Source organism: Phaenicophaeus curvirostris, chromosome Z, assembly GCF_032191515.1.
Source record: "Phaenicophaeus curvirostris isolate KB17595 chromosome Z, BPBGC_Pcur_1.0, whole genome shotgun sequence".
Lineage (NCBI taxonomy): Eukaryota > Metazoa > Chordata > Aves > Cuculiformes > Cuculidae > Phaenicophaeus > Phaenicophaeus curvirostris.
The window spans coordinates 37,686,932-37,759,020 of NC_091431.1; the positions used below are offsets into that span (position 1 = coordinate 37,686,932).

Genomic DNA, 72,089 nt, shown 5'->3' on the forward strand with positions numbered 1-72,089 from the left:
TGGGGCATTCAGGATTCTTCCTGAGGACCAGACGAGCTCATCTGGTGTGACTGAAGTAACTGGAAATAAGCTGGTTTAAAAATCAGATTAGCACATTGTAGAGAGCACAGCACTTTTAAAATTACATAAACATATATTTTACCTAGTAGTGAACTTCTAGGTACTAGGAACTTTGGCTTAAAACTGGGGGGATGGTTTTAAGCTACATGTGCAACAATTTGTGCTTCTCTCAACAGAGAAGCCATCAAATGATATCTTCATGTCTCTCTCTTCAAAAACCAATAACAACAGCAATCAAAACAATTCTTGGGAGGCAAAAAGGACATCAGCAACATCAACAACAATCTGTTGAGTAAGGTTAACAGAACTGTTGGTTTTTCTTGAAAGGCTGAACAATGATTTTGGAGGGCAGTTTCCTTGAAATTTCATTGGAAATCCTTTCTTGGAAAATGTCCTGAATCAGTGTGTGCTCCAACAAATGAGGTCCCCTGTGGCTTGTGCAAAGGCATTCACTTCTGTAGAAGTGAATGCAATAGTCATGCCTAGGCTCACGCTTTCTCCCCTAGTCAGGACTCAAAAGCGTGTAGTCTTTTTAACTCTGGCTTTAGTTTGTAGTTTCTCATGCACTTGGTTTTATTTGAAAATATCAGTGCTGAATGAATAGAGTTTGAAGAAGAACAAGGCTAAAAGGCATTCTTAACACCTGCCTACTTAATACTACAACTCAAATGATTTGTCCCATCAGATAGATACTATGTTGTTTGTACAGCTCTTAGGCTCAATGATTTAAAGGCTTAATGATTTAAGCTGGTAATGATTAAACCCAACCAAAACCAGGACATAACCTGTGAGCTGATAAAAACATAAAATTGTTTTACCTTAGTCTGCACTTACATCTTCAGAGACTTTGCTTAGCCAAGTGTTCCTAGGCACATTTAGGTAAAAAAACCCCTCTACTTCTTGGAGATAAGCCTTCAGTAGAAGGTATGAGTGATAGTGACAACTGAAGGCTTCGATCTCTGTGTTCTATCTGGCCCTGTGGCTTTGGAGCTTGGTTGTGTGTTCCTTTGACAGATTTTGCTCAGTTGCACATATTTCTTAGTTGAGGAAGATTGCAGCCCTTGCTTCAAAACAAGTCTTCTTTTCCCAAAGGGGATCTTACACCTCATTGCAGTAAGCTTTTCTGATTCTGGTTCTTGATTTTGTCAGCTCGTTGCCTGTTGTGCATAGGCTTTGGTTCTTTTGTGAAAATGGCTAACTGGAGTTAATGTTGTGAATTTATCCTTCCTGTTATACTCATGCAGTTTTAAGGAAGAGCAATGTTTAGGAAAAAGGTATTGTAATTTCCACTTTTCTGCTTGGTTTTCGTCATGCTAAATGGGAACCCGTGTACTGTTCAAACAAAATAAAGAGGCCTTGTGTTTGCACTAACCTTCATCTCCTTCTGTGTTTGACTTTGGGCCTGGGAGAGAAAGGTAGCAAGCTGAATAATGAAGATTTACAGTGAAGACCGTAATACACAGCAAAGTGGTGGAAATGCACAGATTTTTCCTGTTCTCTGGGGAACGTGGGCACACACATCATAGGGGTTTGCAAAGTTTGCTTTTGCTTAGCATGCTATTTTAGGGGAACCTTTTCCCAGATTCAAAACTCTTAACAGCTTTTAATGCATCGTTATTACTAGATTTTCTAGCTTAATAAGTCAAAAGCAGTGCTTCAGTAATCTTTTCATTATTTTGTGCCTAAGTAGACTATTCTGATATGCTTTCTTCTTATACTTGGCAGCAAGCACGGTCACATATCCTTTTATGTGTTTTTCTTCACTTTCTTACTTTTTAAATCTTAGGCACATAAATGTCCTCACTCCAAGCAGCTTCACCAGAAATGGGTTTCCTTAAAAGAAACTAAACAGCCCCCCATAGGAGAGCCACTATTACATACTGAGGAATTGTATGCTGAAGTTATGAGAATTATGTACAAGTTTTTATCAACTTATGCAAAATTATGTGTGCAAGAAATACAGCTGTTCCATATTTTCATCAGTCAACTTATCAGCAAAGGTCATGCAAACTACTGAGAAAAAACAAATGAAAAGAACTTCTTTGTAGACTGCTGTTCTTAATAGAAGGGACCATTTAGGCTTTCACCATAAGAATTCTGATACTTAACATTTTATTTTGGAAAGTAGCATTGAGAAATACTTCTGTGAGCTTTTGCTAGAGTACTATGCTGAGACTTAGTTATTTAAAGCATTATAAACCCCAGCTGTGAGCAGAGTTGTTATGATATAGAGGTTTTACAAGCCAGTTTGAGAATTTGAGAGCCTTTGAGTCTATTGCCAATAAATGTCAGGCTTCAACTACCTGTTCCACTACATTGAGTTGATACAGACACAGTGTGCACAAGTGAACACAGAAGAAGTCTTAGAAAAAAGCTATTGCATAATCATGAGCGCATTACCAGTGTAATTTTTGTTAGTCTCCTCCTGTGGTTATTAAAAAGAATAAAAAGACTCTTGATTTAGGATCAGGTGCTGAACTGTTTATAACAGCTTAATAGGTTTACAGTTCATGAGTTGAGCGCGTAGTTAAAATGAAGGTTGCTTGCCCTATGTTTGTACTCTGCAATTAGCTGTCTTCCTTCCAAAGTAATGAGTTTGTGATGGCATTCCAATTAAAATAGTCCTTTAGGAATTAATCCCAAAATATCATCAGATATGCCATGAAATCCAGATGAAATATGAGTGGTGCCTCTTCATTTCACATTTTGTCCTAGAGATACCATTTCAAAAGGTAAAAGGTATTTTTCCTCTTGGAACGTGGAAATATTACAATGGTAGCTAAACTTTATTCTTGGCCTTTGCCTAAACAAATCTCAACCTCCCGCACACTGCCAAAGGTTCGTAGCTGTAAGAAACCAAGTTGTCTGATAATTTATACAGAATATAAATTCTAGCTAGCTGTGGGCAGTGCTAATGCTCTTTGTATTAACTTCAGTGCTGCCAAAAATTGTTCCCTGAGCTTTTATTTTTAAGGAATCATGCTTGTTGTGGTTTTATGGCTTGTGAAACACCAAACAGATGTGCCAAATGAGACCAGTGCAATCTTGCAGCACATACCAGCCAGCACTGAGTGATACTTCCTACCTCAGTGGAGGGGCTGCAAATGTTGGGGTCATTTCCAGCATTGTCATAAGAAGATTCACAAATACCAATTGATAATTGAGGGAAAAGAGAAGAGTTTGAACTGTCTGCAGAAGTTACTGTTACAGAAAGAGCAGCTGAAATTTTTTTTAAGCCTAAACCTATAAAGAAATTAGCTGTTACTCTCTTCTTCTCTGGCCTCTCCAGGCGCTGAGATAAGGGTTGCTAAGGCATCCCATGAAGCTGTGCATTCATCATGAACCCAGCTGTGAGGCTGGAAGTCTCAGTGAAAGCCAGGACACACAGAGAATATGTTGGAGTGACGGGGGCTAGAGTTGTTCTAGGCACAGTAGATGAGCAGCATGACATCACACACATGCTAAGCAGTCACCATCTTGGTGTATTATTATTCTCTTAGCTGTGGTGCTGTGCTGACCTCTGTGCTAACAGTTCTGGAGGTTGCTTGGACACCTCAGCGCTCAACCAGCCTCCATGAGCAGCCTAAACTCTTACTGGAGGCATGTCAGACAACAAGGGAGCTGAGCACAATTTCCTGTACTTCCAGGCTGGTGGCCTCATCACTAGGGCTTCTGCGTTTCAATGCCATTTCAGGCATCCTCACCTCAACACCATCTCAAACTGTCAAGGATAAGATTAAATTGAAATCACTATGTTTGCACTTCTTCTAATACAAAAGCCATCTCAAAGCAGTTCATGTGCACAGACAGCTCTTGGCGGCATCTCTGCCTGGTTTGGATGCTGTTGCTTCCTTATAGTAGCTGTCACATCTGGCTGTAGGTGCTGATGTGGGACTGAGGCAAGGTGAGGCAGTTTGAGGTGGGACATAGCATGAGCAACCTTCGTAAACTCCTGTGCTTCAGTTTTTAACTCTCTATAAAAAAATGGTTGGTACTCCTGCTTTGTAAAGCCCTTTGAGGAGTTGCAGGGGAAAAGGGAAGGGAAGAAAATAAGAGAGGAAAGCAAGAGCAAAACAAATACTGAAATAAGAGTGAGAGAGGAAAAAAATGGAAGAAAAAAAGCCTTTTCCTCTTGCTTTTCCCCACTGTATTTCCAAGGCTATATCTTACAGAGACGTTTTGGATCAGCAGCCTGGGGTGGGAGTGGCATGGAATAAGTAGTCTGTGATACCTGCCTAATGCTGATCTCCTCCAATCCCTTGCACTGCCCCTCTGCCCCTTACCCTGCAGAAACCTCAAAGCTGGGCTGCCAGGGCATGTGCAGCCTTCCTAACACCCTGGTTAATGCACCCTCACAGTATTGTGCCATCAAAGGCATCTCCACGCCTTTGAAGTATAGTGTGTCACCCAGAGCAGCGTATAGATCTTCTGTTGAAAATCTGACCCATACAGATAGATGGAGTAATAGCTGAAAGCCGGGGTAGATAAAGGTATGACAGTCTTAGGTACTACACTATCGTGACAGTTGTAGGTCGTATTTGAACAGTTCTCCAGCCTTCCTGCAGTGGTGAGATCTGAGCTGGAGAAGAGGGGACAGCCTGCTCAAAGGAACACTCAGTTCCTTGGTGTTTAGGCCATGAAAATTGAACTTAGATTAAAACCACTATTACAACAACACCAAAGCCCAGTAATATGGACCAGCTAGGACCTCTGGAGTTACCTGATGGCTATTGTCCAAAGAGCAGATGCTACACAGGCTGCAATATTGAAAGCTACAGCCTGTGAAAACATGAAACGTATACTGAACCCGTAAGTGTGTGGGTCGCGACCACCATCATACATGTGTGGCTGCAGCACCTGTGCCAGGCTTTGTGGCAGAGCACCCCTACAGTACGTGTAGCAGTAGCGTCCCATGTGCTTGTGCTTGGAGCTGACCCTCTCCATGATTTTCTAAGTCTTTCCTGCAAAAATGTGATTTACTTTAAGTGCCTGGAATTGGTTTGGTAACCTTTTCCCACAAAGAGATATGCTGCTGGGTGAGAAGAAAAAAGTTTTAAGCTGTTGAAGACACGCACAGTAAGAGCTGCAGGAATATTAGGCTGTTGTGGAACCAACTAGGCATCAAGGTAGCTTGAACAACTCTTGCTCCTACACAATATGTCTTCCATGAATCCACAGAGGACTTCAGCCACTCTACAGATAACCCATCTTCGTACTAAAAAAAATCACACCCCTTTCTCATTTATTGAAAATAATGAAATTGGAGAAAAACTGTAGCAAAATGGAATGGGGTCAGGAACCCCTGAGCTACTGACAGTGTTATGTTCTTCATGTGGAGAGAGGGTATGTCCTCAATGGCACATTAGCCACTGCTTGGCATTTCCATCCTTCTGCAGGGATAAGAGTACTCTTCCTTATGCATGGTTGTAAAAGGGACGGAGTTAGGTCAGACCAAAGGTTTATCTGGTACAGCTGTCCTATTTCTTGTAGGACTGATAGACTTGGACCTGCAGCAGGATAGCAAGACACAGCAGGAACCTTCCCCTTTAGACTCTGCCCTGTTTTCAACCAACAAATCAAAGACATTTAAAAACAACTTTGCAGTGAGGATGTTTGGTTTAGCTCCTTGGTTTGTCTAATCCCTCTCTGAAACTTCCATATTTTTGCTTGATGTAACATCCAGTGACTGTGGGTTGTACCTGTTTTTTATGTGTTGGATAGCACAATCATTTCTGTTTGTTTCAGACTGACTACCTTGACACATCCCTGCTTCCTGGACTGCAAGTTGCAGTAAATCATATAGTGTCACCTTTTCCATTAGCGTCACTGTCCTTAATGCCAGTTTCAAGGAAAAGCTGGAATGTTTTGTGCTTCTTATTATTTTGACTTGGATTTGTAAAAAGGTTTTTTTTCCGTGCATTTATTTTGCTATTTGTTTCAACAGAGAAAGCTTAGGAATGGACAAGCAAATTACACATGAAGTAGACTGGGTTGGTTTCACAGAAAACATAGAGTAACAGTTACTCCTACACATTCCCCAAACAAAACAGACCATTTCATAGACCTGGAAGCAGTAGAACATTTTGTACATGTTGTGAAAGGGCAAAACAGCTTGAGATTTACCTGTCACCATGGAAATGCGTGGGATCTCTGTGCCAAGGCTGATGGACATGTTGAGTTGGGCATTGCTGAAGGACAACATCAGATTCAGGGTTGACCAGACTTTAGACAAAATATTGCACTGCTAACGTCATTATCTTCATCCAAGTCTGATTAACAGTATCAAGTGTCCATGTTTTCTTCCTCCCTGTACAAAGCGTGGGATGATAAGCGCTCTGAAGGACACAGCTGCAGCTGTATGCCAGAGCGTAGAAAGAGAGGAGAGAAAGAAGAGGAGACTTCCTTTCTCTTCACTGGTCCTTACTTACATAAAATCTAGTCTTAAAAGAAATCCTCCAAGCACAAGAAATTGTCCTCCAAGGACAAAGAAGAAAGCATTCAGATATTGTGGTGACAAATGTGGAACAGATGGATGAAATACATTCTATTAGTATGCAGCAAGGATAAGTTTGTAACTTGTTCTCTAAATAAGATTATCACGCAACCCAAACATTCTCAAAGACCATCAAAATTTCAGCTGGCTTTCTCTTGTGGAAGAAGATTACAAAACTGAAGTCCTAGATATTACTAAGAACTACTATGTAAAAATCACTTCAGTGCTCTAAAAAGACTTATCCACCCTTTTATACCAGAGAGCAAGAAAATCAGCATGGCACTGTTGCATTTTCTGTCTTTGGCAGAACCCATGAAAGACTAGCTGGACTGCTCAAAATATTTGCTTGGCCCTGAAACCTTGTTCAGGGACTAACTGATGTGCCTGATGTTTTCTTTAACTAAACAAATAGCTTTGTCCTTAGCTTGTACCCTTGCAAAAGGCAAATCTTAAGATGCCAGTTAAGTTTCTTTTATTTGACTTTCGTTCTAAGTGCAATTTCCTTATACTGAAATTCCTTGTCAATACACAGGGGGGAGGAAAAAAAAGGCTGTTATTCAGATGCTGATTCACTGTGTCTGTGGCTGCAGGAGGCATTGCCAGGATGGGACAGGACAGGCCAGAGTTCTCACTTCAGCAGATGTGGCTACAACTGCCACAGCCCTACCAGCCAGCCCCACGCTGAGGAAGGAGGCACAGGCAGCCTCAACTGGGCTTTCAAGAGAGGTGGCAGCTGGGATGGCAATTCAACCTGCAGCTGGTAGAGCCTACTGGACTTTCTTTCCAGCTGTTTTTGTGAAGAGCTGTGACATACCCAGCAATCACTTTTGGACATGTAATTGGGGACCCAAGAACAGGGAAGCCCATGGTTAGCCACAGGTTATTTTAGCTGAATCAGACTTCTGAGTTAGTTGTGTTACTACTTTTGTGGGGTGAGAATAGCTCTTTCTTTGAACTAGGAAACAAAAAAGCTATACACAGCTGTGGCTGTATGCTTAGCTTCTCTACAGACCGCACTTGGGCAACTCAGGTGGGAGACCAAGAGAGAGAGATTTCCAGATCCATTTCTCATCTAGAACAGAGCTGTGCACCAATGAGGTGTGTTTGTAGAAATACAACAACCAAGTCTGGGAAAACATAATTTCATGCAATCCTTTTGCCCATATTCCACCAAACTAAATTGTATTTGGTTAAAGAAATAAACAGAAGTCAGTAACTTAAATGATGCTAGAAAAGCATGCTCTAAGAAAGGCATAGTTAGCAGAAAAAAAAGTGGAAGTTATCCTGCCTATTTAGAACTTGCAGTCAATAGTGACATTCTTGTGTCAGCATTTTTTAAAGTAGCCCTGTATTTGTAGTGCAAACCAGCATACTACTTCTACTCAGAAGCTGGCTGTGCATATATTAATTTCCTTTCTCCAGTAATAGTAAGATCTGCAAAGTTATGTTCTTGACACAACCTTTTACCATGATTAGTTAAAAAAGAATTCCCAACCCCCAAGCTTTTCAAATTATGTGAACAGCTTCAAGAAAATCACAGATAGGTTTTATTCACACTGTTTAAGAGGTACAAGGAGGAGAAGGGGCAGGAAAGCAAAGAGGAAGGCAGAGGGGGAAGCAAAGAGGAAAACAAAGGCAACCTGAAGCTGCTGCGAGAGTTAGTTAAGCAGTTAAGAAGTTTCCAAGGCCTGGTAGCAGAAGTGTAAGGATATTCCTCCCTTTTGCTGCTTTTATTTTTTGGCTGTGTGTGTGACCCACCTGTTTCCTGAAATGAAATGCCAGGAATTGAAGATTTCCAATAGCCTGATGGAAGACCAAGTGTGGTGGTGTGTAGATTTTAGCCTCTGTAGAAGTATACTGGAGTACATAGATATTTTGAGGCAGTGTTTGCTGTAAGGTAAAAGCAGAAATGGTTACCTATAGGCTTCATCTGGTTTTGCGTGTTTTGAACAATGTGACGGAGGTGTGGCTTGTGTAGTGCCTGCTCAGGTCCTAGCCAAAAGGCTGTTGCACCTTCCCAGTCTTCTCTCATTGAAAGATGGATTTGGTATCCCCAGATGCTATGCCTCTGCTCCTGGCAGCATAACTTACCTACCCTTGCTGTGATCTCTGGTATTGTTCATTAAAATGTGGCTTTTTAGCTTGGACTACTGATAAAAACAAATCAGGGAGTAATTGCTTATGTTAAGGTTGTGACCTCTGGTATTGTTCATTAAAATGTGGCTTTTTAGCTTGGACTACTGATAAAAACAAATCAGGGAGTAATTGCTTATGTTAAGGTTGGGGGGGTGAAAAACTACGGCTGTAGGAGAGTCAAGTAGCTGGTGGCAATAGCCTGGTACTATGGCTCAGCTGGAGCCTAGGCCCCAGTTCTATGTCCTTTGTGACCCCTTTTCCACGTGTCATCCTCACCTCTGTTCATTGGGGACAGCACCCTTACCCACCATCTGAAAGGCTCAGTAAAACAAAGAGGAAAAGGGCTGTAAAAGTCCTGATGGTATTATTCACTGGTATTAACATTTGGTCTCTAGTAGCTATTTGCAGATAAGTGTTAAATGCCTCTATTTACTGAAGGCTGGGCAACACTGATGAGTTACTCTGTGCTGACCTGAGATTCACCCTCACTAGATGACAAACTACTAAACAGAACAACCTCTGCTTATGTGAAATCCTGAGTAAATTAACCTGTAACTTGAGGCTATTTCCTAGCATGATATGATTTCCAAACTCTGGCCTATAAAATATTACTGAGGAGCCAGTGATCTGTTCCCAATCTAGATCCTTTAATTATTGTCAGGTGCTTACATGCAACAGATTAAATTACTAATGTCAGCAAAAACACCACCTTAAGTCACATGTAAATGCATTTCTGAAGCCTATAGCTTAAGGGCTCAGACTCAGGTATCAAACCTTGAAGCCATGATGGCAAATGCCAATCTCAATATCACTACTATAGGCTTGAAGCTATTTGCCAATTTGTCTTGGCACCAAGGTCAAAACTTAAATCCATTAGCAGCCCATGCAAATCCTGTGTGGCATTCTCAACTATCCTGCCTGCCCCTGCATCCTCCTTGTACTAAATCCAGTACTTGGTGAACTTCCCATGAGCTGCTGTGGTGATTGAACTGGCAGCATAACATCTAAGTCTTGGGTCCTACAATGTCAGCCAGAAAGTGAGCTTCCGCAGAAATACACAAATCTGTAGGGATATCATTCATCAGGTGAGGCCGGTATATCAATCAAAGGAACTATCTCATACTCACTCCGAAGACTGTAATGAAACTGAAAGGAATCTAGATTTTTCCAGGATGATAAACCTACTTTCCCCTCATAAACCCCATGCAACTAAGGAAAATCTACTTTAGAATAATCCTGTTTAAACCTAGTCTGGCCTGATCTTCCAGAAGCATTATCAAAGTCTAATGGTCATATGCCCAAGGTGTTTCACAGTCTCCCTTGGGAATTCAGGGCATATTAATCACGTGCGCACCTTCTCACTGACCTGTTAAAGTAAACTTTAAATCTATGGTACAAATGCTGTCTGCTCACAGCAAACCCTCGTCAGCAAATAAGGCAGATAGTGTGGGTTTTAAGCAATATCAATATAAAAGGCACACAGTAGATAAACAGGAATGAGAAACAATTAATTTTGATTTCTTCAGGTCTGTGCTATACTCTCAGTGATATTAGAAGTGAAGATGCACAGTGGGACTTAACACTGTCTTGATGTATTGTAGAATCACCAAACAAGCAAAAATATTAGAGGGGCACTGTAAGTCTCTGCAGATGAAAGGTCTGAGCTGTAGGGAGCATTTATCTATGCATATGTTTGCCATGTAGTAGCTTGTGCTTCTAACATCTCTCTCACAAAAAAAATACACCAAAAGATGAATAAACATCTCCACCAAAATGCTTTCAGAAAACAAAATACATTAACTGTGTATTAAGACCACTGTCAATGAAATCTGAAAATAAAATCAACCAATAAAAAGAAGTCCAAATAAAGATCTTCAAATACTCCTGGCTAACTTAATGACATCTTTCAGATACTGCACAAAAGGACTGAGATATAAGTTATGCTGTGAGCAGAGCCCCATACTGAATCATCACTTCAATTTATCCGTTATGTCATGTTACCTCCATTTACATTGATTTCATTATTGTACCATCGGAAGAAGCATAGGAAGAACTTGGAAACACATGAACCAAGGAGAACATGTTAGAAGTGATTTAGCACTAACAGTGCTCACAGCCCTATCAAAACAACATCAAAAAACTAACAAAACCCATTAACAAAGCATTTTAAAACTGTGGATTTTTCCTTAACAGCAGAAAAAATCATGATGAGGCTGGATGGCTATGGATATAGAGGAGAGCAAACCCAATTCAGTTACAGCTGAATTAAAGTAGTTTTAGCTTAGAAAGTGCAGTGGCAGGCAGCTAAGATGTCTTAAGTCCAATTAGGTAAGTACATTTAACTACTATGTAGTCAGCGACTCGAACACTTTCCTTGGACTTAAATACTTCTCAGGAGCAACACAGCCTTGGTGGTACATTAAGCAAACATTAAGCCCTGGTCTGTCGCCAAGGAAGGTCATGTTATGCTGACATTTGAGCTCATCTTACACCGAGAGGGTCATTTTATAACCACAACATACGACATTGCAAACATCAGGCTTATGTTCTGTTGAATTCTTTGAGGATGAATGTTAACTAGAAGAATACTGAAAAAGGCGACTGAACTTTATATACAAAATCCCTCAATATGCACACAACTCCCTGTATATATCTAAAAAAACTCAAAACATGCAAAACAACTAAAAAAAAACCAAACACCACGATAAAACCCCAAAGTAAGAACTTGTTCCACAGTCATACTAATGTAATTGAGAAATGTTGTCACCTCTGTATATATTAAAAACAGCATTGTGCCGCAATGGTTGTAATTTAGCTATATGAGCATTGTCATGTGAACCTGGAAGAGCGGGGCTCTGGAAATGTCATCACTTGGCACAGACTGTGGCTAACTTCACTGTGAAACACCTGCAGAGGTAGGTACTTTACCCTACAAACCTCTCAGGTGCCCAGATAGGCAAGGTCAAGTGCAAGACTTAACCTGTCTTGACCAATTACACAATATAGTCTACCCTGCATGCTTGAATTCAGATTGCAAGTAGATACAATTTTTCTATTTCTTTATAACAAGGCTTATTGCTACTTGGAGGTGAATCCTGTGAACTGATTGTAGATACAGAAAATAAAAACCAGGACTACAAGGATGTTTAGAAATTAGGTATCTCATTTAAAAGCAGTCTGAGCCAGAGTAACGATTATATAAGAAACCCAGCTTCCAACATTGCTACTGTACTGGCCATGACCTTACAGGAGAGAAACACAGTTGGTGAAGGGTCTGGAGCATAAGTGTTAGGAGGAGCACCTGAGGGAGCTGTGATTGTTTAGTCTGGAGAAAAGGAGGCCTTATTGCCTTCTATAATTACATGAAAGAGTGTTGTAGTGAAGCACATGTACGTCTCCCAAATAATAACTGTCAAGATGAGAGGAAAAGGCCCCAGGTCTTGCCAGGTAAAGTTTAGACTGGATAGTAGGAAATATTACATTACTGAAAGGGTTGTCATTGGAACAGGCTGCCTGTGGAAGTGGTTGAGTTCACATCCCTGGAGGCATTTAAATGATGTGTAGATGTGGCACTTAGGGACATTGTTTAGTGGTGGACATGGCAGTGTTAGATTTACAGTTGGAATCAATGATTATCTTAAAGGTCTTCTCCAACCTAGACTATTCTGTGATTCTCTGATTCTGTAAAATGAAACTGTCATAAAAAAAAGTCATCCACACCTTACCATCATCTAGTAGTACAAAAGGTGAGAATGAGGCACAGCTTATTCAAGAAGCCATGACTCTAGTCATTTCAATAATCAACTTTTTAAAAATTATTTCTTCTTTGGCCATCACTAAGTTAATCCTGCAGTGGGCAGTTCAAGGACTGAAGCACATTCTGTTGGAGTGTTTATAGTAGATTAAGGAGTAATTCAGGGCTGTGAAATAACATTTAAAACCCTCTTCTGTTAGATACTTACATCACTGTGGTGATAACTAATCCTCACTGCACTTAGATAGAACTTTGCTCCTGTTCTCACATTTTAACGAGTTTTAATGTATCTGCAGGTAGCCACTGATTATTTTTATATCTCAGGTTTTTGAACTGTTTACCTCAGTTAGCTATTTGGGTTTCTCATTTATTAAGTCCATACTTCCAGATGTACTGCCAGAGCCCTTTATCTCCTGAATCAAAGCACAGTCCATCAAATTTCCCGAGCGTTTAACTGCATTAATAGGTAATTGGTGAGAAAATGCATTGTTCGGCTGGCTGAGAAACTTAATAAAACAAACTTAAAAATCACACACCTACACAGAGAGTACAGTTCCTTTTTCTTACTGAATCCTTGCTACTTAACGTGGCTGGGTGCCAGATAGAAGTTATGGCTTCTCCACCCCATGGCATCCTTATGCACCACAACCATCCAAGTCACCTGGCAGCTCATCAGCCTTACAGCAACAGATTGGAAACACCACAGGAAGATCATAATTCTCCAAATTTCAGTTTTAACAGTAACAGCTGTCACTTAGTTTGCACAGAATCTTGTGCATCGTTGTATGGCACAGCTATGACACTAGCTGGGCAAATATTTATCAGATTTAAGACTACCAAACAGTTTTTAGTCACCTAGCTGCTCCCATTTACTTATTTGTTTGTATGTTCATTTTATTCCTTAACTAAAAGAGAAGTCCCCATCATCTGGTAAACTTGTTCAGGACAAGTGAAGACTATTCCTATAATGGTGTGTTCATGTATGAGTTAAGAACTTCTCAGTTTAATAGCCACATGCTAAATGAGGATACATGTCAAGTGAAACAACTATGTTTCTTTCTTGGAACACAGATACACTACTCCTAACTATTTGTCACTTTAAAAGAGCAAACAACAGCATCTTTAAGAATGCCTTGTGTTTAGACACAATAAAAGAAGGACTCTTTCTCAAATACCTTTAATGCCACTGTATTAAAACTGTCTGTGACAGGAATTGCTCTGGGATTCAACCATGTATTTTAGGAATACATACCAGTCTTCAAGCCGGTCAGTGGAGTATGGAAGACTCTGCACCTACATTCTCACTTTTGGCCAAGGAAGATGTAGCACAGTGTTTGCACATAAGTTTAAGTGCTCTTCCTTCCACCCTTTCTCAATACCTGCTCTTTTTAAACAACCTTCCCCTCTTTTGAGTGTTCAGTGAGCCTCAAGAGAATTAAGGTTTCTGAATTATTATAGACACTATATAAATGATGGTGAGAGCAAAGCTCAGGGGAATTTGCAGACTTACTTTTGAGTATAGACTCAAAAAGGCAGGTAGTTTATGATTTTACAGAACAGTGAGGGATTTTTCATTCCATGCTCTCCTCCACAGATCTGCTGGTATCAATTATTTCAACAAGCCTTCCCAAGTACAGCCTTTGCTCAGCTGAAAAAGTAGCCAGTGAATACAGAGGCACTCAAACTACCAGAATCAATACTATTACCCATCCTGAAACACTCTGGCCAAGACAGTATCAAACCTAGACACTTTTTCCTCAAATATTAAATTACAGGGCATTCTTAAATTCAAAAGCAAGAAGGAGAAAAAATATTTATGCTGCAGTGGAGTACGTGATTAATACGAAAAGGTAGAAAAATGGTAATCTTGATGCTTTAAAGGAGTTTCATGATTAAATCATAAAACTAATCCTGGAAAATGAAGTCCCAGATCATGAGTGTGTCCCCTAACTGGAGGTATATACAGTGGCTGCAATAGTAACCTACTGCACGAGTACCAGCTGACTGGTGGGATGCGTATTACCCATTTCCGATTTAAACAACTTTTACACAATGAAGATGTCTTCCTCCAAGACAATGTGCTGTGTACTCTGTCCTTCTCCTTCTCAATGGGAGATACCAAACCTGACAATAATTCTACCCAGGTCTGCTGGTAAAGATGTGGATAGAATGGTGTAGTCAGTGTACTGGCTATATCAGGCTCTATTGTAACAGATGCCCTGGAAAGATGTTTTGGAGACAAATGAAAGAAGCCTTTAAAATTCATTGCTAATGCTTTCCTTTGCTTGCTTTAGCATGCTGTTGTTTGCTGGCATTTTAGTTAGTCCATCAGGTAGTTATGTGTATCCCAGCTGCTTAAACAAGTTATCTTAAAAGAAGTTGGTATATCTAAACAAGAAATAAGGACACAAGCAGGCTTAAGCATAAACACGACATTGGTAAGAACTTAGTACTAACTTTGCACCTCAACCTCTACAAGGTCACCTTCTGATTACAGCAATAACTAAAACCAACGAACAATCAGAGGAAGTCTTTCTTTCTGTACACAATTTTTATTATTTACATAATAACAATATAACATAGATGCTGGGTAGCATGACTATGCAAAATACATAAATATGAACTACCTATACATATCTGAATATCTAATAACTCAGAACAACAAAGTGAGAAGCAAAAATCTGAACATTTTTAATAATGAAGTAAAAATTGAGACTGAACAATGCAATGAAAATTAGAAATTCAGGAGCAGTGCCTGTAGGTAGCTAAGGCCTGGCGGTCGGAAGATCTCACGCTGTACGGAAAGACAGGACCCCCTCCGGCTAGCCAACAGCATTTAGCTCATGATGTAAGCGGACGGAAGTGACATTTTACACCCAAGCTATATAAGGCTATATTACCTATCAACAAACGCCATTTGCCATCCACCACATTGGTGTCTGTGAGCTGATGGACCGAGCGACCTGGGGTTGGTCGCCACGCCTCCAAAGGCAACAAGTGGTGCCGAAACCCGGGGGTCAGGAAGGAACTCCGGGAATCGGGAAGTCCCCTGGAATCGGGTGAACGGCGGCCGGAGCGGCAGGACCAGCCCGGCGGGGAGGATCATCAAGGAGGATGGAAGCCCTTGTGAAGGTCGTATCGCAATTACACAGGCAGTGGGGTACAGATTGTAAGCCTAAAGATTTTATTCTCGCAGGCTTTTACAGATTGGGGTCAGCCGGTGGATATTCTCCACCCCGAGGTGTGGGATAAATGCACCAGAGCGTTGGCCGAGGAGGCGATGTCCTCGGGTTGTGGGAAAAACCTTAAGTCGTGGGGGAAAGTCGTACAGGCCCTGCAGGGGGCCATGCAGGAGCAGGAGACCTGGAGGGCAGCAAGGGACTGTTTGCTGGCCACCCCGAAATTAGGGGTCGGGGCAGCCACGCAGACTCTGCACCCCCCAGGTGGTGATGATTATGCTGAGTCTAAATATTTGCGAGAGGGTGATACGTCCCCCCAATCCCCAAACCCCGACCCGCTTACGGAGGGACAGAAACGAGCGGAATCCTTCTGGGGTGGGTTGGCCGAGGAGGCCAGGGGCGCCGCTGGGAAACCGGAGCCCGAGGAAGTCTCGGCGAAACCGCCACCTTATGCGCCCCAAGATGGCGCCGAGCGGGAAGGGGAAGGGCGGGGGGAGAATGTTCCCGGCGGGACAGGGAGGAAGTGCTAGAATTGAATAACGCGCGCGAGTGTGAAGGGGAGGAGAACGAGAAAGAGAAGGGTGGTGCGAGCGAGGGGCGGAGAGCCAATCAGAGCGTCCGCCTGCTTCCGAGCAGAAGGCGGGGCGAGCCCAGGGGGAGGGAGCGGCCCCGCCCGCAAGGGAAGAGGGCGGGGCCGGAGCCCAACAAAAAGAGATCGGGGCCCGGAAGTAACCGGTCGGTCGAGTTCGGACGCCGGCTGAGACGCTAGTCGGGGCGGGTGGTTCACAACCGACTCAAATTCAGAGGAGGAGGAAGTGGGGGTGGATAGAGTTAAAAGCCGAAATATCCCCCTTCGAATTAAAGAAAAGCCGAGAGGAGGACAAATCCCTCTCACGGATTGGCGGAAAATAAAGATAGCATGTGCCGATTGGGCCCCATCGGCCGCGCTAGCGTTCCCGGTCCGGGTGACGGACGGGGGACAGAGGGTCCACTCGCCAGTAAACCCTAAGGATATACAAGCGATTGTTAAAGCAATTGCGGATAAAGGGCTTAATTCTGCCATGGTTTCCACCCTTATAGACAGTGTTTTCGGGGGAGACGACATGCTCCCGTTTGATATAAAACAAACTTGTAAATTAATTTTTGACGGGGCAGGGATGATTGTTTTTAAACAAGAATGTGAAGCATGTGAAACAACTGTGTGAAGCAACTGGCCCAAGCAGTTGGGGCAGATCACCCACTGCACGGCTCCAGCCTGCAGCGGCTCATGGGAACAGACCCAACAATGATTAGCCCTCAGGCGCAAGCCCAGGGCCTGCGGGCCCATGAAGTTATGGCAACTACCCGTGCGGCCAGAGAAGCTATTTGCACAGCCTCTAGAGTTATTGCCAAACCGTCGCCATGGTCCACAATAAACCAAAATGAAAGTGAGAGTTTTACACAATTCGTGGACTGTCTCCAGGCAGCGGTTGACTCTTCGACCTTACCCGCGAAAGCAGAAGGCCCAGTCGTAGCAGAATGCGTCAAGAGTGTAATTCAGCAACCAAAGAAATTCTGCGGTCACTGCCGGTGGGGTCAAGTATCACAGACATGATTAAGCATGTCACGAAGGAAGAGCATCTAGCCCCGATCCAGATGGCTGTTCGCACCACAATAGCCAACGTGATGGCATGTTTTACATGCGGCCAGGCGGGCCACGTTGTAGCAAACTGCCCTCGGTTGAGGGACTCTTCGATGGTTTTTGTTCAGAGTTTTTGTCCACAGGACTGGATTATCAGATGCCCTTGTAACCCGAACGCCCCAGTGGCAGGAGAGGACGACAAGTCAACAAGCATCCTTTCTGCACCTGGGAGTTCCACACCAGCGGAATCCAAACAATGGCGATGCAGCCTCTATGGGGAGGGGCTGCTCTGCCTTTGTGTAATTTGATTTTAGGGCTTGTTACTATAAGACAGATTGGATCAGAGTGCCATCTCTATCAGCTGTTTAGGTGGATCATACGAGAATCCTTTACAGCACTGACAGTAGCTATTCTAGTGATTATAGGAGGTGCGGGAGTAGGTACAGGGGTGGCATCCTTGGTGCAACAGAATAAAGAATTTAGTGCCTTGAGGGTAGCAGTAGACGAGGACCTGGCCAGAATTGAGCAATCAATCACTGCATTAGAACAATCAATTCGATCACTATCTGAAGTAGTGCTGCAAAATTGAAGAGGGTTAGACTTGATGTTCTTACAGCAAGGGGGAGTGTGCACTGCACTAAGGGAAGAGTGTTGTGCATATGCGGACCACACCGGAGCAGTGAGGGATGCTATGGCCAAATTGCAAGAGGGATTGGAAAAACAAAAACAGGGAACGAGAGGCACAACAAAATTGGTTTGAATCATGGTTTAACCATTCACCATGGCTGACCACCCTGATATCTGCTTTGATAGGGCTGATCATAATAATCATATTGGCATTGATTTTTGGACCCTGTATATTGAGTAAGCTTGTGTCGTTTGTTAAGAGCTGGCTAGAAAAGGTTAACATTATGTTTGTAGAACGCCAGCAACTGCTTTAAGAATGTAATTGGTTAGCGTTACATCCAGTTACCTCCAAGTTACCATTTACCCAAGTGTGTCTTATGTTTGTTACTATGAAACTATTGTTTACACTTTTTAGACTTTATATTTTAAATTTAGACTTTTGATGTTATATTTGTTAAGATTTTTATATTTGTTAAGATTTTTATATTTGTTAAGATTTTTATATTTGTTAAGATTTTTATATTTGTTAAGATTTTTATATTTGTTAAGATTTTGCATTTTAGATTATTTCGTTAAGCATAGGGAGGGGGGAAATGTAGGTAGTTAAGGCCTGGCGGTCGGAAGATCTCGCGCTGTACGGAAAGATAGGACCCTTTCCGGATAGCCAATAGCATTTAGCTACTGTTAAAAAGTTAAAGCAGCTCTCCAAGAGTGGTTCCAGCTACCACTCAAGTCTATAGCCATGTTAGGTATGGTTATCCATGCAGAAGGGTGCAACTGTTAAGTTTAAAATTGGAAAAAAACTAACTCCTAATATTTTTTATGAGCTCAGAACAAATAGAAGATAAGTAACATATGAACAGCAAACTTCAGCAACTTATTCGTCAGGTGTGTTACTTGATGGAGCTACTGCGGTATGTCTAAGAACAAACTTTTTTTTGGTAAACCAATCTTACAATATCGTGCTACATGACATTTTTAGTTATTTGAGGAAACGCAGACAATTCTGTTGCAGGCCAGTTTGTAAGTTCAAGCTGGTCTTTTCCTTTGGAAACCTATTTTTATTATTCTAAATCCAATGTAATATTGTAATTAACTAAATTAACCAATTTTTTTTTTTTTTTTTCGTTTTTGTCAGTGAAATTGGGTGATTTTCTTAAATATGACGCTAACACCTATCTTACTAACACCTGTCTACTGCCGTCTGGGACAGCAGATCCATCTACGTAGCTTACATTCTGCTGGAAAGCAATGAATGGTAGAAACTAAAATTAGAATGAGATTTTAAATGACAGAAGTAGACTGCCAGCTTCTCCAAAATGGATACACAACACCAGTCAAAGAGTATACGTCTCAAACACATCGCAAAAGGCAGATCTCCTGCAAACATGCAGATAGTATACATCTAGACACATGTAAACTAGAGTCTGTCCTTTTTGCATGTGCATTCCTGTGCACGTTTGCACGTTTCTGACCATCCAATTATATTCTGGGGAGGACATATTTTCAAGGGCTGTATCTATCCAATGCTGCCTGTAACAAACACTAAAACATTCTGAAATATCATTAAACCAGACAAGACTAAAAGTAAAACTTTTGAGAACAAAGGAAAATGGCCATGCACCTGCTCTTTTGTGTTCTCCTAGAATATAGTAAAAATGAACAGTAGACAGTCTTTTAACAAGTGGGGTGATGTATATTTAGGGGGGTGATCTATATTTAGGGGGGAGATCTATATTTTCTGGATTTTTTCAGCCACCACAACTGGATTCTCTCTCCTGATTTTTTCTGCTGCCTCTGCCTTGTAATCATATGGGCAGCTGTGTCTGTCAGAATAACGGTGTATTCCGCAAAACACGTTTCCACATCTGCATTCAATTCCTGCATAGAGAAAAAAAGAAACATTACTAAGAAGCTCTTGGTATTTATTTAAGCTGTAAATTAAGAGTTTAGTCACTACAATGGGGCTATGTTCATCAACTCTGACATAGAGAGTAAGAAAAATGAATAGTTGAACTAAGTCATTTAGATTCTGAATAAGCAAGTTAATTTAATGGTATGGGTATTTCATTAAGTTTAATCTAGCATGTGGCAACTAATCATACGCATCTGTTCAAAACTGACAAAGTGTTTTCATACCTAAAAGGCCAAGCTTCTTTCTGCATATGAAACATCTGTTCTTCTTTGGTTTGGGCAGTTCAGGAGCTCTTTCCTCACTCTGAGAAGTACTAGGTTGAGAAACTGATGGGGATGGTTGAGTGCCAACTGTTAAAGCAAACAAATAACTTCTTTTTCCTGACTTCACTAGCTATTGAGTAGCATACATGTATTCCTTAAGGATTAACTGCCCCTGAGAAGACCCTGATGTTTGTTGTCTAAAGTACTACATAAGCTAGTCTATGAAAGTGTAAAACAGATAGGGAGTTTTAGGTACTCTATTCTTCTCTTTTGGCTTTACACAAGCCAAAAAGATCTTCCTCACAATTCCACCAGCTAGAAAATAAGACACTTATTTGTTACATTTATGCAGGTGTTAAGGGCTTGGGAAGCACTCCAGAAATGCACACATTTATTTTTTTTAAAAAACCATACGATCTAGTAACATTTAATCTAAACCAATAACAATTTAATCACAGCTAAATTTGCTGAACAGAGGGGAATACCTGTAGAGAATAAAATTATTAGGAATGTATTTTAGAAACAAATTCAGTAATGTGTTACTATCATAGTATGGGATTACTCTGCCACTAAACTTGTGAAGTTGGGTGCCTAATCCAGTTCACCAATACAGCAGACAGCAAGTCGCTGATATTGTAAGTTACAAAACACAGCTATAAACCACATGAAGTTCAAAACAGCCCTCGTGTTTTCAACACCTTTCAATAGCTTAAAGAACGAAGTGCGGTATTTACACTGAGTATCAGTATTTATGTAGTGTATTTAGCATTAAGTGTTCAAGCAGGCATAGTCAAAATGAGTAATTTTTCAAATGAACACCTTAATTAAAAGGTGACAAGTTTTTGTGAAGTTCACTGAAGGACAAAAATTTGTCCTTTTGTGTGTTTTTATGAATCTGTAAATTTTGTTTAAAAAGTATATTTTTGAATCAAATAATTTTTTTAAATATACTCTTCATATCTAAGCTGAAACAGAGGAAAGCTGAGAGAGGTGTTACTGTACACAACTTTAACACCTGCTCCCAGTACAGTTTCCCTGAACAGCCCCAGCTGTATGATGACATCTATTGTTCTAAAACCCAACAAACTACAAAATGCATTCCAGAATAAATGGAGTACACGTACTTTAAGGACTTATTTGTAAGCAACCTCATGCACATAGGATGTTAGTAGAGATTCTTTTGGATCAGTAAGCTTTTTATTCCATGAAAGGTGGACTTCTTTACAGACGTAAAGAAACAGTTACATTGACATTTTTCCAACTTTACACTTCATGCCTGTTTTTTAAAATTGTGTTTGCATTACCACATTCACAGGCATTCTGGAAACCAGCTCGCTATTACCACTAACACCAAGAAAGACTCACAACTCATTGTACAGTAAGACAGCCCCCAGTCAGAACTTCATGCTCTAAACAAGATTTAGAAGTGACAAGCTCTCAAAGATAATAGGGAATTTTCAGTGCTCATAGCAAAAAAAGTTCATGCAGTAGAACAACCGTTGCTAATATTTTCTATACATTATGGCAGCAGTCCTAACAAGCAACTAAGGCCATAGACTACCATTATTATTTGTTAACTCGCATAGGTATTTTTCAAAAACATTTGGGAAGTTTAGTGTCGGTGTCATTTTGCCAAGTCTGGGAGATAAGAAAACTATTGCAGCACTAGTGTTATCATTGCTGCTGCTATTGGAACTTTTTGGAGTAATTGCTGCTGATGATTTTGGGTTTTTGAGAAAAAAAATTATTCTTTATCTAGAAAATACTGATCACCCGGGCAAACAAATACAATCCTCAGTTCATCTGCAGATGAAAAAGGGCAACCAGAAATGCTCACATGCTTTGCAATGTGGTATTTGAGTAGCCGGGGGCAGCTTCAAAAGAGCATACACACAGCTTCAGATAGGTACAAAAGACAAGGTATAAGGGGCAAATCAATAGTAACCTGAAGTCACTCAAAAGATCTACTAAGGGAAAATGAAAACAAGGATGATAAACCTTTATCACTGCCTATCATGCCAACAAGGAAGCAAAAGTGGAAACAGCAGCTTCCCAGGAATCACCAAGGCAAAAGAAATCCTAAGTAGATAATTCTACCACAAAGCAAAGTCACTGTGAATAAAACCACCTGACAGAAAATGTTACAAACTACTACAGGTATTCTTGGTCTTTTACATAAAGAAACTGTGGAACTAGCACACCTGGAACTGGAAAGTGATTAAAATGATACTAAGGAACTGTAGAAGGCACATTTCCTGCAAATGCTGCTGAACAGGATCCTTCCCTCACAACTCAAACATATACCAAGAAGGAAAAGCAGTACATAATATGCAGTAGTGAACTCTAAAAGGTCCCAAGACAAAATGAGACACAGCCCTCTAAATCCAAATGAAAAATGGTCTATTAATTATTCTCCAGGAATAAAGGAGTCTCCTGTTCTTTTACACCAGCAGAGTTAAGACTGATAATGAGCTTTTATCGTGTTAGATTTCCATAAACGTGCTTCTGAGTAATGGCTAGGACAGAGGCAAAGCTGACTACCCTGTCCCTTACTTAAAACTCAGAACAAAAATCATCTCTCATCAACCTGTGGCTTAGATGAAAAGTACTGTAAATTATAGCTGTTTTGCCATGATATATGGAGCCAATATAAATTCATCACATACTATCCTGACAACTACTTATTGGCACAAGAAGCCAAATCCAACTGGCTGAGTAAAATTCCAGTACTCAATACATTAAATTAAACTTATGCCTGAAATCACAGTGTTATCAACCAAAGTGCTCTACGTGATCACCACGGAATGAACAACTGAACAAATACTCAAAGTTTGAAAACAGTTGTTATTAGTACCTGCAAACCTGCTTCCTCAGTAACACTGTTCAGATGAAGCAATCCCCTCACACCTATAACAGCTTTTATCACATAGTAACTAAGTTCCTGTTGGCACGTAGCCCTCTCCATCACCTTGGTCATTTCCTTTCCCAACCTTAGGCTCAAACTGATCAGGTTTACTTCACTTGAATTTTACCAGATGAGTTCTCTTACTACAAGGCCAAAAAACTTTGAGGTAAAGATTCTTCAGATCTAGACAGGTCTTTATTAACTATTATGTTGTCCTTAAATTATTATCCATAGGCACTGCAAGATGCATTAACATGATGTACAAGGAAGACTGTCGCTGATCTGCTAGGATCTGCTAATGAAGACTAATATAAACCAAATACTGGAGAAGTGCCTGAAAAAACCCACACAACAACAGGCATTGTGCCATGAATTTTGGAAAATTTCCTTCACCTGTTGTCTGAAGATGCATCTTTACAAAAGGCATATGGGAACAGCAAGGCCACTGATAAGAGAAGTTAGGCACGTGTCATACATGACAGCTAATCAACCTACAGGTAGAAAGGTTACTGGAGAACAAATCTCAGACCCCGAAGTATTAACTCACAATGCTACCACTCAAAATTAAAAAAAATCATGTAGTTACCATCATAAGCTAGTTCTCATAAGCTAGTTGTCTACTCGGCAACTTACAATATTATCTGCAACACAATGTGCACATCACAGATAGAACCAGTGTGTTTTATCTGCAATATAGGTGAGGATAACCCACAACAAGCATCACAACCTGAACGCAAGACAGTTGTAAAATAACGCTAATCATACCAGCTTGGTAGAAAGCCAAGAGACAAGTGTCTTCTGAAGCCAATTAACTCTGGAACAGAAAGGGTAAGCTACAAGATGGATGGACTTCTACAGACCATAGCTAAGTTCAAATTTCTGGTTCACTTTCCTGAAAAGCAGTACTAGTTTATAGCTGTGGCTTCACAAAATGATAGCTAATCACATTCCCCCCTAAACCAGAGTTATTACTCGGTTTAGAAACAACCAAGCAACCAAAAATCCCTCCCCCACTAAAAGGGTTCTAGTACACATCTGAAAACACTGATAGACCTGACTGGAGTCTCATTATCCAGTGAGGTAATAACCTACAAAAGCACAAGGAAATGCCAAAAATACGCTGTACTGATTGTTTAAACATACTTGTTTTCAAAACAGCTTATTTTTAGCTGTTACAATGCAATTCATTCTCTTTCTTCTGCAGATCTTTTATTGCCATTTGAGCATCTGCTAAAAACCCTTCAAGCTTCTTAAAAGAAGGGTTCTCCTCTGCCTCACCAACCTGATAGATACATTGCTCTGACAGCATGACACAATGAAAGGAGGAGTTCACAAAGTTTTGCATTTAACTCCTGCAACTCAGTACAGGAAAAAAACCCAAACAAACAAAAAAATCAAACCAACTGTGAATCACATTTCTAAAATACTTTGGACATAAACTGATTTTCTTCAAGACTGTACTAGAAGTCAATCCTTTAGAAGTGTAAAAGGTTATCAAAATGCTACAAAGTGTTCTGTAAATAGTGCCCACTCATGAATTTGAGTTTGGACATAAAGGCAGTCAGATTTGTCTGACTTAGAAGTCATTCAGGCACACAATGCACTGAACACATCCCACCATTCAATTTACAAACTTGCAAATAAACAAGTAAACAAACTAAGAAATTACAACACAACAACAAAAATCAAGAAAAATAAACCTGTTAGGCTTCATTGTTCTCAGCTTCACTACCCTCTCAAGTCAGTTGCTTTAATTGCAAAAGCATACAAATAAAATATTATGCTACGGACTGCAGGAAAAAGAACAGCTGACCATTTTTAACTTTCTCGCTTGTAAGGGAAATATCCAAAATTTCATTCCCTAGAGAGAATGCTACTTCATACTGTTGAAGACATTAAACGGAAGGCAAGATCTATTAGTATCTGATAAGACGGTTATGAAATTCAGTTGCTAGGGTCAGTGCTTAAGACTGTTTTCATTAGCGATTCCATGACTGTGTCATTATCTTCAAGAATTGCACCTCATAGAAAGTACTAGCTTTGTTGTTACGAGGCGATGTAAACTATATTTACCATTGTTTCAGTTCCTCCTTGAGAGGAAAAACACATTGGATGATACCAGAAAAAGGAAGAGAAGAAAAATGCAACTAGTCCAGACATGGCAGGAATTTCTATAAACTCTAGGGCAATTTCTCTTGCCTGTGAGACAAGAGATCAATGTACCACTAAACACAGCCAACACTATGTATTTTAGGTGTCCAATAAACCTCAAGAATAGCATTTAAGGACATTATGCTGTGTTGTCTGTGATTCATGCTGAACTGTAACACAGCAGCTGAGGCTGTCTCACGAAGTTACAGGTATGTACTCATGAACGCAGTTTTGTTCCACAAGTCTTTGAGACATATTTAGGTTCTCTAGTAGTTTTTCCACTGATCTCTACAAAAGCCTGTGACAGCTTTTTTACTCGTGAGGTTAAAACAATAGCTAAGTATCTTAAGCTGCTTTTGGAGTTCTTCCCCTGTTGTCGCTAACAGAGTCCTGTGTGACACTACCTGTCGTACAGCTGATCCACAGTACCTGAAAACCAGGTAAAATGTCAACAGTAACTGAAGACTGTCCTTTACACCCAACAAAATGACAAATCCCTATTAGTAGTTCTAATAGAAGTAAAGTCACCTATGGCCTGCCATATTTCAGGTAAGAGTTTGTAACAAGGCAAGATTAGTTCATAAATATTGCAGCAAAGACTAGATTATTTCTAAGATACAACCAAAAGGGCTCTTCAGATTACATCTGTTACAGGAAGTTTATCCTTCGAAAAATCTCTTCTCAGTCTTTATATAACGAAGCCCCAAATATATGTTGTAAGTGTACTTTAGTTCATGTCCCAGAATCTTGACTCAGCATGACTTGCTGCAAGCAGTAAGTACAAATACTGAGAAATTAAATACCACGTGCCAGAGCACTCTTAGCTGGTAAAGATATATCTAGATAGAAATCACTTTAATACGGTGCTGAGTAGCATCTTCTGATTTACATCTGGCTTCAAAATTGAAAAAATTAATTTTATCTTCAGCTTGAGAGAACCGACTTCTTACTAAACATGAACTGTTTTAACAGGGTTTCAGAACTAAAATCCCATAAAAATAATAATGTAAAAAATTAAGTTACATAAAAAAGCGTTGATATGTACATGTATGTAACAAGTGCGTTACAATGTCCACTTAAATAAATAGATAAGTGTTCAGTCACTCACTAGTTGCAGGTAAGAAAGCTGCCCCCATTACCTTCTCCAATAAATATTTTACATTTTAATGCTTAACTACTACAGCTAAAACCTTCCAGTACAAGAAAAAAGCTTTTAAATTGACAACACACACCCTGCAATTAAGGCTGCAAGTACACTACACCTGAGGAATAATGCTTTGCATATATTTACTCATTACCCAACTAGTTCAAGAACCCTAAACAGCTTTTGTTAGTGTTTTAAACCACTATTTGCTTCCCGCACAGCCCCACTCCTCTGTAGAATGGAATTTATTAACAAGTCCATTCTCTAAATGCAGCAAGCCATTTTGACTGCTATGAGTCAGCAGGAATTGTACTGCTACATAATACACAGAAATCTCAACATTTTGACTTCAATGTGTACTCCCTTGTTCAAACGCAATTTTAGAGTCCTTACTTTCAAAAGCGAAGGTTTAGGAGCCAAAACTACCCATGCAGGTGTCAATTTTCTTCACTAACCTCAAACATGCTGCTTAAAGCTCTATCATGGCACTACACCTTTTTCTTGATTCTGAGAAAGGACACAAAAAACACCCTTAACAATCACCTCAAGAGTTGCTCAAGACCATCACCACAACAGGAGATGCCTACTTAGAAAGTAAACAAGCTGCCAGATTCCACTAAGTCATTAGTTGTACCCAGTGTTACTCTGTAAACATACCTGGCTCAATCTCTGGCTTTGGTGTTACTGTCTCCTCTCTTGCAATGTTCAGTTCTGTCATTTGCTGCATTACAGGCAAAGCGGCAACAGGCACATTTCTGTTTAAGTACAGTGAAACACATTAGTTTCGCATTTGTAACAAAAGCTTAAAGTTGTCCAGACCCATCAATAGACTACCTGTTCAATTACTACTAACAAACATTCCTGACCCCTGCTTCTGCCACCTTCAAAACACAATTCTTCCTCCATCATAATTTCCCCAGAAAACAGGCAAACCTGTAGCAAATATGTCTCTAGATAAATCAACACCATCCTTTTACAGACAGCATTCCAACACCAAGTATTTTCATGAGTTCTCACTTACACAGATTCATAAAGCACTACCAAGAATACAGACCGTTTTATGCCTGGAGAAACTCACTGCAGTAGTGCAGGACTGATGCAGTGCTTCAACTTGATGGACACTCATAGTTCATTCAAAGTAATACTTGCAACTTACCTTGTTTGTCCAGATGTGTCACCAGCGACATCTTCACAGTTGTTTAAGCTAGTGACTGCTCTTTGTATAGATGAAGACTCTGAGGTAAGACCATTTGAACCACTGGCTGCTCCTATATCAAGAATTTGACATGTTAGTCGCAAACAAACTGCAGAATACATGTTGTGAAATAGTCTCTTAAAAAACTATGAATCGCCTGCCTACAACCTTCACTTCTGCTGCATATTAATTACAATTTAAAGACAGCCTATACTGTTAACAATCAAAATATAGGGATTGGGTAAGAATACATTAACAGAGAAGGTCAAGTGGGAAAGTAAGTTATGGCTGAAAGCCAAGCAGACCAGAACACATTACACAGAAATGTATTTTTATGTTTACTGTAATTTAAAGTAGTATACTCTTCGATATTCATTGTTTAAGAACACAGCATTCAGAAATTCTCCTGAAAAAATGTTATGGGATTTCCTGTCATTCTCTGTAAGTTTTATTTTAAAAGAAGTAAAAAAAAAAATAAAGAAAGAAGGAAAGAAAAAGCCACACACTCTTACCCATGGTGCTGTTTCTACCATTACTCTGATGCCACTGAAGATGCTCTTTGTAGCAAACAGAACACATCCCATTTGTCCTAGGATTTCCATAAAATCCACATCCAGTACTACACAGCATAGGCCCTGAGGTCTGTTTTGCCTCTTCAATCATGGCTCTGTAAATAAAACAAAGAACTCCATTAGGAGCTGGCATGCCACCAAAATCAATTACAAGGCTTTAGAACTAGAAGTATGTCTGCTCACCCTGCCTCCTAAGTGATAAAGGCATTCTTAAAGAGGGCTATATGGATGTTAATATACCATTCAATACTGCAATTGTATTGCTAAGTAACATAGCTATAAATCTTTTAAGAGAAGAAAAAGAACCATCATACTAAGAAATAGTGTACTTGTTGGGCACTGAGCTGTATGAATTTGGTCATAACTCGCACAATTTGACAGCCAAAAAAGTCCTTAACTACAAACCTCTGAGCTCTAACAGGGATATGCGTGACAAGGAAGACCAAATTCATATCTACTAAACAGTTCTGGCAAACAACATAGCTGATTTTTTCCTCTGATCCAGGAGGAGAACCCCACTTCTTTAGTAATGTTGATCTTGCATAATTTTGATGCTAATTCCACTATTAGCAGTAGCTGCTTTCACCATACGTTTGTCAAATAGAACAAAAAAAAAATCCCATAAGCATTGCAAGCAGTCATTTGGAGTCTGTACTCCTATCTTCAGAGGAAGTTTCCAAAACAAGGCCATGAACCCTGCTCATATTGTGTATGAAAACTGATACCAAGTATTAACTGGCAACAACACGTGTACAAGTGGCCCTTCAACTGAGACTTGGAAGTGCATGTCTGATATAAACTTAGACCAGGTCTTACTCTTCCAAAAGAAACAAAATTAACAACTTTAAACTGTTGAATAAGTGCTATTACACAGCCTACACACTTGTTTTAAAAAAATCCAGTTAAATCCTTTGTCTTAATAAAGTTATAGTAAGACTTCTGAGCCTCCCGAGGGCAGACAATGCTAATTCTCTGCAATGAAATGCAGAAGTTAGGAATAAAAATACTTCACCTTCACTGCTGGTTAACCTCTGCAAAGCAAGGTCAGAAAAAATGAACGGCAATCAAATCCTTGATTCCCAAGGGTGATAAAACTGGCGCACTGTAATCAACCGATTTGCTACAAATTGAGGACATGTAAGAATATTGCACTTGTCTTCCCAAAATTTAAACTTAGTTGAAACACCTGGAGACATTTTAGTGTAGTCTCTACACTGCTGTCTTCCAAATCAGCAACAGACACAGTAAGAGATCTCTGACTGCTGATGCGTGGGGGAAGTCAAAACTGCTGAAAAGAAATTCAGTACAGTTTACAGAGAAACACTTATTTTAGCTAAGAAAATCCATGCTGCAAATAATCAACTTATGTTCCACTGGTATGACAATTGCAATTAACAGCTACCTTTGTCTACTTAAACTGAATTTCTGCGTTCAAAGTAAAACAAGAGCAGGAGAAAGTAAACAAGCAAAACTCATCTGCTTGCCTGCTTATGGTCACAGGACCTCATTTTCAGGGTACACACTGCTGTATTATCTTACGCCTTTCTAACACTCTCCAGGTATAGTTTTCTTTCAGAGCTACAAAACAGCTCCACGCTGACTCTGATACAGTTTCACAGTCACAGACGGCCAGAAGAAACCGTGACTCATCCAAAGAACCCTAAGAAGTTTTTTAATCCGTTTTAGGCCTATGACTACGTAAACAGAACTACAGACCGCACCTCTGCCCTTTTTATGAAGCAGGTGAGCTCAAAATGCTATCATAGAATCACAGAATCCCTAGGCTGGAAAAGACCTTTGAGAACACCGAGTCCAAGCAAACCTGTCCACTACTAAATCATACCCCTGAGCCCTCCATCTACCTGTACTTGAAATACCTTCCGGGATGCTGACTCAACCACCTCCCTGGGCAGCCCGTGCCGGTGCCCGATGACGCTTTTGGCGTCAAACACACTGCTATTGCCAGCCTCAGCGGACTTCCTCTGGTGATCCACTTACTAAATCTAGCTTTAGACGCCAATGCTGGTTTTAACTACGTTCATCCACTACTCGGGACGCAGGCCCCTAACTGAAAGGTCAAGCCATTGTTATCCGACGCTTAAGAAGCCGCTCTTTTCCCGGCTATGAACGCGTCCCGGGGGTCGCCCCTGCCCGCGCCGAGCGCGCCTGCCGCCAGAGGGCACCCCGCCGCCGCGCCGGTCACGTGGGCCGGGCTCTTGCTTCCGCCCGGCGGAGGGCAGCGGCGTCAGGGGCCGTGCCGTCAGCTCCACGCCCGGCCCGGCGACCAGCTCCGGCCACCCTGTCCTTCTAGGGGGAGCCGAAATCGCAGCCCGAAAACGCCGCGTCACCGGCCAGTCACCTCCGACAGCCGCTCTGGCCGCCGGCTCCCGCGCCCTTTCACAAGCGCAGACCGCGCAAGCGGGTAGTTTGACCCAGCCCTCGCCCTTTCTGGGGAAGGAAAGAAAAGGTCTCGGCTCCGCCGCCAGCCTTACCCTCGGAGTAAGCGTTGGGACCTCCCGACCTGAAGAAGAGGAGCCCATTTAACCCGGCGCCTTTGACTCCCGCGGAAACCCGCGGCCCGCCCCCGCGCTAAACGCCGGAGGGGCGGGGACTGACGCCCCCTGCTGTCCCCGCCCCCCGCCCCCTCAAGCTTAGCAAGGGAGACCCTGGCGCGCGCCGAGAGCAACCGTTAGTCGCCTCAACGGCCGCTTTTCGAAGAAAGATCGATATTAAAACAAAAATATAAAAACTCATAGCGAAACCGCGCTCGTGTGTGTGCGTGTGTACGGGGTCACCGCGGCCGCTCAGGGTGGAGAAGCGGACCGCTCCAGGCGCTTACCCAGGAGGCCGGAACGCCAAGCAGCGAGGCGGACACAAAGAGGGAGCCGCTGTCGAGCGCCCACAGCGCCTTAATTCCGCCTTAATTCCCTCCCCCGTCCCCTCTTCCTCCGATGCAGCCACCGGACACAAAAGACGCGGCGGCCGCCGGGCTGAGGAGCCGCCACGCCGGACGGGGCGGGGGGGCCCGGCCCCGCCGCCGAGGGACGAGGGACCCGCATCGCCTGCACCGCGCCGGGGCGGCCCGCGGGGAGCACCCCCGTACCCCCGGCGTGAGGACCCGCGGAGTCCCGCCCGCCCGCCAGAGCCCACCTACCTGAGCCATCTGAAGGGCAGCAACACCGTGGAAGGAAGCTCAGTTGGTGTCAGAGGTGGTGGCAGAGGTGGTGGCAGACGTGGTGGCAGACGTGGTGGTAAAGGTGGTGGCAGACGTGGTGTCAGAGGTGGTGGCAGGGGTGGTGTCAGAGGTGGTGGCAGGGGTGGTGTCAGAGGTGGTGGCAGGGGTGGTGTCAGAGGTGGAGTCGGAAGCGGCGGGGGAACCGGAGTCGGGGGTCGCCCCGCCGCCGGCCTTGGGCAGACGGCAAAGACGGGGGGAGGTGGGAACCAGAACCAGCGGCGGTACCGCCACCGCCACCACAGGCTCACTTTCTTGTTCCTGCAGTAGCAGAAGTATTTGCCGTGGTCGCGGCAGCGGAGTGAGCTGAGGTACCTAATGTACCGGGGGCAGCTTCCAGGAAGTCGGAAGCAGGGGGTGAAGAAGTTATAAGTGGCCACCCGAGGGAGGGTGCGAGGCGGGGAGCGGGAGGCGGAGGAATACGAGCCCCGCTGCCGGGTCTCGCTCCGCCTCCTCTTCCTCCCAGCGCGGTCTCCCTGTCGGGACATGCGCACTGGCGCCCAGGGGCGGAGAGCAGAAGTAGAAGGATGGTGGTAAAGCGCTGGCGAGGTGCAGGCGAGGCGCGAAGGAGGCGCGAACAAGGTGCGAACGCGGAGAGACGAGAGGATGCGTCCAGCTCGCCGGTAACGCCGCCGCCAACTGTACGCTCGCGGACAGTTAGTTGCTACGGTGCGCGTTGACAGTTTAAACGTTCCAGGCCTCGCTCGGTGCGACGTGATGAGGCAGGTTGGCCCTGATTGGTGCAGCAGCGCGCGGACTTTCGAATGCGCTCCTCGAGTTATTCTGTGCCGATCTGTGTGGCTGCAGAGAGCCGGGGCTCGCTCTTGTGCTTCTGAACATGCTGTTTGTGAGCACCTTGGCTCCTTCGCGTGGCCCTTGTCTGGTTACAATTTCTTACGTATAAAGTAGTGCTGAGTATATGACAGCTAAATACCGGGCAGCTTTTTGGGGACCATCTGAGTCCTTGAGCGAGCTGTAATGACAGAGCAGCCTAGGAGACAGCGGGGACAGCCTGCTGGGTGGCGATTTCTTTCTGCTGGGTGACAGAATCACAGAATCGTTTAGGTTGGAAAAGACCTTTAAAGTCACTAAGTCCTGTTGTAAACCTAACACTGCCAAGTTCACCACTAACATATTTCCCTAGACTCCACACTGACACATCTTTTAGAAACCTCCCGGGATGGTGACTGCAGCACTTCTCTGGACAGCCAGTTCCAATACTTGACAACCTTTTGGATGAAGTGACATTTCCTTATGTTTAAACCTTCCATGGTGTAACTTGAGGCAGTTTCCTCTTGTCCTATCACTTGTTACTTGGGAGAACAAACCAACACCCACCTCACTGCAACCTCCTTTCAGGTAGTTGTAGAGAGTGATAAGGTCTCCCGTCAGCCTCCTTCAGGCTAAACGGCCCCATTTCCCTCAGCTGCTCCTCAGTGCTCCAGACCATTTGCCAGCAGTGTTCCTGGGAAGTAGAAAATAGATGGATTCATACAAGCATGATAGTTATTTCTTAAGGACAAAACATCTTCAGCTCTAAAATTCAAAGTTGTTTCAGATAAGTGTTCTAAATAACTCAGCTTTTCTGAAATGCAGTTTCTGCCATGTTCTACTGATAGTCTAAGGCAACACTGTATTGGGGAATATATTTATGAGCCTCCAAGCCACTTACTCTGAAGAAAACAACTAGAATTGGAGTGTATGGCTTTGTGGTAAATACACCACAGAAATTGTTAGAAAGTGTTTGGGCTTTTTTTTTTCCTTTTTTTTTCCTGATACATGCTCTAGAACTTATCTTTTTCCTTGTTTGCCAGAGTCTCCTGAGACCGCAAAGCTTCAGGTAAATGGAATTGCACAGTACTGCAGTGTAGCATGCTCTGCAGGGAGAAGGCTGCTATTATGTTATGGAGTAGCAGCCACTCTAACCCTTGGTTGGAAACCTTGGTAGTTCTTACTTGGTAGTACAAAATAGTTTCAGGTATTACAAGAAAATATTTAAGCAGTTTCCTCATTTATGATGTAGGAGAGAAGTCCTCTGAGATCACTGCTGTCGAGACTTTCTCTGAGAATTGGATAACTTTATCTCTTTAAGGAAAAAGAAGTTGAGATGTGTATTGGTTTCCCCTTGGAGAGATTTTGTGACCAGAATGAATACTGAGGATGATGGTAAATCTCATTGTAAAAATAAAAGTTGCTCTACTAGTGATACAAGTAGTTATGACTGCAAAAAGTGGAATATTCTGATTTAAGCTAAAGTAGAATCTGTTTTCTACCTTGAGTTAAGTCACTATTTTTTGAAAGTTATAGGCAGAATTTCCCTCTGATGGCATGTTTCTTCAAACAGTGTTTTTCCAGACACTGTTCTCTTGAGAAATGATAACATTGTTTGTTAAGTATGAAACCAAAATATCATTTGTTAAGCTGAATGGATGTCTTCTTATGTAATAATCTTCGTTTATAATCTCTCTGCCTTTGTCTAAAGAATGCAGGGTCAGACAGAGAACTGGTACTGCCCAATTGATGGATATTTGGATGCTGTGAAGTTCATAATAATGTTAAAATTAGTCCTTGGAAAGTAACAAAATATGCTGGGGTATGTACATGTGCATGTAGCTTGAAAATATATTCTGTAACTACCTCTTGTCTTGTTATGTGTAATTGATGGAATTATTTTTCCATGTGTCCAGCACTATAATGATAAAAGATGCCTGCTTTCTAAAACTTGAAAATGAGTATTAGAGAGTTTATTTGCTGGTAGTATCGGTATGACTAGTAGCCGCAGAGCATGATTTCGACCTCTCTTACGATGGCAGGGTGGAGGACTAAGGCAAAACAGTTTCAGCTGAAAGCCATTAGCTCCTCTGGCTTCTTCCAAAGTGAATCTTAAAGAACAGATTTTTTTTCAAGAGGTATGTCAACAGGCAAAGTTTGGCTCAAAGGTAAGGAGCCCCAGAGGAATGGGAAATGGGCTGAATTCCCTATTAAGGTCCTTTGCCTGCGTGCTGGTCTCATGGTTATTAACCATCATACATAATCTGCCTTAGAAGGGCTGTATTTTTCCTGCAAGTTATAGGCCGGGAAACCAGGAGGGGCATAAGTAAGCATCACATTTTTTGTCGGGTTCTTCACAGCAGGGAGGACCCCCACTTTCCCCAGCCACAGAAAAGTTGCCTCTCTGACCCTATGCATATTGACCAGCGACTTCTAATGTCAAGGCCTAGGCTTCCAGGACTGGCTGCTTGCCCTGGAATCATTGGGACACAATCCCCATCACATAATATCTTAGAAAAAAAATAGATGGCCCTTAAAATATATATTTTTTTCTTTTTTTCTTTTTGACCTAAATTTACTGACAATATCTACATGTCTTGTGAAACTGAAATACAAAATGCAACAGCATTGCCCCAAAACGTAAGAGAATTTCCAATTTAAATTGATGATTATGAATTTAATTGCCAGTTGGCTAATGAAACCCCTTCACCTTCAGAGCAAACCCTCACATAATTAAAAAAAAAATTAATAAATAGTAGCCACACATTTTATTTAATTGAGTGCTAAACAGCTAGTTCTAGCTTCTATTTTGGAGATGAACTTGTTATTAAAGAGCTTAGAACTTTCGAGAATACTGTGTTTCATACAAGTGTGGGTCTAAATGATGGTAGTGGCCACTGATCTAAATCATGACAGTCAATCTCATTCACCAAACCCAGTTGCTATAAGAAAAGATTGCATTGTTGACACAATTAGTACTGTGTTGTGCACCAGGCAGTACCCCAGATTTCATATGTATTCAGTTGTTTAAAAAAATAAATTAATTATTTAATAAAGTAATTACTAAAGTTTTTTAACCAAGACTCAAATATATTTCAAACATTATTTGTCTTGTGTTAAGCATTACAGAATAACAGAATCACCAGGTTGGAATAGACCTCCAGCATGATCAAGTCCAACCATTCCAATCAGCCACTAAACCATGCCCTTGAGCACCTCATCCACCCCTCTTTTAAATATCTCCAGGGATGGTGACTCAACCACCTCCCTGGGCAGCCTGTTCCAGTGCCCAGTGACCCTTTTCTGTGAAAATTTTTTTCCTGATGTCCAGCCTGAACCTCCTCTGGTGGAGCTTGAGGCCATTCCCCCTTGTCTTGTCCTCTGACACTTAGGAGAAGAGGCCAGCTCCCTCCTCTCTACAATCTCCTTTCAGGTAGTTGTAGAGAGCAGTAAGGTCTTCTCAAGGCTGGACAACCCCAGCTCCCTCAGCTGCTCCTCATAAGACTTGTTCTCCAGCCCCTTCACTAGCTTTGTTGCTCTTCTCTGGACACGCTCCAGAGCCTCAACATGCTTCTTGTAGTGAGAGGTCCAGAACTGAACACAGTATTCAAGGTGCATTGATTGTTTAGTTTTAAACACATCAGAAAGATGAACTTTAACTTCCTTCTGAATCTTTTTCCTGAATCTTCTGCTGCCAGTCTATGGGGACAAGGAATGTGCTGAGATATGAATATACAGTGTGAGTTGGGCATATGCTGTTTGTATCTCAGTCTGTCTAAAATCTGTTGCATAGACCAAATCTTAGCTTTATGAATGTAAAGTATGCAATTTGTAGAATGTAGTTTTAGTAGAGATAGATGAGCATTTTCATAAAAAATTCTGCTTTCCAAGTAATTAATCAGAATCTGTTGCCTGACAAGAAAAATCGGGTAAACTTCATTTTTTAACAATATTATCAGCCGTGGGTCCTGAAATGAATATGCACATTGTTCATTTGCTGAAATCTTTGTTGCTGGCAAATTAGTTTTATAGCATTTTTGATAATGAATATAAATAATAAATTAATTTCAAATCTTGTAAACAACTTCAGTTTTTCTCATGATTTTAAAAGCTTTTCTGCTATTTGTGTTTGGTGCCTTTGAGATCTCTCTTTAGTTTTTCCTAGTTGCTTCATATTTTGCATCAGGTTCATGTCTTCTGATTTAGTCCTCTCTGCCTATGAGTTCTTTGAAAAAGGAGCGTTTTACAGTTAAATATGTACATGCATGAAATAAAAATTAAAATCTCTTATGTTATATCAAAACTATATCTGGGAAATAAATCAGATTCTTGGTAAATTTCTTGATGACTGAAGTTTGGGTTTGTTTTTTTATTTTTTTTTGTAACAGACCTTCATTTGTGCTGGGTAGAAAAATAGCACAGGTAAATATGCAAATCTTAAAGATGACTATTTCAGTTTTTCATTTCTTGGACCCCGTTCTGGCCTTAGTTACGTCAGTGGAGGTTTGGAATAGTAGAGTGGCACCTAGCAGTGATTGCTGAGGAAACACTAATATTTGAACTGTGTAAAGTCTCTGTGTGGTTTTAATTTTAGTTGCTTCACAGTCAAAAGTACAAATTCCAGTGACTTTTATGTACTCTTACTGTAAACTGGGCTAAAGAGCAGAATTATGGCAATGCTAAGTAAGCACTGTTGCAGTTGTAGTTCTGAAGTTTTAGCAAATTATACCAAGCATCTGATAGCTGCTGGGGATTTTTGGTGGGTTTGTTAGAATTTAATTAAGAAAGATAATTTTTAAGGAAGATACTTTTTAAGAAAGATAATTTTTTTATTTAAGTAAGAGGGATAATTTCTTTAGGGCACAGCAATTATTCAGATTTCCATCTGACTTAAAGAGATACTTGCGATAAGGGAAGGACTTCATTTGGAGCAGGTCACCTTTCTATCTTTAAAGAGTGGGATTCTTTTGAACTAACTGGGGTAGTCGATTGTAATTTCCTTACCTCAGAGACATAAATATTTGGCAGGACACCACTGGCAATGGGCTATGAATATCCTCATTTGGCTTAAGTAAGACAAAGAAAACCACAAAGAAGACAACTTTAACTCTCTCCTCACAGGAGTTTTCAGGACAATGCTGTTTTTGTTTTCTCTGGTACTGGGAAGAGCTTGGGGATAATTCATCAATTAGCTCAGAGAATAATTGCTGATCTCCATTCCCTATACTCTTAACACTTTCAGGTGCTGTTCTGTGGGAACCCCATGAGTACCATAGTATTGGCTCACAACCAAGGTATAGTAAATTTCCTCAGAGAATGAAAATTGTGAATGTGAAGTAAGACCAAAGGGAAAAGTGGAAGCTAGAGATTGGTGCCATCAGATACCTGGAAGAGATCAGGTATGCATAGACAACAAAATCTTGTAGTGCTCAGAAATGAAGAGGCAGGTAACATGAAGTTTTCTCTAGGCTTTGGTGCCTTTGTAGTACAATGAAGGAAATGCTTTTTCAGACTTGATAATTGTGCATATTAATTATGTTTCAAACTGCATTCTCAGCAGCAGTTACATGCTTATTCCAAAAGTATCTTACTTCTGGAAATTAAACACAAATGGCAAACTAACATCTTAATGAAAATTACCTGTATTTGTTCACACTTACGAGGGTTTTAAAGGAGACTAGGTTATAGAGAGTTTTAAAGACTTGCCAGAACAAACAGACACATACTTATGAAAAGAGTCTGGGGCAAACGGCTTCTGAACGAAAGATCTTCATGGGTGTTTTTAAATTCACAACTTCAGTAAACATCTGTGGATACACAGAGCACTGGACTGACATGATAAGAATTCATTTGCAGATGCTCAAACTGGTCACTACATGGAACTAGCATCTGTGGAAATTAGACTAATACACATCTTGGTTTTCCTGAGTTGCTACATCCCGCTTAAAAATAACTTAAGTAAATATTTTCAAAAGCTTTCAGGAATTTTGGATAGATGGATCTCTAGGTGTCAAACCTTGGATACCTTGAAGGACAGATCATGTTCAAGATGTGGCTCTCAGGACGTTTTCCAAACCATCTTCTTTAAAGGATATTTCAGAGTGGATACGCACCAGACTTCTAGCTTCTCGGGAGAAGTAGTGTTTTAAAACCTGTGTGAATTACAGCAGAAACTCTAGGGGATACAGCAGAGACATATTAGCTTTGTGGGAGTGCTTGCAAATCTAGTGTTATCTATAAATTTGGAGTTATCCGTTAATGAAACCTTCTCATGAGTAACAGAGAAGTACCTTTTAAGTCACCTTAAAACTACATAAAACTGCATGTCATCCAGAGGGACCTGGACAGGCTGGAGAAGTGGGCCTGTGAGAACCTCATGAGGTTCAACAGGGCCAAGTGCGCCTCGGCTGGGGCAGTCCCTGTTTTCAGTACGCTATGGGGGATGACGTGATTGAGAGCAGCAGAAGGACTTGGGGGTGCTAGTTGATGAGAAGCTTGACAGAGCTGGCAGTGTGCGCTCGCAGCCCAGAAGGCCAGTTGTGTCCTGGGCTGTGTCAAAAGAAGCGTGGCCAGCAGGGTGAGGGAGGTGATTCTGCCCCTCTATTCCTCTCTAGTGAGACCTCATCTGGAGTACTGTGTCCAGTTCTGGAATCCTCAACATAAGAAGGATATGGAAGTGTTGGAACAGGTCCAGAGGAGGGCTACAAAATTGATCAGAAGGCTGGAGGCTGTCCCGTATGAGGACAGGCTTAGAGAGTTGGGGTTATTCAGCCTGAAGAAGAGAAGACTCCAAGGAGATCTTGTAGCAACCTTCCAGTATCTGAAAGGAGCCTACAAGAAAGCTTGAGAGGGACTATTCATTAAAGCTAGTGGTGATAGGACAAGGGGGAATGGATATAAACTGAAGAAGGGCAGATTTAGACTAGACATTAGGAAGAATTCTTCACCATGAGAGTGGTGAGACACTGGAGCAAGTTGGCAGGGGAAGTTGTGGATGCCCCGTCCTTGGATGTGTTTAAGGCCAGGTTGGATGGGGCCTTGGGTAACGTGATCTAGTGGAATGTCCCTGCCCATGGCAGGGGTGTTGGAACTAGATGATCTTTAAGGTCCCTTCCAACCCTAACTATTCCACAATTCTATGATATGTGCCACCACACCATTTCGCACATATGCATACGCTAGAGCACATTGAAGTACTGTAACTACATCTTCCAAATCCACAGAACATTTTAAAAAATCAGAATAATAAGATAACAGAAAAGCATTATCATTTTAGTTAAAAAGGGGGCACACTTTCAGTTTCACCAAGGAAGTTTTACAACAGTGCTTTCTGAAGGTGATATGCTTTATACAATATAGACCAAATTTTCAGTTGGTCCTTGCTGTCCTATAAGAGCATTTAACATAAAAACTTCTACATTTGCTGAGAGAAATTGTGTTAACAATCACTTTTCATCCAGTTTTTCAGGTATGCATGTATTTGTGGACGTCATTTTAGACACCTCAGAATTGAACCAAAGATCAAACAAACTGCTTTTAATTTCCGCATACTGTGAAAATATGTAAACAAAAGCAAGGGTGTATCAGAAGACAAAATCAGCCCCCATCCTGTTACTTCTCTTAAAACATATATTGTTTCTATTTACATGTATACTTATCTGAAATGTTAGAACATATTTTTTGTTTATTTTTAAACTTTATTTTAAGAGCACACAAATATCACCTCTAAATAATTTCTTTTCCCTTGAAGTCAAATTGTATTTAGTCGTTTACTTTCAATTACTATTTTCTTTGGTCTACAGATTATATGGATTATTATTTAACCATATCTAGCTCTGAGATGCAAATAAAACTGTCAGTAACACATAGTACAGAAAGTAAGTAATGCTGCAGAAGAACATAAGGTGAATTTCTCTCAGCTGAAGAGGGCCCACTGTACTGAGATCAGTGTTGGAATTGCATTTAACACTTCTATGAAGCAGGTCAATACCTGCATATAGATTTATGTACTTAATTTTAGTCAAATGTGTTGACCTAAGAGACTGGGACAAGGACACATATTATGGCAGTGAGAGAGTCAAGCAAAGACCCCAGGAGCCTTGGTGCCCTGCCATTTGTTTAATCCGTAGCGGACTGCTTCAGTACTCCTCCTTGTAAAAGATTAGCCCAACCCACCCATGCTAGTTCACACAAATTCTGTTACATCTGTTTCTAGACATTGTACAATCATGAAAAGCAAGTTTATTGATATGAATCAGTCTTTTCATGTCATTGGATCAGGAGTTTTAGTGTGCTGATTGACAGAGAGTGGACAGTTTAGTTCCTGTCCTGCTAGATAACTTCAATAGCTTGATAATCTGGATATTGAAAGATGCTGAGGCAGGGAGAATCTCCTTTGAGAACTGGCATTCAATCTGTGAGTACTAGGGGAGATTTCCAGGCTTATTCTGAGCAACATCAGTGATACCTCCCCAGGCACTTTGGCTTTGTTCAGTGTAGCCTGTCAATGGTCTTTTATAGTAAGCCATCATAGGCCTGAAAATGACTATTGGTGTTTTGGAAAATAAGCATTCCATCAATAAAATATAGTAGTAGTAACAGTAACAACAGCAACAACTATATGACAAAGGTTTATCCATACAGGAAAATATATAAATTACCAGATCTCATAATTTTTAAGACTATAATTGTCTTTTCTTACTTCTTTTTGCAGTATGTCTGTGGCCGGTACACCTGACCTGAGAGGGAGTAGGCCAGAGGCATGGTGTGGGGAATACCTGACTCGGATTACAGACTCTACCCTAGTGCTGCCTCGGAGACCACTCCAGCCAGTAGGTGCCACCATGACGGTGTATGACCACTTCCTTTCCATTGCAAGACAAAGGCAATACACCTGTGAGCAGTATGTTGAAGAAAATTATTACTACAGCTCATAAAATCTGAAACAAGGATAGAGCATGGGAGAGATCCTTGAAGTCTGATTTTGCTAGCAAAAAAAGAAGTAACATCTAATATTATATTTGTGTCATCTTTTTAAACTAACAGGTGTATACTTGGTATTTTTTCACTGCCCCAGTCCACAGAAAGTGATAAAAATTTCTGGTGGGTATTTAAGTAGACAGCCTGTTAATAAGGTCTGCAGGTATAATGCTGATGCTGAAGATTCTGTTTCTTAGCTACCTCTTAGCTGAATTAGGGATTAGATAACTGCAGGGCAAGTTTATGCTGAGGATGAGGGGATCAAGTGCACCCTTACCAAATTTGTGGACGACACTAAACTGGGAGGAAGTATCAATCTGCTAGAGGGTAGGGAAGCTCTACAGAGTGATCTTAACAGACTGGATTGATGGGCTGAAGTCAATGGGATGAGGTTTAACAAGGCCAAGCATGGAGTCCTGCAGTTGGGACACAACAACCCTGTGCAGCGCTACACACTTGCGGAAGAATGACTGGAAAGCTGCCTGGCAGGGAAAGACTTGGGGGTGTTGGTCAACAGCTGACTGAACATGAGTCCGCAACGTACTCAGGCTGGCCAAGAAGGCCAGTAGCATCTTGGCTTGTATCAGAAATGGTGTGGCCAGCAGGACCAGGGAAGTGATTCTCACCCTGTACTCGGCACTGGTGAGACAGATATGGTTGGGTTTGATGATCTCTAAGGTCTTTTCAAACCCTATGATTCTATGTGGCTTGGTCATGTCTCAGACTGACCGTGCTACAGACTTTCCTGGTGCCAGCACTTTTATAATGACAAAACTACTGGCAGCTAAACACCAGCTAACAGGTCATATCTGCTTCTTTGTTTCTTCCCCAGGGCTAATCATCAGGGACAAACTGGGACGATGCACCGAGATCCAGGGTTCAGTTTGGGTGCCCCCTACACTTGAGGCATGAAGCGTGCAGCCCGATCAGTTGACCTGCATACTCACCAACATTGAAATATTGGAGCTGTAATGAGGAACACCTAATTGAAGCTGTCTTGTCTTCAACGGGTGTTGTTGTGGGAGTCTGCTATAGGCCACCCAACCAGGACAACGACATTGATGAGTTATTCTTTAAGGAACTAAGGGATGCTTCCAAGTCATCTGCCCTTGTCTTCATGGGGGACTTCAGTTTTCCAGATATCAACTGGGAGTACCACACAGCTGATACATACAGGCCCTGAAGATTCCTAAGTTATCTGGATGATAGTTTCATGATGTAGGTCATGAGGGAACTGACCAGGAAGGGTGTCTTCCTTGATTTGTTGCCAGTCAACAGAGAGGTTCTCATGAGTGAAGTAGTGATTGGAGGCTGCCTAGGTTGTAGTGACCGTGAAGCAGTCAAGTTTAACATCTGTGGTAATGGAAAACTGACAGCAAGACCTCAGCTCTGCATGTGAGGAAAGCAAACTCAGGTTGCTTAGGAGGGTCCGCTGGGAAGATGCTTTTGAAGGTGCTGGGTCCATCAGTGCCAGTCACATTTAGGTACCACCTCCTAAGAGCACAGGACGAGGCAATTCTGAAATGCCACAAGTCAAACAGGTGAGGTAGAAGGCCAGCCTGGCTGAGCAGGGATCTTCTACTGGAACTGAGCATAAAAGAATGATGCATGGCCAGTGGGAACAAGGGCGAGTGCTGTGGGAGGAGACTACAGGGGTGCTGTTTGCTGCTGTAGGGCATAAATCCGTGCAGCCAAAGCTCAATTAGAGTTGAAGCTGCCCAGCACTGTAAAGGATAATAAGAAAGGGCTTTTAAAACTATGTTAATTGTAGCGATTAAGGCATGGACCCTGTCGATGAGGCAACAAGTGAGATCACCTTTATTGAGAGGATGCAAACCTTATATAGTGTTTCTGTATCCAGTCAGCAGCTATCCCAGTGAATTTCCACCTGTGAGAATCCCGCAGTTAGTGATAGAGTGCAACCCACTATTTACCACAGATGTGGCCATTATCTTCATGTTTTCTGTCTAATGCATTTTTATTAACTCACGGGTCTTAGTAAAGGTTCCAAGGTCTCAACAAGCTTGCAAGCATGAGAACACTGGCCGTTTGCTCTGTGCTTGCTGCTAATATCACGGGTATGCCAAGGCATTGGCTGGCTGTCCCAGCATGCACGCCACAGTGAAATCTTTCATGCCTGCAGTTAATAACAAAAAGTCAGGCTGGAAATAATATTGGACGCCTCATAAACAGTCATATAGACAAAGCAGAGACATTTAATGCTTTATTTGTCTCTGTCTTCAATACAGTTGATGGGCTGCCCACCCCCGCCTCCCTCAAGATCCCTGGGCTAGAGGACTGAGACTGTGTAAACGACAGATTCCCAATCAACCCTGAACTTGTGTGGGATTTGCTGCGCCAGCTGGATCCCTATAAGTCAACGGGGCGTGATGGGATTCATTGAAAGGTACTTGAAGAGCTGGCTGATGTCATAGCAAAGCTTCTCAATCATTTTTCAGTGCTCTTGGGAATCCGGAGAAGTATCAGCTGGAAGGTGGCAAATGTTATCCCAGTCTTCAAGAAGGGCATCAAGGTTGAGCCCACTAACTACAGGCCTGTCAGTCTCTCTTCAGTGCCTGGTAAGACTATGGAGAAGTTATTCTGGGAGCTACTGAAAAACTCCCGAAAGACAACATAGTCATTGGTCCCAGCCAGCACAATTTTAAAAAGGGAAGGTCCTGCCTGACAAACTTAATTTCCTTATGTGGCCAGGTTACACACCTGGACCAAGGAAAGACAGTTGGTGTAATCTTCCTGGATTTCAGCAAGGCCTTTAATACTGTCTCTCTCAGTGTGCTAAACAAAATGTTCAGCATATGGCTGGATAAACACATAGTGCAGTGGGTGAACAGTTGGCTGATGGGCCAGGCTCAAGGGGTCATAGTGAATGGGGTTACAGTGAGCTGTAGACCAGTCACTAGCGGGGTTCTGCAGGGATCCATCTTGGGACCAATACTCTTTAATACTTTCATAAATGACCTGGATGCAGGTCTCGGAAATTTACTAACCAAATTTGCTGATGATAGGAAACCAGGGGGAGCTGTTGGCATTTTTAAGGACAAAGAAGCCGTGCAGAGGAATCTAGACAAATTGGAGAACTAGGCAATCACCAGCCACATGAAGTTTGAAAAGGGCAAATGTCAGGTTTGCACCTGGGATACGACAGCCCTGAATATACATATAGTCTGGGGAGTGAGAGGCTGGAGAGCAGCCCTGTGGAAAGGGATCTGGGGGTTCTGGTCACTGGCAAATTGAACGTGAACTAACAGTGTGCCCTGGCAGCCAAGATGGCCAACCATGTCCTGGGGTGCATCAAGCACAGAATTCCCAGCCGGTCGAGGGTAGTGATTGTCCTGCTCTACTCCACACTGGTGCAGCCCCACCTTGAGTATTGTGTACAGTTTTGGGTGCCGAAGTATAAAAAGGATATCAAGCTACTGGAGAGTGTCCAGAGAAGGGCCACAAAGTTGGTGGAAAGTCTAGAGAGGAAGTTTTATGAAGAGTGGCTGAAGTCACTTGGTCTGTTCAGATTGGAGAAGACGAGACTGAGTCATAGAATCACTGGGTTGCAAAAGAACTTTAAGATCATCAGGCTCAACTGTACCTGTCCACTGCTAAATCATAACCCTGAGCACTTAATCTACATGTCTCTTAAATATCTCCTGGGATGCTGATGCAACCACCTCCCTGGACAACTTGTTCCAGCGCCTGATAACCCTTTCAGTGAAGAAATTTTTCCTAATTTCCAGTCTGAACCTCCTCTGGTGCAGTTTGAAGCCATTCCCTCTCATACTATCACCTATCACTTGGGCAAAGAAACCAACATCCACCTCTCTACAACCTCCTTTCAGGTAGTTGTAAATAGTGATTAGACCTCCCCTCAACCTCCTCTTCTCCAGGCTAAACAATCCCAGTTCCCTCAGCTGCTCCTCATAAGACTTACTCTCCAGCTCCTTCACCAGGTTCGTTGCTCTTCTCTGGACATGCTCCAGGATCTCAATGTCTTTCTTGTAATGAGGGGCCCCAAATTGAAGACAGTATTTGAGGTTCAGCCTCACCAATCCTGAGTACAGGAGCACAGTCTGGTCCTGCTGGCCACACTGTTTCTGATGCAAGCCAAGAAGTTGTCTTCTAGGCCCCCTGGGCACAGTGCTGGCTCATGTTCAATCAGCTCTCAATCAACATCCCAATGTCTTTCTCTGCCAGGCAGCTTTCCAGCCACTCTTCCCCAAGTCTGTAGTGCTGCATGGACTTGTTGCGTCCCAGGTGCAGAACTCAGCCCTGTTTACAGAATGGGCCAATCTAAATTCTGGTTGGGCTTTAGGCCTTCTCATTCTCTCTCTGCACGATCTCACTTCGTCCTTGTAGTCCTCCAGAGATGCCTGCCCCTTCTTCCAAAGCTCTTACTTTCTTCTTTTTTTCTGATATCCACCAAAAGCTCTCTGCGCAGCCAAGCTGGTTTTCTTCCCTGCCGGCTCATTTTCTTGCTCATGGGGATGGCCTGCTCTTGTGCCACCTGGATTTCCTTCTTAAAGAGTGTCCAGCCCTCTTAGGCTCCTTTGGCCTTGAGGACTGTTTCTCATGGAACTTTATTTTAGGTTGGTTATTAGGAAAAGGTTCTTCACTCAGAGGGTAGTGAAGCTCCCAGGGAAGCAGTCATGGCATCAAGCCTAACAGCATTAAAAAAGCATTTGGACAATACACTCAGACACATGGTGTGAATGTTAGGGTTGCCATATGCAGGGATAGGAGTTGGACTTGATCCTTGTGGGTTCTTTCTAACTCAGGTCATTCTGTGGTTCTGTGATTGATGGGATCAAAGCTGGGTGTGGAGTGAGGAGGGGAATTGGCTGAGTCATTTGGAGAACGAAAATAACCATAAATGTGGTTGTCATCAGTCTCAAAATGATGACCCCAAAGTAGCTAAAATAACATTACTGAGATTAAGAATCATAAAATATGGCAGCCAATGGAGGGGTAGAATTAGGGCTGGTGTGTTATTATATATGTAACTTGACTGCCTTTGTAATTTATGATTAAACTCACTGACTGTAGCGGAACAAAACATGAACAACATTGAGCATTGCATACTTGCAATTAGGAAAACAGAAGAGGACCAAAGACATAAACACAGCATTTACTCATGCTAGCCAAAACACTATGGAAATACTTGTGGGCAGAAGATAGCAGACACCAGTTGTTCTCTTTAGGGAAGGCTGATTTTATGGTTAACAGGTGATGAAGATCAGTACCAAGGATGCAAAGATACTGAAGAGTAGAAAATGACATTAACAGTTCCAGGGCATCCAAACCACAAAGAGATTGTAATCTCCATTTTGGCATTCTCTCTTCTGTTTGCTGTACCCTGGGAAAAATAGCAATCTTTTGTAATTAAAGAGAACAGTGTGTTCACCCTCTACACCTGAGGCTGTCTCTCCTAGGACCTTTTGAAGACTGTTGGTCTAAGTGCAGCAAATATTATGGTCATTATTTATAAAATGGTAAGATTATAAAGTAATGAAGCTTTAGTAATGAAAGGAAAACACAAAAATCTATACCAATTCTACCTATGGATTTTCTTAGTGTAAGACTCTTTCTTCTAGTTTCAGCCTCTCAGAGCAATTCCCATGGAAAACAACACTGACATGAACATTGTGGTCATATCTCACTGAACTTCCCAGGAGACACAGAGAAAGGTTTGTGTCTTGAGTACTGGGCATCAATCACTTCCACATGCAAAGCACCCAAGTGCTCTGTGGAGTTGCATTGATTTCTTTTGCTATAAATTTGGGTCCTGGGACTCTGCTCTATGGTAAAAAGTCAAGAGACAGCAGCCAAGCCTTTTCCTGGATGTAGGTAAGCACTGCTGCTGGCCAGGGCACAAACTCAGGATTGCCGATGGCTGGTAAGGTGGTGAGTGAGTTGGTTCAGGGCAGCCTTTTGGTGACAGCCTGGTAGATATTTGATTTACACAGCTGGCAAGATGGTATTTTCAAGCAGGAAAAGGGAAGGTTTGCCTCAGCAGCTCTTCCTCTGTTTACTCAACAGCACAATGGCAAAATCCTCATGACACTTCCTTACCCACAACCTAACCAGGTTAGCTGGCTATATTTCAATTTAGGCTTTAGCATTAACTCAAAGGTGTGAAGCTGTATTGACTGAGCTACACTGAGTGAAAAAAAAATCTTTAGGTTTGTAGCCTGGGCCTAGATTTGAGGAGTAGGGATGGGGTGAGTTGGAAAGGGTTTAAAATATGATACTAGGGATATTTCTCTGGAGATCCTGAGAATGGCCCAAATGACTGGAGAGCTCTTTCTATTTGGATGTGTACCAGAAGCTTTTTGTTGATGCTATATATGTAGATTTTGTAAGATGTTTCTCAGGTAAAATATTGATGAAAATAGGCCTCTGGAAAGGCAGTGGCAAGATAAAGCATGTCTCTGTCATCTACCTTCTCATTGGTCTTGGTCTCTCCAGGATTCTAGCCCCACATCCATGTGGTGGCCCGAGCATTACTTCCCCATCTGGTGCTTTTGTCATCTCACAGTGATGCAATCCTCCATAGCAGAGGGCCCTGATGAATCTGTCCATGTCCCCTTCCTGTGACAGAGAAATCACAACAACCCTACCATTTAGCCCACCTGTTTAATGTATTTGCCTTCATTTGTGCTGGTGTGAAGACTCTGTATTAGGGCTTTAGAGCAACCCTGCAGGTATTAGCAGACATACTGTAAAATCAAAATCCCACTGCACCAAATGAAAATGTTGTATCATATGACTTAGGAACTCAGCTTGGCACAACAACTGCTTAATTGTTTTATTTTACCTTTCTGTTTTGTAAAGAGGGAACCTGCACACACTCAAGCCCACCACTGATTTTTGGTTTTCTCTGATTGTCCTTGGTGCTGCTAGTAAAACAGCCAGGAATTAGTGAGCACTTCTGGCCTTACTCCTAGCCAAGCAGATGAATGTGAATGCAGAGTCCCTTTCTAGCTTGCAGCTGTTTTGTAGTGGTGCTGGTGTGTGCTCTAGGAATAAAAGCAGACAAAGAGTTCGCTTGTCTTCACACCACTGCCTTGTGTCCAGATTTGGGTAGTAAGGTGATGGAAGGCTCTCCACACTTCTGGCTCCTATCTCCCCTTTGTGCAAGAACTCTACTAATTTCAGTTCTAAAATCTGGCATGCCTGTAAGTGCTTATGCCAAGCTGGTGAGTTGGTGACTTTTAGGAGTATACGGTTGTGAGCCATGGCTTTTGTTAAAGGAAATGAATGGACTTCTGGCTTGTTACAGGCTTGAGACTAAAAAGAAGAGAGATGCAGAGCCCACTGGGCTGTGTTTGCCTTTGAGTGTAATTTTACATAGTTCCAGTGTCTGCTTGCTGCCCTCCCCTTAATTTCAAATTAATTCTTACAGTGTAGGCAGTAGATTTTGTATGACATACTGCTTGATTTCTCCTCCTTACCTTTTATCTGCTGTTGTATTTTGGAAAAAAAGATACAACTCTTTATTACTGTCACATCTGAAATGCCCTTTGTGGAGGTTTGCTACACTACCTTCTTTTCCTTCTTTTAGCCCTGGATGGTAAACCCTGAACCTCGTGCACGCTCACCTCTGCAGAAAGGAGAGAAAATACCGATGGATTTGTGAAGAGCTTCTGTTGTTGTTCAGCAATAGTACCTTTTTTATCAGCTCAGCAGAATTTTGCTTAATAAGAGTTTACAGGAGAAGTTCTTGTCCTGGAAATGCTGCAACTCCCAGATATCAGCAACCAGACTAGGTTTTCAGCATAAGAACTGGGAATTAAAACCTGTGCTTTCTAGGAAGAAGGTTTTGTGGTTATTTTATGAAATTAAGAAACGAGTGCTAATCAGGGTACCTTTTCATGGTCGCTGTAACCGTAACATTTTGCTTGACTTTAGGAACAGGCAGACTTCATAGAACTTGAAAGTTTGAAAATTAATATAAGTTGTTACTTTCTGTTTTTCCCCTACAAAAATTACTTGGACTATTTAAAAAATCTCTGTTTTTCAAGGTTGTGTTTGAAGTCTGGTTTTTAAAAAAATTGTGCTTTCCATACAGCCACAAACAAAGCTGACACTGGATGCATCACAGTCAAGAAACCTCTGAGAAATAAATATGAAAATTGTGAAATCTAGTATTTAAAAGTTGGAGTTGCTAGAGAAGCCTTAGTCCAGGCTTCTTGAGGTTATGCATTGTGCTACCAGCTTTAGACACGTTGTTGCATACATTTTTTCCTACTTGAAAGTTTTGCCTATCATTATGCCAATATGTATGAACCTTTCAGTGTTTTACTTTGCATTTCATAACTTTTCTCTTGCATCAGATTTTTTTATGGAGTGGAGGAAGCTGGGAATATGGGGTTGTAATTTCTTGGGATTTTTAAAAAGGAAGTCACTCCTCAGGCTGAAGTAGTCATCTTCTTGAGCTCTCCTGACCACCTTTCATATGAATCTGTAGCAGAGAAAGGAATCCTAATGCTTTTCTCATCTATTTGAACTAAAGAGGTGACTGATGGCAGTAGAAGCCCAAGAGACTTAAGTTTCCTAAAATGCTAAACAGAAAAACCAGAAACGTGGTGCTGCGGCTACCAGCCTATCTTCCTGGATAACACAAAACACTTCCCTTTTTCCTCTCCTTTTCCAGTCTGTGAGGCTTCGTATAAATGTGAACATGCTTCAAGTAAAATGAAAGTTCTAGGCTCATAACTCTGGGTTAGTTCGGTTTGTTCTGACAGCAAACACAGACTTTGTTCTCATGGCAGCTATTCATCTACTTTTCAGTTAGATGGGAGTTGCATTCAGTGTTTTCCCAGTTCCCTTTCTGTGCTCTCTGAGGGTTGCTGCCTTGAGCCTCCCCTGTGAGGAACTAAGCACTTGCACTTTTCAGGAACTGCTGAACTTCTCAGAGGACCTAGACTGTGTAGTAGATGACAAAATATTCTTCCAATGAATAAGTCAGATGAGAAAAATGAATATTTAAAAACAGCCTGTGAGACAGCCTGAGACACTTAAAAGAAGACCAGGCATTTGAAAAAACTCAGAGGAACAATAAGAATGTATTTTTAAAATCAAAATTTCATGGAAAAACATCCTTGGTGTTGAGAAGATGGAATACGGATTTCAGCTCCACCATCTGTAATTAAAACTGTAAGCTTCTGTTGGGATCTTATTAAAAAAAAAACCAATCCAGGAATCCTTATGGAATTCATTATTTGGCCTATTGGTGCACCACTGAAAGAGAGAAGAAAACTCCAGTGTTGTGGGAAACCTTGGCTGCTCCTAGGGATCGGAATGCGAGCTTAACACTGGCCTTGAACAGATACCCATGTATCCTTGAAGAAGCTGGAGAGTCCCAAGAAGAGCTGAATAAACAAGATTAAGAAGCTGCCAGGCTGCAGGTGGAATCATCCAATTATGAATCAACAGAGGGTCATCCAATGATGAACTGTTGGTCTTTGGCTAAATCAATCATATATGAACACACAGTCCCAGAAAGGGTATAAAAGATATTGTAAAACCAATAAAAATGTCCTTTTGCTCACAACTCTATGTGTCGTGTCCGCCCCAACCATGACACAGTGTCACAAGTTGCTCCACGTGGATGAACTCCTTTACCTACCATAAGCTCCACTAATTCTACTGATTATTAAAACAACATCTTACAGGGTGATAACCCACAGTTCTGGGGAACCTTAGTGCTTGGCTTGGTCTGCTTCATAGTTTTACCAACACAGACTTACATTGGCTGGAGATGATTTATGATGATGATGGCAGCACTAGAGAGGGTCTGGCAAGCCAGGCAAATGGGCTATGCTGTGATATGAGGAGAGGCTCTGCCCAGCTTGGTGCCTGCACTGTGCTGCTGTAACACATCTGATTGGTGCATCACTCCACTAAACATGTATGCCATGTAACAGGAATACACTGGCTTTCCCACATGTGCATGCAGATGATGAGTGCTGGCTTCGCTCCCAGCCCCCATGCTCCAGCACAGCAGAATCCTGCCCATCTGCAGTCCTTACTGGGGGCATATGTGCCCATTCTGCTGCAGTGACTTGCAGCACAGAAGCATCATACTGTACAAGGAGAGACAGTATCAGACCATGAGTGCCTGCAGAGATCCTCCAGTACTTTCAAGTGGGTGCCTGCTTGTAACTGATAAGGATCTAGCCCTTTGAATGTTGAAACTGCGTAGGTAAGGGATGTGCTGTGAACAGGGTGTCCTCTTTGACTGTTTTACTTTAAAATATCTCCTGTAGCCATCTCTTCTTTTGCAAAATGCTCGGGTAGCCATTGTCTCAGGAAAACAGAGAGACTAAGAGCAAAATATGTCCAGTGAAAGGGGTTTTATTTTCTCCTCTTTCTTGCCATGAAAGAATTGATTGTTCCACCTCCACAGTTTGCTACTGGCTGTGGATAAAGGAGCAAATTATCGAGTGCAGGCAGAGGAGAAAAATGGTATCAAACTGAGATGAACAGGGGTTTTCACTGCAACAAGAACTGGCCAGGTAAGGTATCATTTGTTTTGTGTCAGATGGATAATGGCATATTTTAATATTCCAGTAGTGACCATGCTATCTCCGATGCCTTTTGGAACTGTTGTACTTCGATTTAATCTGGAATTAGAACTTTCAAACAGATCTGGTAAGCCCTCTGGGGAAAGTGTTACTTGTCAGCTGTGATTACATTTAATTAGTGCAAATGGCAAGTTTTCCATTTTCCCCTTAATCATAGCTCACTGAGCTCTATTGGGTTTTTTTTTGGGGGGGTGTCTGTGTTGCCTTTTGATTCTCTGAGTTCTGAGTTACATTATGCTATGATATGCTTGGTAGGAAATTTTGTAGCAATTACTTTTGGCACAGAAAGGAGTCTAATACCAGACAACGTAAAAAAATTCTCCCTTTTGCATTATATGGTGAATGAATTTATTTTCCTTTCTTTATATTTTAAAACAACAGTGAAGAAATGTGGCTGAAAAAATGAAGGTGAATTTGCATTGTTTCTTCTGGTAATTGTAAACCCACTTTCTAGATAGGATTTTTTTATCAGTGTAACTATACTTATCTAATTAGAATGCTATGGTTATGCTGGATAAACTCACATGTGAGCAATGTTAGGAAGGAGAGTGTTCATACAAGGATTTATGCTGATGTAGGCGTAGTGAGATAATTATAATTGTCTGACCCATAAATTTCTCCATGGAGATAAAATGCTTAGCATAAATGCCTGGCTCAGAGACATACCCAATGTACAGCAGGAGTTGAAGTTGTCTGCAGTGGAGTTCTGGAGAGTAGCTTAACTAACTCCCCTTTTCTTCCACATATCTACCAATTCCTCTGCTGAGCCATTAAAGTTTCTCAATATCAAGGAAGGCTCTTCATCAGTGAAATAATATATACGCTTTATCTTATGTGTCCAATACGGTAATTTTCCTCCTCACAATGTATGGTGTTCACTGAGCAAAAAAACTTGGAAGACATCTGTACTTAATTTAGTCTGGAAGAGAGAAGTGGACTTTTCAGGGCTTTCTGTAGGCCAGGGACATTAGCAATGACACAAGCAATGTATATTTGATATGTATTGCTTAAGAAACTGTGGATGGTACTGCTGTAGGCTGGATAGTTACTATAGTGGTATGCACTAATAGCATGATCGCTGATTTATATGCAAAATCATAGTTAGTTTCAAGTGGATTTGTAGACCTGCATTTACATTTGACCTCCCTTTCTATTTCACAAGAACAATTTTGTGATAGAATTTGGTGTTCATTATTACTTCTGGATTATTGCAGTGTTAAATGGCCCAGTCCTAGCAGCATGTGCAGCACAACAATAAAGATGAACTTTGTGGATCGGTATTGATTGCACCTGGGGACTTATGTGTACCTTGAATTTTCTTAGTAGTAAATCAAGTTGCATTAATATAGAGAGATATGCATATAGGCAGCATATTCCCCTCATTTAACATAAGTCCCAATTGCTGTATTCCTGGTTTTCGTATTTGGCTTTGCTGTTATAAAACCTGAATGATGAGCAACAGAAACTTTGCATTCAAAGTGTATCAGAGCTTTCCTGGAACATTACTACTAAATGCTATACAACATCTGGAAAAAAAGTATTTGGTAACCTATGTGAGCACAATGAAATGAAGGAGAGAGGCTTAAGTTTAACCTAAGAACAGCTGAAGAAGGACAATTGCTATCATAAGCAACTGAAAGGTGTTGCAGAAGCAGATCTTGTGAATGAATGAACTAACAAAGCGTGCTTTCTTGTTGCTCTTATACTTCTTCCTCTTTGGTGACTGACTGCTTTTACATTAACCTGAGGTGCCATCAGCAGCAAGCTCTGAAAGCCCTGTGCACGAGGAACCTGTGACTTTCAAACTCCAATAATAGCTAGGAAAAAGAGGAGACATTTTCAAGCAAGGAAACTAATTTCTTTCATCTGTATTAATAATATATTATTTATGATCACTTTAGGCAGCTGATGCTGCTCCAGAGCGTATAAGCTCAGTGGTAAGTGTAGGAGATATCTCACCTAGGTGCAGAGACTATGGAGTTAATAGTCTGGGTGGAAGGGACACTATTCTGAACTGAGGACACTAGGCAAGAGTCAGTGTGATAGAGGTTATTTTTACCACACAGATCAAATGTCGTTTGGTGTCTGCCTCCCAGGTACTGGCCCTATGATCAGCTAGATCAGTGAAGTTCTTTGACAGCACTGTGATTTCATTTTGGTGTCTGTGCTTGCGTTTCTCTTGGGTGGTAAGCAGTGGGGGCTGTATTTTATCCTGACATGGCATTGCCATGCAATTGTTTGCCTAGGCTCCTGCAAAGGGTCTAAGGCCCTATGATACAGTTAGAGCATGTACGGACGCTGCTTTGACATCTAGGATGGGCTGATAGGTTATAGGCAAAGAGTACTAAGGTAGCTAAGAAACATCCCTGTTGCTAAATATGCATCAGGTTTGCATTTTTTTTAATTAGAACTTTATCTTGTACATGTCATTGTTCTGCCAAACTACCCTTCCTTCTTAATACCATGAAATGTGAGGGAGGGCAAGCAATGAGAAAGTAGAAAAGCAAAGGGTATCATGGTGAAACTATGGTGCAGTGCTTCAAAGAAAATAGCAAATCAGAGGTGTATCCAGGTGGTCTTCACAGACCTGGGTGCCAGGAAACGTTCAGCAAATTTAGGTGCTGGCAAGAGATTTCCAGCTGCTCTGCAAAGGATCAGTACAGGGGCTGGTGCTCCAAGGCAGTGAGTTTTGATGAGGATTTCCCTTGGAGAAGCATGAGTGACTGCCACCTGCGAGGAACATAGGTTGAAGTGTCGTTACCCTTCAGCTAGTGGTTCCTTCTTTAACAAAAACAGTGGCCCATGGGACCTCAGTATTTGATTCCTCTGCAGGTGATGCTGGTTCTTTGTGAACTACTTTATGCTCTGGAGTTCCTGAGGAAGCTCCAAGAGGCAGCACGGAACCTTGAATCCAGAGATTAAAGACCTCTCTGATTCTACAGTTCAAACCCTCACTGTATGCACAGTATGTAAGCAGTTATAGTTTAAGGAAAACAGAGACATTTTTTGTTCAAGTGTGATTTGATTTTCTTTTTTTTTTTCCTGTTAAACCAAATGCTCCTGACCAGAGAGAGCTCTTTGTTTTACAAAGCATTTGAGGAGGTGCTCCACAGAGAGCAGACAGTGATTCTTTTGGCCAATAGACCAAAATGCTTAAATAGATCACATAGGGAAAGCATACTTATCTCCTTCTTGTCAGAAAGTGTATCTCATACTGGTGTACACTCAATAAGGCACACTGCATGTGCAGCAAAAGTGTAGGTCCAGGAGGCTTTGGGCCTTGGCTAGCGTTGTCGTACCCTACGAGCTAGGACAAGTGACCCAATATGTTCGCCAAAGCCTCTTTTTCGAAATGAATGTTTACGTCTATGTGAGATATTGCTCATACAGTATCCTTACCAAGTCTCCCTCAAGAAGTGGCATTTGTTAATGTGGTCAGACTGCTTGGAAAATTGGTGTCTTTCTGCAATGGTTTCTATACTACTCCAGACAATATTGCCCCCAACATGTCAGCATGGATTCTGAAGTTGATGCTGCACACAAGGGATCACTGTTTCCTAACGGCATACATTGTAGTTACCGTGCCACTGCTTTGGTAACTGTTAGACAGTACAAGCAAGTCTTGACAGGAAGACTCAGAAGGAGACAGAAAAACACACAGTAATGTGCATGAATCCAAACAGACAGTAGCAGTCCTGGGACTGCTGAGGGCAAGACAGTGGCAATATCTTTAATTCAAGGGATCTTCTGTCCTTCATCACTAGAACTTCACTCGCCAGGCTGCCAGCACTGTATTAATTAGCACCTGCATGCAGCAATGGAGCATCATGAATTTTGAGGTGCTCTAGGTGCTTGCACTACATCTCCTGTGCGTGTGTGTCCTGTTGCTGAAGTGCATGGATCTTCTGTAGCTGTGGCTTGCTCTAGGTCTGCAGCACCAACAATGCCTTTTTATTGCTCCCAGAATAATAATGTGATAATGGAAGGTAGTCTGTTTTGTCCTTGCTGAAGCAGTTACCCAGGCTTCTTCTCTTTCCCTAGCCTTATTCTTGCGCTCTTTATTGTGCAGCTGCAGATGAGACAAAGGAACCTGTGATTGTGGCTTCTAAAGCCACTATCACAGCTGTTGACTAGCACAGTGCTTGGCTTGTGGCCAGCTTACAGTGGTCAGCGTCCCATCAAATGTACACATGCTGTGTGTGTGTGGCACCTGTCTGTCTATGTGACTGAACTGCAAGCTGCCTCTCTGGTGGTTATGGGTGTTCACTGGTGCTTGCTGTTCAAAAGTCAGATCATGAGATGGCAGGAGAACTTCCCAGGGTTTTTCTTATGTGATCCTGAGGTGGGGCACAGCAGTTTTTAGTTGTTTCATGGCCCTTATCCAACTGCTAGAAAATGTCACCGTGAATGGAAGTCAGCACTGTTATGAGCAAGTGAAACCACCAAAGGAAACCTTCCTTGTCTGAAAGCACTAACTCTGTAAAATGAAAGCTATTAGGATGTCACCGCTGCATGCCTACTCAGTTGTTACGCTTTAAACGGAGTACATGCTCTTGATGTAACCTGAAGAAAGCAGAAAAGCTCAAGACCCTTTTCTGTTTTGGCTTGGCTTGGATTGATATCACTGAAATAAATGGGCTTCCACAGTTGAGCTATATTTATTCATCTAGACTGCTTTTTAGAGAGGTGTTGACTTGTTTGCTAGAATAATTCTGGCTGTGATATCAAAATTTAGCTTCTCTTTAGCTAATAAAATTATATAGATATGCAACAGTCTGGGAGTACTCCTGCCTTTCTGTACCATTACTCCAGCTATAAGCTGGTGATGAAATCTAACAACATTATTTCATTACCACAATATGTGGAAAACCAAACTACCTAGAATTAGCTACCAATCCCAGACTAATTATGCTAAATAAAAGTTATGCTGTCTTCCCATTTTAGTTCCAAGTTGTGGCCTAAATACAGAATGTAAGATTTGTGTATCGTCACTGAATGCTACAGACCAGAGTTATGACCATGTCAGGACTGAAGGCTGAGCTGCCAGGCCTGCTGAACACCATTGCAGTACTCAAAGATGCTTCTGGTCCAGGAGGTTGCAAGTTCCCTTAACACTAATTCAGAAAGCGTGTCAGCAAACAGCTGGAAAGTGCAGGACATTTATTTCAGTGCTTTATTACTGCTGCACAAATGTCACAATTGTTTTTCCTTTGCAGTTTTGTGAGGAAAATAAAAATTTATGTGCATGAAAATAAAACCAGACTAAACACTGGTAGAGACAGTGCTGAGGTGAGAGTAACAATGCAGCAAACTTCTTTCTTGTGTTCACAAATTTTTCGCCTTCATTTCATTGTCCATTTTTTGTTGCACTGAACACCAAAATTCAATAAAGAGAAGCCACTTTTGATGAGTTTGACTGTTGTGAGATAGAATTACATTTTGTCTAACAGTTGCCAATTTTCTGTTCATTACATAAAATCACAATTTTGGTCTTCTCCCAAATTGCATGAAAGAAGACTACGCTTGTGTGCATGAGTTTGTGTGTGTATTTGAACTGCCTTTTCTCTTTGTGTGTGGTGAAGGCATGCCAAGCACATTGTCATCATTACCAAATACAAATGAATAAAACACAATATACAAAAATCCATTTTTCGTGTTTATAGGATGGTCATGCAGATCATATTGGTGCAGCTTAGCAGCTTTAAAACTTTGTTCTGCAGTGTCTTGACACAAAACTTTCTGTAAGCCATGTTGTGTGCTGATGCCTTGTTATTTAATTTTGCAAAATAGAAAGACATCTTGTATCTTCCACTTGTATTTCTCTAGGTGAGAAGGAGGAGGTATAACAACTAGAGTCTTGCAATAATGAGTAGTTCTGTTGGAGGAGTGGAGGGAAATACAGCAACTAGGAACTTAAAGTGTCTGGTTAATATTCACTGTTCACTCTAACTCTGAAAATACTTGTTCATTATTTATACCTGAATGCATTTTCAAAGTTCAGAGCCCTTTTCTCCTTGAACTGACAATATAAGAAAACACTGGGAAATTTTCCTTCTCCAAGGCTACTGTAGCCTCTGTTTTCTCTGGATCACATAATTTGCTTGGACTCTCTTAAAAATAATACTATAAGTATAAACAATTAAAGGTGGAGCCTAACATATCACATCAGCAACGTCTGACTCCTTGCTAATGCTGAACTTTTCTTATGGCTGACAGTGCAGTTCTTCTGTTAACCCCAGCAGTTGCCACATTCCCTTGGGGAACTGTTATTAAAATGCAAGTGTTGCTTAATACCTAGAACTGTCATAGGTCTCTGTGGAACTATAAAATTACAGACATTTTCAATGACAGCAAAACACCCCTCTTTCTTCCATCCTGAACTGATTAGGAAACTCCCTCCCACACATCTTCCTGCTTTTACTGTAGAACACAATGTATTTTTCTCTCTCTTGAATAAAATTTATTTTAAGGAGGTGTGTGCAACAGGTTTATGCATATCCTGAATTGGAAAATATTTATTCGGAACATGTTGGATTTCACTCAGGGTTGTACACTGTATGTACTTTGGTATACATGAACAAAATAGGAATGTATTTACCATATATCTTTACTGGTGTTTTCTGTGGATGAACAAAACAAAAGTAAAATGTGCAAGACTACACTTCTGATAAGCTTTCTGTTGAAAAATGTGCAGAAAAAGTGTGTAAATTCCAAAATTCTGAAGAAATCAGACTCATTTTTCTGGCTGGAACTTCTCTTAATAAAAGTGAGCAGGAAAATATTTGAACCATATGAAGATTTCTCAATCGATATTTAAGCTGAAAATCTGCAGTTTTTAATAAATGACTTTTCATTTCAACTATTAAGTATGTTTACAATATGCCTTATATGTATAATACAATATAAAAGTTGAAAACAATGACATTAAAGCAGGATGATTTTAAGATGTTTTGACTATTCCACCACTTCTCTTTTCTCCTCAGGTCCTGGAATTCCCTTCCTGAAGAAGTTTGAAGTTTTAGGATGTTGGCTGTGCAAAGGGGTAAGAAGTGAAAGTCCTTCATAAAACTTAATTCCTGGCACTGCCTAGTACTACTGATGACTGGTGTATTGACAGAGCGTAGGTGGTGTTAATAGGTTGTACGTAACACTCCCAAGAAAGTAGAATAAAGTGATTTGAGACAGCTGCAAAGTGAAAAATATATTTTAGGGAACAAGCTAGCATGAGACTAGATGAACTAAAATGGCTTTCCTGTCTTTTACATTTCTGATTCTGTGACCCTGTACTATCTGCTGTTAACCCATTAAAATAAGCTTTGAGCACTTACCATTGATTTCCAGCCTTACAGCCAGTAATAGCAAAACGAATCATGCTCAGACTGCTGCCTGGCAGTAGTGGGTGTGCTGTGATCTGACACCATCAGAAGATGATAAACCACCATTCTGAGACTTCCTCTGAGGCCACCATAGGCATAACTACTATAGTACTAAGATTTTCTTTTCTCACCTTACTGTATGCCGCGTAAGGTAACGTTTTCCTGAAGAAAGAGGATGGAGGTGACTAAAAATTTCAGTTAAGTCAAACACTGAGTCACCTCAGGGAAAACGATGTCATACAACTGCTTCTGATTTCTCTGGCATCATCACCTTTATAGCGGGAGGAAAGATATAAAGTGAATACAAGTACACCGTCTAGAGTCTGATCTTTTAAATGAGGCTTCTGGCATTCTGAGCAACTGGCATGGTCAAAACCGGGATGTTTATTGCAGGACCTGCAACTTCAGCCTGAAGAATAGATAGGAATCATTCTAGAAAATGCAGAAAGGCTGCGTCTGGAAGCTACCTTTGTACTTGTAATGAACGTGTAAGATTACCCATGGATGAACGTGACATTATAAGAATGCAGAAAAATTACCCAGTCAGAGAAATCTTTCAGGAAAGTTTAAACAGCAAGAGGAAACCTCAAATTTTGACTTAAATTATTTTCTTTGTAGATTCCTGTTAATGTTTCCTAAACAGACTGCATGAGATGTAGCAATGTTGAGGAAAGCCTGGTGCTCCTCAGTAGTGTTTTAGTCATCAATCCACTAGCAGAAGTCTGTCCCTGTAATACTGCATAATTCTGCCTTTCCTTTTAATAGCTACTCACCATCCACCCCAGCAGCTGTTCTGTTCTATATAGAATTGTTTCAAAAAAATTGAGGATCTAGAAGCTGCCACGTTTGTGAATCTCCTCCTTTGCTTTGTGATTGACAGGAATGATATGGCAGAAGTAGAAACAAGTGGATAAAGAATTAAGCATATCTAGAAGCTGCCACCTTTATGAATCTCCTCCTTTGCTTTGTGATTGACAGGAATGATATGGCAGAAGTAGAAACAAGTGGATAAAGAATTAAGCACATAGAGAAGTTGCCAAGGTCGTGGCAAGGAGGCAAAAGCTACATATTAAGAAAGATTTTCTAATTTGGGAGCCATTAGGCTTGTGCATTGCCAGAGAATTGGTGGAAGTCTTGTGTGCAATTTTTATAAAAGCACTTGAAAGCAGTGCTGAATATATGGCAGGAATCAAAACTGGCCTGGCAGTAGAAGAACAGATGAGCTAATAGATCTTTTATATCTTTAGTTCTTGTGATTTGTACTCCATCAGTCAGCACATGTTAAAAGGAGAGGAAACTCGGTGCCTGCCAAACTGGCGCAGTTTTACAGATTGGAATTGTTTTCGGCAGTTAGTTTGTGTCTGCCAAGAACCAATTGCATGAAGTCCTTAACCTATCCAACACAGGCACATTCTGGCATTGCCAGTCCAAAGGAAAAAGCAATTGACCTTTTCAAGAACTCTGGTTCTCCTCCCTGAAGGGCGGTACTGCACTTTGTAAGCAAAGTGATTTTACCAGCTCTGTAGTATTGACTCCTTGCACTCAAAATCACAGGACCTCTAAGCAGTTGCACAACTGTAGCGTACTTGGGCATCTTAGAAGGTTCATTCTAGTTTTAAACTTCTAGTGTTGACAGTGGTTTGTTGGTTTTTTCTCAGGGACATAAGAGTCTAAACTCTTCTAGAAGTAGCAAAAATCCTCATATTAAATGCATATATGAGGAACTAAATATACATTGTAAAACTGGGCATGATTCTGGACGTACAGGTACCTGCATGCACAGAAGTGATACTTAGAGGTCAAACTAGATCTCTGTGTAGATTTTTATGTGATTTGGAAATGCAAGATAAGAAGTGTGGTTTTGATCGTGGGCTGCTGGCAACCAGTTCAGACTTGGTATTTTAATCTGCGCTGACGACAGGGGACAGCTTTGTTTTGGATCACTGAAGCTGATCTGGGAGCGGGGAAGAAAGAAGCAAGTAACAGAATGGGATGAGAGTTTGCAAGTGTGTAAATAGTTGGTGCATTTGTACATCTGGTACCTACATTTCAAAGAAGAAGAGACATTGTCACCGCACAGTAATCTGCATGATACCATTTGGGATTGTGAGTCTAATTACCTGTTAAAAAGACTCCTTATGGTCACTTTGGGATGTGCTCCTGTTGTAAGAGACACTATGTGACATGGCTGGGGTCCTGTCTGCCTGGATGGCTAAATCCTATGCACAGCATCAACAGCTTGCTTTTCAGCTGTATATCAAATGTATATTAACATGAGTTGCTAGACGGACAGGTAATGTTGTATCTTTTGAGACAAAAGAATACATGGAAAAGTGTGGTAAAATCATTGACTATGTGCAGTGCCTCTCACTCATGTCTGAAAATGTTGGTCTGTTAATATTCAGGAAATGTGTATGTTTCTCAGCAGGTACCATGTGCTGCAAAATAATGTTTAAATGGACAAATAGCAGGCAAAGAAGTAAGGAAAGCCATCTGGATCACTAAGATGTAGCTGGCTCCTGTCCTAATCTCCCATCAAGCTACCTGCTTTTTGGGTTTATGGACTCTTCTGTTAGCCCCAATGTCCATGGATTATCTCTTCTTTTCATCTTGGTGTAGATACATGTGTCAAAATTTTCCCATTTCCTGTGTATACTAATTCCAGGCTTATTTGATCTGAATATTAGGTATACATTCCAGGCATTTAAAATTACAATCTTGTCATTAAATTCTTCTGGAGAAAGACAATAATAGGAAACAATTGCACAAGGAAACGGTATTGTGCAAGGTAGAAAACATCTCATTAAATTACTAGGAATGTTATGTTTTGGTTTTGGTTTTTTTATTTTTGCAAGGAAGATTATTTTTTCTCTCCCTATCCTATCCTTCTGTGAAAGGCTGTCCTAGATATACTTTATCCATAAGCAGAGTAGAAGGCTGAATCTTTAAACCTAGCACTCCTTGTGGAACATGGAAGGCATATCGAGGCTGATTATTCATTAATAATTTGTTTCTTCCTAGGTTGCTATTTTTAACATAAACTCTGCAAACACTTGAGAATACAGATCAAGCTGGAAAATGAATTGTCCCATTGATGTTAATGGGATAACTTGCACGAATAAAGTAAACTCATGATACTGTCTACAGACTGTGCTGTTTGGCATGGGCTATGCAGATGTGCAGTCTTAAGTCGTGCTCTGAACAGGTTTTGTTTAGAATGAAGCACAAGGCAATTTAATCCTGATAAAACTACAGCTGTATCCCCTTGAAAATTGGAAAGAAGTTTTTTTTATTAAAAAATTATATCCTGATCATTACTGGACCCTGACAGGATGTGGAAAAGCAAAATATTAGGTCAGCATCTATTTTTTTGCAGCATTTTGTCTACATTGAGCGTGATAAAATTGGCAAGAAAACTACACTTCCCATCCTTAAATTTGGAGAACTTCTTTTGGAATACTTCCACAACAAAAGCTTGGGTTTTCAGATGTAATTTTCAATCAGTTTAAGTAAGTCCTAAGGTCCTGAATATTTTGGAAATCTCAAATCCAGAGCTTTTCTATTGGAAATAAAGGCAAGGTTGTACCCCTTTAAAATAACCTTGCGAACCATCAAGAGAGTTTACTGCTTGAAAGGAAATATTTGCCACCCTTAGCTAGTTAGACCAGAAGTTTTCCTATTTAAGTAGATGCAATAAAAATGATGATCTAGATTGCAGGTTGACCGTGTTGAGTATTGTTTACTGCATGCAGGGGGAGCAATAGTGAGAAAGGATGAGGATAAGGCGGAGGTGCTTAATGCCCTCTTTGCCTCAGTCTTTAATAGTAAGTTCAAATCTCTGAGTACGCAGCCTCACAAACCAGGAAGGAATAACCAAATAAAGCTCCAATGATGCAAGAGGAAATGGTTAGAGACCTGGTTGGCTAATTAGACATTCACAAATCTATGGGATCTGATGGGATCCACCCAAGGGAGGTAGTTGGCTCACCATACCCCTTTTTATATCTACCAGCAGTCCTGGCTGACTGGGGATGTTCCACTTGACTGGCGGTGGGACACTTCAGCTTCTTGTCATGGCTTGCCTCAGCCAAGTGCAAGGCATCAGCAGGAGGTAGGAAAATGATTTTCCCAAAACCTGATTCTGGCAGCTCTCAGGACTTAGAAACTCTGCAGAAGAAGGGGAAGCCCTAGGAATGGTGTCTTTGGCTCAGCTCTCTGACTTTTGGTTTGCAGGTATAAATTGGAGGCCCTCAAAACTTTTAGACTTTTAATTCATGCGTTGCTACCAGTATTTTTAAACATCTGGCTCTTTTTCGTTCCTATAAGGCTGTCAGGAAGACAAAAGACAACAGATTCTGGCACCTACAGCTGTGAGGATCCTTAAGGTTGCTGCTTTAATTTTGAGCAGAATTTCTCTAAACTAAATGCTCCAGTTGTTTTGAAATAGTATTATAGGTGTGTGGATGTTTGCAACAGGAAATAGGAAAACATCCTACTAACCTGCTGCTGTGTTTCCTCGCGCTAGTAGTGGAAGTTAAGTGGAAATAATTTTTAAAATTTTGAGTGTATCCAGTGGTCTGTATCCAGTTGTAGCTTCTGACTGATAGTGGTACCATGCAGGTCTGTCCTACCATCAGGATATGACTGGGGGGAGCACGGTGGTGCTGCATGTGGGGTTTAGGTTTAGCTTAGTAACTGCTGGAGAGGATGGCATAGACAAGTGCAGCCACATGATGTCACTTGATCTTTGTGGTATAACCACTAGAAATTACAAGTGCAGGAACTATTGTGGGGACAGAAAATTCCCAAGGCCATTTATTCTGCAAACTTTGGACAAAAGCAGTGGATTTAAGCTTAGGACTCTAGTGGTGTAATGTTGGGCTAATACTAGCTAAGTTGTGAATGTGGTTTTCGAGGTCATGCTCTAGTTTCTGAGGATGATGAAGCTGCTGTAACACAAGGAAACTGAAGGTGATTAAAAGCCCCAAACAGAATTCATTCACTGACTTGAAATATTTGAATCACCAATGCCCTGTATGAATATAGTCTCCACTTAATCCATTAGGGTGCAGTGACTAAATCAGTACATATAGTTACTAGCAAGTACTTTCAGTCTATCTGCAAGCAGAGGTGAGTGATCACTATTGAAGATACGACACATTCATAATACTTCATAAGAGTAATATTTCCATCCAACAAACACACTTGCACACTATGTCATGTTAACATTGTTAATAATTAGTCAAAACTTTTTTATCATATGCTCTGGGAGCATCCCACTGAATTAGCCTGCACTATAGATATAAATCTGTTATTTCTTTAATACTCAAATCATCACTTGAAATAACAATAACAAAGTTCCAGTCTTGTGATGAATGCTAATTTGCAGCTGATGTTGTTGAAGGACCAGTCCACAGTCCAAAACAGCTTATTTTTTTCATAGCTGGTTTTATTGCTTTTGCTGTACTGAAACTCCTTTGAGTTGCTGTTTGGATATACTCAAATGAGATTTCATGACAAAACAGCAATTCAAACAGAATAATGTAATTTTGACATTTCTTCTGGAAAGATCAGACACTAGTTGGTTCGGGGTTTTTTTGTTTGGTTTTTTTTTTTTGGAGAAAATACCATTTTCACTGAATTTAAATACTAATCTGGGAAGTTTTCAGCAGGAAATTCAGACCAGCTGTAAAAATGACAAAATTATTGTTTTTCTCTTTCCCTTTCAGTAAGAAATGGGCATTTATTTGCTTCCAGTGGTGTACTTAAGAGTAAAGAAAGGAGTGAAAATGTGGTTTTGTGTTGACCTTGCTGTGCACTGAGCTCAAAAACTATTCTCACTTCACCTGACAATTAAGTACAGCTTTTGTCTTCCTCCCATTAAAATTTGGGTCATAGTTTTGCCTGCATGAATAGACATTTCCACTCTCAGTGGAACATGGGTGTGTTGAGATGTTCTGGTTTCAGGACAACGAGACCTGTCTGCTGTAGCTGAATTGAAATTCATTCAGCTTTTAACTTGAATTATCTTCTGAGTTCAGTGGTGAAGTGGGGCAGACATCAACACACTGATTCTAGGTGACCTGTGCTGCAGCAGGAGCAGACCACAAGGCTAGACTGGAGCATTACAGGAGTTTTAAGTGATTTGATATGTTCACCACAGCTCACCTCTAGTATCAGGCTGTTAGAGGTTTATTAATACTTGGAAATAATTTTCTGCTTGTGCCCACTCCTAAAGTTTCCATCCTTAAAATTCATAATGAAGACATGTTAGAAGAGAGGTAATATCTGCAGAGGATGAAATGCTTGAGTCCCCACCATTCAGGCAGTTTCACTGGACACAGCGGTGCTATTTTTTTCCGCAGTTTTTGCTGAAGTACCCATTTCCAGCAACAAAGACATGAGTACCATGGTGATAAAGTGAGGTGGGCAGAGAAAGAACACAAAGGAGGGTGGGCAGATGCTAGAGCAGCAGAGGAAACAAGCAGTCTTCCAGTTCCTCTTATTTCTTTCCCCTTCAGTAGCTGTGTATTTGAAGGAAATGAGTAAATAAATAAGAAACCCCAGAACAACCTGTCCCACCCTCCTCTCCTTGTCTTTCTCCTATGCTGTACCAAATGTCTAGTGTGTAAATATGACCTGAAGGGGATATGCAGGTTGTTCTCCTGGACTGTTCCCACCTGCCAACCATGTGTTTCTCAGGGGCTAAGGGACATGTCTGTGGTTGGTGGGCCCTGTGCCAGCCCTAGGTGGTAAGGTGAAGGAGAGCATGTTGTTTTATCAGTGGTGGTAATGAGGGAGTAAGCTTCCCCACTTGTCTCCGCTGCCAGCTCCAAAACATCTGACCAGTAGAAACTCCTATGGGACTCACAAAGTTCAAATAAACAGGTTTCAGCTCATGTACTACATGTTAGTCAGTTGTCTTGAGGGAAGTTATTTACAGCTAGTTCTGCCTACCTCTTACCCTCTCTAGCCTTCTGCCCCCTCTCTTCATGAATACTTGATTGATTTCCAAGGTATGACTAATGCATTGCTATAAGTGCTTTGGGCTTCACAACTCAACTCTTTTATTGCCATAATTTGTTTCATCTTACTCCTGTTTACTAATGTTTCAGTCAACAAGAGTTGTTTGCTGCTTGGTGGGAATGAGGAGTAACAATGGCTTAAATTACTCCTAATCAAGTTCCAGCTCCTACGTGATAGGAAAAATGAGAAATTCATTGTTGTTAATTTAATCCTTGTGAGATATCAGATGCTTTGGTGATGGGCATCAAGATAAGAGCTCAATTACATAAGCACTGAATGAAATCAAATTATGGTAATATTAAGTGTTAAAGTGAAAGATTTTACCCTTCTGTCTGTGCATGCAAATCGATCATCAGAACAATTGCAAACACTTTTTTTTTGTTTCATTTAGACTTCTGTAGGTCAGCATTTATCAGTAGATCTACCATTGTTACAGCTTTATTACAGTGAGACTCAAGGAGAAATGATGTGGGCATAAATCTCCTAACCGGACTTTTGCAGAGCTTCTCTTTAATCTCACAGTGTAGAGATATGCAGTTCTCCAAGGAGGATTCAATTCCTGTATGGGATGCCATTTCCCATACAGGAAGATGCAATAGTACTCTCACAGCCTAGCGCATGCAGGCTGATGATTACAGCATGAGTGGTTATCTAGTGATGTCCTAGAACTTCATTGGATTTAAGGCCACAAATTGGTTGTGAGTAAGAGCTGTTCCCATAAAGATTTATAAATTCAAACTTGTTTTAAGGACTGCAGTAACCCATGTAATTAACAAAAAGTACACTTGCTCTTGCTGAGAGCCAAAAAGGTCAGAAAGCAACTACACTAAGAGTATTTACCATTCTACCTCCTTTATTGCAGGTGCTGTTTTACCAGTTATCATTCCCAGATACGAGCAGGCAAATTCCTTCCAACTTTTACATTGCAACTGACAAGTCCTTATCAGCTAAACTTCTCAGCTGCTGTTTTGCAGACATCATGGAACTGATAAGTAAAGAACACTGCAAGTGAAACTTCAGTTTCTTTCTCTGATACAATATGTGGAATATTTTGAAACTTCACAAGGTGGAATATTTTGATTTAAGCTAAAGTTTGGAGGTTTCATCTAAGCAGCTGTGTTTTTTTGAAAGTTAAACAGAATGTCTCTCTGATAGCATGTTTTCTTTAAAATGGTGTTTTCTAGACATTGTTTGTTCCTTGAGGATGATAATGCCCTGTGTTCAATACAACCTGTGCTGAACAGACATCTCTTCTTCTGTAATCGCCTCTGTTTGGAACTTTCATCTTATCTGACAAGGCAAGGTCAAGCAGAGAGCTGGAGCCAGCTCCAAATTAGCAATAGTTTTGACTGTTTCAAAGTTTCATAACATTAAAATTAGACCTTGGAAATCAATAGAATATGCATAGGATTTCTGGGAAAATTTATACGTATGCATGTAAGTGGGAAATATATTCTGTAACTAGCCTTTGTCTCATTGCTCATGATCGATGGAGATCACTCCTGCATCTTGTCCAAGGCTGATAAAGGATGCTTGCTTTCTAAAACTCCAAAATGAGTCTTAGAGAGTTTTATGCGCCCAGTGGGTGTCACAAACCACCCACAATGGTGTGGGTGTTCTTTTGCAATGTTCTTTTGCCTGCAATGCTTTAATCAATCTAAGGTCCTTATTACCCTATCTAGGAACTGTTTCTGGCAATTTCAACTCTTTCTCTGGAAAAAAAAAAGGTTTGATGTCTGTTTCAGCAGCCTCTTTAGCAGCTTCATCAGCCAATTGATTTCCCAGTCCAATATTAGACGACTCTGACTGATATGCCTTACAATGTATAATAGCCACTTCTGTAGGTTTTGGAATAGTGAATTTGAATTTGTTCTGTATGTTTGATTCCAGTTCCCTGTGCTGTTGAAAGCTCCCTCTTCTTCCACATGGCTCCATGGCCGCGCACATCTCCAAAGGCAAATAATCATACTCAGGAGTCCCTTCCACATGGCCAGTAGAAAGAAACACTGCTGGGTTAACAACTGAGGTGGTCCTAAAGAGGACACCATCTCACTCTAATAGTACCACCTGGTACTTTAACATTGGACTAGGAGAGAGACAACGTCCTTCTTTTGTTCTAAGACAGTGATGACCATATGTGATAAATATGGTACATATACTGTCAACTTCTGACCCATTGTAAACCTGTTAGCTTCCTGATTCAATATTACTGTGGCAGCAACTGCTTTCAGGGAGCTCGGACATCCTTGGCTGACATTATCCAGTTGTTTTGAGAGATAAGCCACTGTGAGTATCTGCTCTCCCAGAAATTGCAATAGTGCTCCCACGTTGTCCCATGCTTCTCACCAAAATATTTTGATAAGTCGGGAAGCCTGAGTGCTGGTGCTTCTATTAAAGACAATTTCAAATATTTGTAGGCTGCCCTGCTATTTTCAGTCCAATCCAAGTGCTGAGAGGTAGATGTCTAGATGTCTTCAATACCTTATACAAAGGTGTGACTAACAGTCCATAATTTGAAATCCAGAGCTGACACCATCCCAAGAAAAGCTCTTAACTCAATAACTGTCCAGGGTAGTTGGCAAATAGTTTCTTTTCTTTCCATTCCCAGTTGTCACTGTCCTTGTCATATCTGAAATCGAAGTCACAGTTCTTCAAGCCTTCTCTCTGGAAACTGTGTATCCACTCAGTCCCAAAAAGTATGAAAATATTTGTAGTCAGTCGCAAACAATCTTCAGTCACAGTTGTAGCAATGAGGATATAATCCACATACTGTAATATTGTTCCCTCATAATTTTCTTTTTCCATAGTACTAGTTTTTTGGCTAATTGATTCCCCAAAATTATTGGACTGTTTTTAAATCCTTGTGGTAGAACAGTCTGTGTGTAGTGAGTTTTTCTGCCAGTTTCAGGACTTCCCCATTCAAAAGGAAAAACAGCTTTTCAAGAGGAAGGCAGAAAAAGGCATCTTATAAGTCTAGCACTGTAAACCAACCCTGTTCTTTCAGTTAAAGCTCTTAAAAGATTATAGGGATTTGCAACTACTGGATGTATATCCTGAACAATTTGATTCATTGCTCTAAGATACTGTGCTAGATAGTAACCCATTTGCCTTTTAACTGGTAAAACCAGGATATTATACTTTGACTTGTGTTTCACTAACAACTTATATTTTGAGAATTTCTGAATTACTGATATTAACCCAATCTTAGCTTCTAATTTAAAGGATATTGTTTAATTCTCACCAAAAACAATCCTGGTTACAGATCTCCTGTAACATGTCCTGCTCACTTGGACCTCAGAGGTATCTCTTCAGCCCACACTGTCAGGACCACAGCATCTCCAGACTCTCAAGGGATTATTTTCTTTGAATGCTGACATCCTGTAATAATAAAGCTGTTGCTTCAATATATTAATTTCTGTCATATAAACTTCAACTTCACCTTCTCCAAATCTTATTTGAGCTTCTAATTTTTCAAGGAAATCCTTTCCTACCAATGGCTTTGAGGAGCCTGGCAAGTGCAAAAACTGATGAGTTACCCACTGTTTTCCTAATTTAAATTTCAAAGATTTAGAAAATGGCCAGCTTTCCTTGGCTCCCATCATACCAATAATGCTTATGTTTTATTATATTTATCTTAATACTGTATTACATATGGTATTATCATTATAATTTCAAAGTATTCAATACAGAATACACAGCCCTGGCATCCACAAGAACTAAAATTTTCTCTTCTCCTAGCTTGATATTAACCAGCGGTTCTGCAGAAAATTCCTCCATTCTCCTTTAATATTTTTCTATAGAGAACAGGGGATTTGGAAGGGTACCTTAATTAAAAAGAGGGCATTCCTGCTTCCAGTGCCCCTTCTGTTTACATTAAGCACACTGATTTTCTCCTGGCTGTACCCAGACTTTCTGTGGAAAGGAGCTCTGGCTTTAGTCCTTTCCCCTGTATCCTCCCTATATACTCTTTTTCCATGAGTGCTCCCTTCTAGGCCTGCTGTTAATCTCTTTTTCTCTCCCTATTTTTGTATGCCACTCAAGTAACATACAATAACTTTCCCAAGTCTGATGCCTCAGCTCCTTGGAAACAATTGTCACTGTTCCCTGTAAAGGTCCTGATACCTGCTTCATGAATCATCGAACAATACTTGCATAATTGTCCTAAAGTCTTTCCAGTGAGAGCCTTGTGCTTTAATCATTCTCTCAAAAACACTAGCTGTCTGATTTGAATTGTTTCTATGATTTCCAGCTGCTAATTTCAGATCAGTATTAGAAATAGGAAATGGAGACTTTGTAATAAATCACCAGTTCTGCTTTCCCACAGACTCACATAAAGGAGCTGCTATAACTTCTCCCTGTTTACTTCTTGTTCACTCTGCTATTGCACAGAAACCTTCTGCTCCCATTAACAATCTACCACCCCAAGCATCAACATTCCACTTCATGAAGTTTCAAAATATGCCACATATTGTAAGATCTCAAAAAAATATATTGGAAGTCAGTGTTCACAAAAAGGGAATTATAGAGAAGTCTTCACCACATCTAACTGAGCTTGTACTTCAGATGCTGATAGTTTCTTAGAACAAAAAGTACACTAGATACTTTGCTTGATATTAATTAGGTGACATACATATTTGAAAGCCATCCCACTGATAGTTTCAAGTCTGTATAGTGCTTTTGATAATTCTTTGTTTTGGATTAATTTGGAGGTAGTTGTTTTTGTAGCATTCCTCTTGTCAGGGAAAATAATTTTGCTACTTGTTTGTGTGTTTCAAAAGGCATTTACAACCTCATCTTTTTTCTTAAATACTTCCTCTGTTGACATGAACATGTTTAGCAGCACAGGAAGGACATATTCTGCCATGTGCTAAACTAAAACTAGTACATGCTGCTGCTGAAGACCTGGATGAGAATGAGAGAAGAAATTGTTCAGGAATTTTTTTACTTTTTCTATTCCCAACTATTATTTTAACAAACAAGAAAAAAAGGAAAAAAAAAGACCAAAAAACCAATAAGACTTAACCAGTCATGGTGACGTTTAAGATTTCTGACAAGGATAAGATGAACCTGTTCTGAACTCAATGAGCTCATCAGTTTAAGCCTGTGTCCTTATCCAATGCGTTCTTCCTTTGAATAGCATTCATTTGCACATGGAAAGATGAAGTGCTCTTCCTTCAAACACTTCCCAAATCCCATCAAATATGAGTATGGTCAAGTCAGTTGGAGTCACCCATGTGTAACCTCTTGCAGAACTCTTCAGTGAATCTTCAGCAGTAGGTGTATGAGGAGTGAGTGACCTCCAGGCAGACAGATTCTTCACCCTGGGACTCTAACACAATCCCCTCAGTATTTTCCAAATAAAGTGGGAGCTGTTTAGAAAAAAGAATAGGTAATAAATTACCTAATAGGAGGCACTGCATGGGCACTGTAGTCTGCTCCAGAGCTGCTGGCTGCTAGGAGTCCAGCTTGACCTCCTGCTCAGCACTTGTTGCCTTTTCAGTCCAGCAGGAAAGAGCTGAGGAACTGTCAGGAGTAGGGGACACAAGCAGTGAAAGGACTCCTATTCTTTTTAGTAGTAGGTCTTTAGTAAGGTACCCATGTGGTGAGAAGCTTTTGCTGGGTTTCTTAGCAAGGTTTGTTTGGTTTTAGAGAACAGCACTAAGGCAGGAGAGGACACCTGGATTTCAATCAAAGATTTCTCAAATTTCAGTCCAGTGGCTTTTCCCTGAGTTCTGTCCCATGTTCCTGCAAGGTCGCTGCCAGTAGGAGTTTAAGTGAAAAGTGATGAGTGCAGATTTTTTATTGTTTGAGGATTCCCTTTCTCAAAATATCTTGTCTCTCCTGGTTGAACCACTTAAGGTGTGAGTAGCCAGAGGGAATTCTTGTCTGGTTGCAAACACCCAAAGGGAAAAGCAAATTGCACAGATATGCCAGCTAAGCAGACATCACTAGCCAAAGAGAAAAAAATCAAAGACTGGCAAAGTCAGAAACTTTCACGTTTCCTGCTGTAGGGACAAGTAGCTCAAACACCTGACAAGACAGACACAAAAAAGTTGGCAAAAAACCAGGTGACTCTTCAATGAATTTCTTCT

The 72,089-nt window shown here is 41.3% G+C and overlaps 1 protein-coding gene and 2 long non-coding RNA genes across 8 annotated transcripts; 2 read left to right on the top strand and 1 right to left on the bottom strand.

The window, feature by feature from the left end:
• Positions 1-15,371: 15,371 nt before the first annotated feature.
• Positions 15,372-27,568, top strand: LOC138733111 (uncharacterized). The gene is made up of 2 exons (XR_011339373.1): positions 15,372-15,575; positions 23,188-27,568. It is a non-coding gene; the product is annotated as an uncharacterized lncRNA (long non-coding RNA).
• LOC138733109 (AN1-type zinc finger protein 5-like) lies at positions 19,546-31,606 on the bottom strand. Of its 5 annotated transcripts, none has more exons than XM_069880032.1 (6): positions 31,170-31,606; positions 27,956-28,110; positions 27,405-27,516; positions 26,906-27,003; positions 20,010-20,135; positions 19,546-19,751 (listed from the first exon to the last, which is right to left on the bottom strand). In XM_069880032.1, the coding sequence occupies exons 2-6, from the start codon at positions 28,104-28,106 to the stop codon at positions 19,603-19,605; spliced, it is 636 nt and encodes a 211-aa protein (XP_069736133.1). In that variant the 5' UTR covers positions 28,107-28,110; positions 31,170-31,606; the 3' UTR covers positions 19,546-19,602. The 5 variants fall into 5 exon arrangements, with proteins under 5 accessions (XP_069736133.1, XP_069736132.1, XP_069736134.1 ...); XM_069880031.1 differs by lacking the exon at positions 31,170-31,606 and adding an exon at positions 30,508-30,626; XM_069880033.1 differs by lacking the exon at positions 31,170-31,606 and adding an exon at positions 30,014-30,103.
• Positions 31,607-40,775: 9,169 nt separating this feature from the next.
• Positions 40,776-46,731, top strand: LOC138733186 (uncharacterized). 2 transcript variants are annotated; one of them, XR_011339381.1, is made up of 4 exons: positions 40,776-40,849; positions 41,830-42,538; positions 43,247-43,576; positions 46,601-46,731. It is a non-coding gene; the product is annotated as an uncharacterized lncRNA (long non-coding RNA). The 2 variants fall into 2 exon arrangements; XR_011339382.1 differs by having other exon boundaries at positions 40,783-40,913.
• Positions 46,732-72,089: the final 25,358 nt, after the last annotated feature.

What these genes read in the sequence shown, in the direction of transcription:
- LOC138733109 (XM_069880030.1), bottom strand. Translation starts at nt 28,148, where the DNA reads ATGCCAGCTCCTAATGGAGTTCTTTGTTTTATTTACAGAGCCATGATT. An exon ending in AAAGCCAGAGATTGAGCCAG is followed by an intron (nt 20,136 to 26,905) that starts GTATGTTTACAG and finishes TTGCTTTAACAG; the next exon opens with TTGGCACTCAACCATCCCCA. An exon ending in AAAGAAGCTTGGCCTTTTAG is followed by an intron (nt 19,752 to 20,009) that starts GTATGAAAACAC and finishes TTCTCTATGCAG; the next exon opens with GAATTGAATGCAGATGTGGA.